This window comes from Pogonomyrmex barbatus, unplaced genomic scaffold, assembly GCF_055798465.1.
Source record: "Pogonomyrmex barbatus isolate J1 unplaced genomic scaffold, ASM5579846v1 scaffold4, whole genome shotgun sequence".
Classification (NCBI taxonomy): Eukaryota; Metazoa; Arthropoda; class Insecta; order Hymenoptera; family Formicidae; genus Pogonomyrmex; species Pogonomyrmex barbatus.
In genome coordinates this window covers 7,000,604-7,071,176 of record NW_028297138.1, presented here as the reverse complement: position 1 = coordinate 7,071,176, position 70,573 = coordinate 7,000,604, and the positions used below count along the sequence as shown (strand labels likewise).

Here is a 70,573-nt window from a genome sequence, read left to right as displayed (position 1 = left end):
GATGTAAAAGGTTAACGAAGAGTAGCGGCACACGATGCGATTACGAGACGCAAAAGGGAAGAACGGGAGAACGATCAGACGCCTCTCAGGGTTCCATGAGCGGCCTTGAGAATGTCTTTTCCTCTCTCGCGGCTGCCTACGGGAAAAGTGACGTCCGATAAGCAACATCCTCCGCCGGTGTCACTTCCACCTCTTGCTATCGCGATTTACGTGATTGCGATCGCAAGAGGTATGGGTGAGCGACTTCGATCGCGGCTAGGTCCCGTTAGCGGACCTGGAAGGCCCGAAGAGGAGGCCAGACTGAAGCCAATCGTATCGGTCGGCTCTCAAACATATCGGAACGTCGGGCGAGGATTGTGTCTGGTCGGGTCAGTCAGTCAGCTGGGACGATCCTACGGACCTTCCTCGTCGGTGTATTCGACGAGAGATTCTCGCTCGCGTAGGTCGCACGTCGATCTTGTTCCCCTCTCCTCCCTCCTCTTCCTCCTCCTCCTCCTTCTCGATCTCCTCTCACCGCCCGTTCCTCCTCTTTATTTCTCTCTCTCTCTCTCTCTCTCTCTCTCTCTCTCTCTCTCTCTCTCTCTCGTCGCGGCTTCTTCCCCTTCCTCCCACCGTCCTGTCCACCTCAGGTTGCTCCTCGAACGTAGACTTAGTATTTCCTGGTGATCCATGATGCGCGTCACGAGGCTCTCGCGCTGATGCGCATGGTTGGTTTCTTATCGGTGATATCTAATTATCGTAATGATATTCGTGGCACAGAGGAGAATCGTATGCTCTCCGACGGAGAACAAAAGTTGCTGATTGAGTCGATGTAATTAACACTCGTGAGCAAGATAGCTCCGCGACCTTGACGGGTCCACCACAGTCTCACGTCAATTCGCGATGCGGTGCTAATCTCAAGAGCTTCTTTCTGCTTCTTTCTTTCACAAGCGGTATATTTGCCCGCCTTCTCGGCCTTTGCTCAAAGGGATCACGCTGCTATTTCTACATTTCCAGGAAACGTTGCCAACCCTTCCGGAGTAAGGATCCGATGAAGGATCGAATCATGGGCCGCACAGGATATACGTGCATCAGGCACGTCTTCTGCTCCCTCAACGTTCTAATCTGGGTACGTAGAAATGCCTTCTCATCTCATTCTCGTCACTGCGATTCGAGTCTGTAAATTGCAATATAATTATTTCCTTTTAACAGCAGAAGCTTATAAGCCTGTCTACGCGACTGGCAAGAATCGCGTAGATTTTATTTTAAAATCGATTTATTTCGTGAATTTGTTCGAGAGAGAGCAGCACTTGACGTTTATATTTGAACGTCTTGATCGCGCTAAAGAGATACATGCGAGAGCGTCTCAAGTTGAATGGAAACGTTTTGTTGGCTCGTATAATTGGTAAACACGGCGTACAGTGCAAATGCACGGCTCCAATTGGAAGGCCAGGAATGAAAGAAATGAGACAATAGCCGGCAGTAATAACGACCCACGCGGGGTCGGCGATTAAAACGCGCTTTTGTAATTCGCGCCGCATTCCGCCGCATTCTCCGTGCCCCCGGCTTTATTATTCCACTTGAAATCGTCCGTCCGCGACGCCTGTATCGCGATGAAAGCCTTAAATAGGGCGTTGAACCGTGCTCTATGAGCTATGAACTTACGGTACCTAAGTCGACGATAAAACGCCGCACCGGTTGCTCCATACGTTGCAAAACTGGCTCACGCGCGTGTACTTTACTGCTGTTGACATGCGTCACCTGACATGCGTGTTGTCGCTTATTATACACATTAATGCTAATTGTGATTCATAATTATGCGAACTTTAGACCTTGGTGAGATAATCCAGATGATCAGGCTGCAAAAAGCTGACGAGACAAACCAACGTATCGCGTTAAAAATAAATATATTGGAAATATTGAAAGTATTACAGTTAAAGTAAAAGTAATATTAAATATTAAAAGTATTGAAAATATTGTAAAGTAAAGAAATAATAATAATATAATACTAATAATAATCGATAAAGTAAATGGAGATACAATTTATTAAATAAATTTAAGAATTTAATTAATTTTCATTGTTATCTATGTAGTTTATTTACGATCTTTAAAACATAGCAATCGAAAGTTACGTTTTCTTCTTACTAATTTGATAATATCAATTAAATTCTCGCAAGAAATTTTTATCGTGAAAAATCTTAGCCAAAAATCAAACCTGGATCACGCTATCTGAAATAGTTTCAAATTCTGGCTGAGGTAATATCTTCCGCGATAAAAACTTCTCGCGAGAAATTTAATTAATATTAATTAATTTAATTAATATGTCAAATTAGCGATATTATCATAGCTTTTAAGTGCTACGTTTTAAGGACTGAAAGTGCAAACAGCACATATTTGTGATTCATAAATTGAATTTATTTAAAAAATTAATAGGCGCTAAAAATTCTGCCCGACAATGCCCCGTGCAATGCCTGAATTATCTATTTTCTGTTAAGCATACTATACATATACTTGTCCGTTTATTGACGATAAACATTTTAACGATAATATTCGATGGTCAACGACACCATATCGCGGATTATATAAAGCTATTGCAAAAACTTCGTCCCGTTTTCGCGCACGCGTCATTGACGGTAATTAGAAAGTACGGATGCGCTCTTTTGTACAATTAGCTATTGGGGTCGCGTAACAGTGCATTAATTTCCTAATCACACTGAGTCGCGCAAGTTGTAATTTATAAATTACTATTGCGGTTCTTCCGCGGACTATACGAGCTGCGTGCGTGCGCAACACGTTCGTTTCTTCGTTTACGCTCAGATTCGATAACAAAATCACTGCGATAGTCTGTCAGACGTACAGGACTCGGATGAATTAACCGTAAGGTCAACATTCACCTGGCCGTTCTGTTTACTTCCTGTATCATTGATGGCACAACGAGTCAACCACCGGCACTTACCTAGAAAGTCTGTACTCTTTCGAGCGCGGGCTCGAGAGAAGCCTCTATTTGTGAATAACTTAGCGAGTGAACGACAAACCGTTAAACGGATGACCGCAATGACATCCAATACACTTCTAATAAAATTTACTGGTTGTTTTGCAATAACATAAATTGTTTCCTTGAACTTTTTCACTTTTACAAGTATTGATTAAACAAGTACTGTTAGTACGGCTAATAATGTCTTACAAATTTAAATATTATCTTTTTAACAAAAAGCTTAAAAATATTCAATTTTTCTGCAGCAGCATCCACATATTTTCATTATTAGCTTTACTTGCACAATTAAAAGTTATATTATAGATTGTAAAATAGATAGATACGTCGAAAAATGATAATTAATTAAAATTTAAATTAATCGATAAGTCAGTCTTTAGAACGTAAAAAAGTGTATAAAATATTTTTATATTTATTTGAATTCATTATTGAAGTCCGACATACCTCTAATTTATCCAATGTTTGTTTTACTTTTCAGAGAAGTTCAGAACTGTAAAAAAAAAATACTAACGTTTTTAAAAATATTAAGTTATGAGGTATTGAGCTACTGAGGTATTGAATGACATTCTATACATTTTGCGTAATAACATTATACAGTTTCTTTGTTATTTTAATTCTTACCACTTCTGCGTGAAGTGCCATTGTACAACTTTTTTAGATATTATTTCTTAGACATTTATTGGCTGATCGTGCAGCAAATAAATCTCACGTAGCTGTCAATCTTTCTTTCACGTCGATGATTCGAAAAATCGCGATACTTTCTAATCCACGGCCTACTTTCCGTTTTGCGATTTGGCTTAAAGGCTGCATAATATCTTTCTATCGTACATTGTATTCGGGGACAATCGAAGGAAAATAACACGACATTGACCTAGTGATCTCGCGTGCTACGAGTGGCGTGTGATAAGAATCTCTTGATGCTTTTAATTATAATTCCCAGATAGTTGAGTACACACATCAAATGAATTATCAAGTAATATTAATGCGATTTCATGACATACGCAGCTACCACACGGAATTATTTCTTCAATTCATAATTACTGTTTAACATTATTAACATTACATCATTTTCCATCGTTTTACATATCTCGGTTTCAATCACGAGAATATTATTTGCCAATGAACTGTACTTGTAAACAAAATAGACTTAAAACTAATTGCGAATGATGCCTTTGTTTCATACCTTTTAGCTAATTTAGAAGTATTTTTGCAATTAAAAAAAAAAAACGTTCGATGAGTTTTGAAATATGTATAATATAATTCCTTATTTATGTAATAATGCTATATTACATTTTGATTTCGTTGGATTCAGTTTGAGATAGACTATTGTCGATCAGTCAATGTTTATGACGCGCGCTGCAACTGACGCGCACAATTTGTTTTACAGTTATGCGCTTGCGGAATTTTGGGTGCGGGCCTTTGGCTGCGACTGGCTTACTCCGGATATGCGACCTTGGTGCCGCAGTACAGCTTCGTGTCGGCGGACTCGCTGCTGCTCGCCGCGGGATGCGTCACATTCGTCATCGCCTTCTTCGGATGCTGCGGCGCGTGGTTCCAGTCAAGATGCATGCTGATCACGGTTGGTACAACGTCCATCCATTGTAAAACACGTGTCTTACAAAAATCCATCGTGGTACAGACAGCAGCGTACCATGGACTTTTTTTTACAGTTTGTACGTAGCGTACTGCATATGCAGCGCACGAACTGAAGTGAAGTTTAACTCGACTATCTTGCATATCTTTGATCAGTAGAGCATGATTTGAATTTCCGATATATCTCCTGAATAATTTGCCACACGAAACCGAAGTCCGTACGTGAAATACGCAGTAGTTTAAAGAAATTGTTTTCCTTTTGTATTTCTTTATGTTATCTGTCTGCTAAGCAAGGAAAAAAATTCTTTTTCGTTACAATCCTTGTGAAATTTATGTAGCGTAATAGGTGACGGATCGATAAATTCGTTGCTACTCAAGACCTTGCGTGCATAATATGGTGTAAAAAGGCATTTACTTTCTACACTGTTTTTTTACACTATTTTTTCTGCGAAAAAAATTATGCGTGACAAATAGAAAACTTCTTGAAAATCTCAAAATCTTTAGAGATATTTCACATTTAATTAATTAATGGGAAGCAAATGTTTATTTATTTATCTCGTAATTTTCAGTATTTCAGCTTGGTAATACTCATGTTTCTCGCCGAGTTCATGCTGGGCACTCTGGCGTTCGTGTTTAGAGAACACCTCGCGAGAAGTCTGAAGGAGGAATTATTGTACGGCATTGAGAAACATTATAACGTCACAAGGGAGCCGGGCACACTTTCCGCCATGTGGGACCATATACATACAGAGGTTTGGATGATCAATTAAAATATTACTTGTAAATTACATATTATATCCCTTAAAAGAAATTTAATACTAGGAGATTAGTTATTTATCTTGAGTATTAAAAACACCGCTGTTCAGTGCTTTTAATATTCAAAATAAATAATTTTCAGTATATTAAATTGGATTTCTGTAAGGGATACATGGCATATATAGCAAATTTTTAAATTCTGTTAATTTATGTTTAAAGAAACTTTTACGCACAGTCTAATTCACAGCTTAACAGATTAATCGCGTCATCGCGCACGAAAATATTAGAATTAAGTATACGTTTAATATAATATAAAGTTTTAAACGCGTACATTTCTAGTTTCATTGCTGCGGCGTACGCGATTATACGGATTGGTTCCAAATCGAGGCTTGGCCCGAGGAGGATTGGGTGCCGGATTCTTGCTGCATGCAACGGGAACGGTACTGCGGTCGCTTGGATTCGGAGGGTCGCAACAAGGAGCTTTGGTACAAGGAGGGATGCGCCACCGCCATTCAAATGTGGCTGGTAACCAGACTCCACGTGGTGGGTACGGTGGGCCTGGTCGTGGCCTTCCTCCAGCTGTTCGGCCAGGTGGCCAGCATGATTCTCTTCTGTACGGTCAGGCACAAGAGATCGTCTCACACGTACAAGAGTTACGACACTACCAACACCTAGAATTTCAGATCGATCTTAGACGAGACCACCGTCTAAGATCGATAGCACGCTCTCCACGCGAGCTTCCATTTCCCGTTGCACGCGGCAACAACGAACATCTTTTCGGGATCGTCCTCGTATTACTTCTTCTCCGAGGAAATCTCATGGGGAGATCCCGTCGATTTCAATCGTCGAATTCAAAAAAATTTGTAGAAATACATAAGCACGAACCACGAACGAGACGAAAATTTATGAAGTTAAGAAAGATTAGGGGAAAAAAAAATGCAACGATTTTGTTGCCGATGATTATTGAATGTTACTCTGTGAATACATTTACGTATACGACAATTTAAGTAGATGAAAGCACGTTGATATGTAGTTGACCAAAAAAGTTTCCGCTGTTTACCAAAAAATACGATAGGTATTTAATTGTTGAACTTCCCTCTTAGTCTCGATCCTGATAATGTTTCCTATAATCTCCGGTGATTAATATCGCGACGGCAGTCCAATCTTGCTGATAATTATTTATGTTTCTAACTGTCACTTAAAAAAGAGAAATATATGACTCGTCGTTTTAATCAGTATTTATGGATAAATCAAGATTTATAGATCGTGAAGGTAAAATCTAGCAACAGGAAAAATTGATTTGGATATGAGATCAATTTGCATAATATCAAGGTTGAAGATTGGTCGGTCGTTAAATTGTGATTTTCTAATGGAACAAGTTTATTCTACTTTCATAATAATGGAGATGATTCTAATCATTATATACTCAATATTCATTTACGAGAAATAATCAATTACTATATTTTATAATAATTGTAAAATTTTTGTTTTACAGTAATTGTATGTCATGTCGATTCTCAACGTTAATAATCGGGAGCAGTTAAATAGATAGCGTGCATGATTATGTGATTTAGAATTGAGTACTCAATAGAAATTGTAGATGAAATTATCTTCAATATCGTAAGCATGAAATAATTTGTTAAGATTTTTGTATTCAATATATAGATAAATATATAGGGATTTAATAATTTAAATAAATTGTTATTCTCATACGTTATTCGATATCGATGAAGCAATTTGATTGAACATTAAAGTTAAAACAATGTTGAAGACTGTACAATGCAGAATCGAAATAATAAGACGTATAAGTGATGTATTATGTGTATTGAACAAAATATTATTAATAAAGAATATATTTATATGTGATAAAAAATTTGATTACCATATTTATTTTATTAAACTTTATTTAATTAAAGAATGAATGAATTTTTAAAAATAAATAATATTATATGTGACAGTAGGAAAGGATCTTATACTTGAGATGTATATCCGTATTATTTACCAAAATTTGAAAAATGTTATCCAATGCTAACAGTTTTATATTTTTAAGAAAGGTTTCAGCAACATTTTAATTACCGTGCGTATCATCTTGAACGGTAATATAAACTGTAAATAAATAAATATAAAATTTGGATTATTGTACATATATTAATATTTATAGTTTAAAAAGATTAAATCTTAATATCAAGAAAATATATTTATGGAAATATGAAAATGAAATCTAATTTTATTAAATAAAAAGAAAACTTACCGGTTTTATCATAATCCTTAATATAAATGTACCCATAAAAATTAGCATTTTTAAAAACGTTGATAAAACATAGCGGGGTAATAACAATATAAATCTAGATATTATATTTAACGGGTGATTAAAAGTGGCACGATTAATTCCATCACTATTATTTTTAGAAATGTTCGTTGTTGTACTTTCATTGTTAGTTCCAGGTATGGAAGTGAAAGGAGGTTTTTCTGTGATCTGTAAAAAAATAGTTATATATAAGAATTAAAAGAATTTTATGCAGCTCTCGATAAATAAATATTTAGGTATAAACTACACAGTATATTTTTATATAATTTTTATATATATATATATATAAAATAATATAATTTTTTTATATATATATATATAAAATTATAAAAGAAGATTAAGAAGAAAAATATTTTATATTATACTTATTTTATATTACCAAGATTTCTTAAATATAAAAATTATTAATAATATTTACATAAAGATTTTACGTAGAGTTTTAAACATAAAAATACTTTTAATAAATTTATTATAAGTTCATGATTATATTCATCAATAAAAATCTACAAAACTTTTGGAACTTTTTGCATCAAACAATTAGTTTATAAATTAAAAATTATTCATAATGACATTATTTGTTAATGATAGAAAAATGATTTTGATCTTTTTAAAGTTAGGTATAATAGAATATACATACCGTTACAGTATCTCTTTTACTACGAACACTTTGCGCTAAGACAGTGCCCGCGAAGAAGAAAATCAACATCAGATGGACACGCATTGATCGAATAATGATTTGGACTTTTGATCCTGTATTTTCGTGAAAAAAATAGTTAGATATACATTTGGTATTATTAGGTTTTCGCCGAAAGTTAATAGAATCTGCCATGAATATACGAAAAACACAGGCTAAATTTCTTTTATATAGTCGAGTTTGCTTATTTTTTTCTACCTGGTAGTGGACGGAACTAATTATTTTTGTAATTTCGACTTGCATATCGCCAGTATATTTTCATGTTTCAAGAAAAAACGTAATTTTATGTATGACCTCGGTATGCGTTTTAACATATCGATGAGTCAATGATAATATCGAGAATAATTTAATATTATCAAGATCAATAAATATACATAAGTATGTACATATTACTTTAACGTACATATTACTTTAACATATTACTTTAACATATTACTGTGACGTTTTATGCTTTTCCATAATTAATTTTTGAGAAAAGAATTAGAAACATTTAGAATAAAAATCGAGCGATTCGTTTTTATTTTTTTAATAACATTATAATTTGTATAATATTTTATAACTTGGTTTATTAATTAATGTTTTATAACATTTTATTTGGTTACAACAATTTATGATATAAATGCAAATCTACAGTTATTTAATAGATTACTTCTTTATTAAAAATGCAACAAGATTTTATCAACATATATATAACATCTTTATATAGTTTTACATAATTTTAACAATTATTGCAATTGTTACAATTTTTACAATTTTGTAATATTTTTATAACTTTTTATTTTTATAACTTTTTTTTATTAATTAGTGATTTATCTAAAATATTTGTATTATTTACAATAATTTATGATACAAATACAAATCTAGGCTGTTTAATATATTATTTTTTTATTACAAATGTTACAAATGCGAGATTTGTGTGTGTGTGTGTGTGTGTGTGTGTGTGTGTGTGTGTGTGTGTGTGTGTGTGTGTGTGTGTGTGTGTGTGTGTGTGTGTGTGTGTGTGTGTGTGTGTGTATGTACACAGGGTGTCCGGCATCGGTCATATCACCTCTCGTGTGCAAGTAGAACTGGTAAACTGAATAAAAAAATCTTCTATTATTTTATAATTTTCGCGATAATTATCGAATTATTAATTTTTAAGATTTTTACTAAAATATTAAATAGTTTAGAAAGTCATTAAAGAGAAGATACATTTTTGTTGGATTAATTGTGGATTATCTTGATCGTGTAAACTAAAAGAATTTTGAATTCTCTTCTTGTACTTTGATAAAAATATAATTTAATTTATATAATTTATATTTATATTTATACAATTTATTTTTATATTTAATCTATACCAATTTATTTTTATTATTTGTTTTGTCCATCGTATTTGCCATCTTTGTTATCATTTGTTTCGCTTTCATCAATATTTATTTTAATTTAATTTATTCATTCCTTTTCAATTCTTTGCAAATTTCACATGATGATTCATATGATGATTCACTTAAATTGTTATACTTATTTTCATCCATAGAATTTTCATTTGACTTAACAATTAGAACCGATAGTCTAATTGAAAAAAAAATAGAAAACTAAATAAAGTTTATTAATTTACAATTCACATAGCATTTGATATAATTAATCAAAATATTATCATACAGCTAATAAATTCTAAAAAATAAATCTGAAATTTGCTATTTCTTCTCTGTAGATAATTTAAATTAAATTTTTGCCTGAATATTATATGTTTGATATTTTTAATGTGTCATAATATTATGTAGAAAACAAAAATTTTTAAATTAGATTATATACATATACAAACAGGTATATTATTAAAGAACATTAAGAATATTTATTATATCCTGACAGAAACTAAAACATATGATAAAATAATAAAAATTATTATGTAATAAAAAATTATTTGTAATAATTATTTGTAATAATAAAAAATATTGAAACAATTATGATATATCAATATGCATATACATACTGCTCTCACAATGTTTCCAATGAAAAGTAGTGATAAAAATATAAATAATGATCGCATCGTTACAGTCTGTTTAATTACAAACGTATCACGATTTGTGTTTAAGAAAATAATAAGTATCTAAGTCTAGTATTTTTTTCATTTTGAGTCAAGATCAACTCCCAAATGAAGTATTTCTAAAGAAATATTTTCATGCGCTTTTAACTTAGTGAAAACTAAGATAAGGCAACATCTTAAGAAAGTTATTTTTTTAAAAATGTATCAAAATTATAGTAAAAAATTATTTATTACAGTAGATAAATGCTTAATGGAAGTAAATTTTTTCTTATTAGTCATTTCCGTATACATACATGCATACATTGTAATATACGTATATGTATACATATGACATTGTATTGTTTAACGTGTTATTTTAAACACATTATCGCAATAAATATGCAAAATGTAAGTTAATTTATATAAAAATAAGTTAAATATTAATGTAATTTTATTGGTTAGGTATAATAAAATTATAATGAAATTTAGTTAATTATGTAAAATTGCAGCGAAAATGAAACGAAATATTCACTATATAGCTGATGAAAGAATAAAAATTTTAACTTTACACAATGAAAAACAAAGAAAATTGCAACAAGAAATTGCAAAAATTATTAGTCGCTTTAGAAAAATGATGGAAAATGCATTAAAACTTAAAAATAATAAAGCAACTCGAGGTTTCAAGCGAAAAATCACATCTCGAATTGATCGTCAAATTGTACGTGTTTCTAAGACAAATCCATTCAAGTCAAATGAAATTAAAATGAACTAAATCTTTTTATTAGTGCGAGTACAATTTGACGAAGATTTTAAGAATGTAATTTAAATAGATAGATAGTAGAGCTGCTGGGAAAGTTTAAAAAATATGAAATGGAGATTACAATTTACAAAAAATTATGTGAAATGGAGTTAAATCCAGAAGGATTTAAAAAGTGGAAAAATGTCTTATGGTCAGACGAAACTAAAATAAATTTGATGGGATCTGATGGAAGATGAAAAGGCCACCAAATCAAGAATTACTATCAAAGTATACTACAAAAACTGTGAATGAAATTTTATTATAATGTTAATTTTGAATATAATTATTACTATCAAATGTTTTATAGATTGAAATAAACTTTTATATATCATATTATTTATAATATATTTATCTATGAAATAGGTGTTGGCAAAGTAAATTAATTAATTTCGTTATAACCTTTTAAATAATTATTTTTAGATATAAGATTAGTAACTCTAATATATTCATAATCTGTTCTGTAATTATAAAGTGCAGATCTATAAAATATTTAAATTATGTATATAAATGCGACAGCAAATGAATAATGAATATTCAATTTTCAATTTATATGTACACTTATATCAATTTTTTGTATACAAATTACATATGGAAGATAAAAAAATAACATTTAGAATTTTTATCATCGATCTCCTTCACTTGTTGTGTTTCGCAAATGTGTATTTCTTTGATCAAATCTTGAACTTGATAAATTTATTCCATCCAATGAATTTTGCATTGGTATATTTGAGGTATTTTTTTCTGTTTCTCATCAGGCTTTAAACATTTACTTTTATCTCGAAATATTAAAAGATCTGAAACTAAACTATCATTATCTGATATTCTGTCAGATTGCAATGTCTGTTACAAACTATTCGTTTGTATTGTTGGCTGATTTTGAAGTGATTCATAACAAGATCTGTAACATAAATAATTAGCATAATTAGAATAATTAATTAGAACGTATAATATATGTCATAATTAAATTATTTCAATTGTGTGAATTCGATGATGTGTATTATCATTTTAAGTATCGTTTTATTGTGATATATCCATATATATTAATTAAATAATAATTGCATATCTTAATTTTCCGTAATAATTTGGTTTAATAGAGATATTTTCTTATATCTACAACACAACATTAATAAAGTCACCGATGAAATACTATTAAAAACCGATAACTGTGGATAAATTTTCGTCACCACCAAAGGAGATAATTGTAGAACGTTGATATTATCTTATATATTCATAAAAGGAACTATTAATTTAAAATTAAATCCGTCATAATAACAATAATAAATAAACGTTTTCCTCCCTTTGTTACATTCAGTATAGTCAAAACGACCGATAATATCAATGTTCTTCAATTATCCCCGGGCCCTTTTGATAGTGACGCTAACTCCCATAAAACTGATCGTTTTTTAACAGTACCTCGTCGGTGATAAAGTACACGTTGAGTTGTTGACTAAAGTTTATATAAACATTATGGTAAACAAATAAAAAGTATTATACTTTTAAAATATACGTTGCATATAAATTATATGTTTATGAAAGCCACTTTTAAAAGATGAATCTATATCATTCGTCATATTTACCTTTATCTTTTCTCATTTTCCATAGCCTGCGCGCAATCATTCTAATGAGAATTTATTGCGTTGTTCTTTTCATTTACTAATTGCATCATTATGTCCGCATCATTTTCTCCATTTTCGTTAGTTCGAAAATTTTTACTTATATTACCGTGAAACGTTAGTAAGTGATTTACCAAACCGTCTATTCTTATAAATACTCTCAATTTGCGCTTGCAGTGAACGCATCTTGTCATGTGACTATCTTTGGTAATAGTAAAATGTCGTGATAACCAGGCATGTTTCTGGTATATTTGTTATTTCGTTATGTCTTCTCATCAAATGAAACTCTAAATTTCATAAGATATGCGTGTTTCACCAGTTTATTACAAATTTTACATCTTGCAGTATATCCTTTCTTCTTAGTAAAATATTACCATGCCAAGTAAGTATTAGTGTCGAATTTTCCCAATCTTTGACGTTTAATATTTTGTGAACACGTTACAAGTGTTGTTTTATATTTGGCTTAATATTTGAACATTTATAAATTTTATTACAACGGTTACATTTTATTTCATTTTTGTTTACTTGTGTATAATGTTGCCACCCTCACGAATATTTCAATGATGATAATATGTCCATATTATTCTCTACATTTTTGTTGTCAGTTCTTGAATTATATTTATTATATCTCATTTATGCCATGAAATATTTGCAAGTGATTCGCTGAATCATCTATTCCAATAAGTACATTTAATTTGCGATTACAATGAATGCAATGTTATTATTATATAATTATAATATTTCTATGTCTAATACAAAATGTTGTGATAACCAAATGAAATTGCTTTTTGTATTTTTGTTACTTCCTCTTGATTCATCAGAAAATGTTTGTTTAAATTTATTTTACTTTTTTATGAACGCTTTTTATCAATCTATTACAAATTTTGCATTTTGCTATGTAATTTTCTTCTTTTGTGTAATATTGCCATATTAAGCTATTAAGTCTTACTTTCTTTATTTTTCCAAATTACGTCGTCATTATCATTATTTATGGTAACGTAAGTGTTGTTTCATATTTAGAGATGAGATTTTATTTTTATAAATTTTATTGTAATAGTTACACTTTAGTTTATTTTATTATTACTTATATTGGTATAGTGTTTCCACAATATCTGAGTGTAAGACTTTTCTGTTTTTCCATGGCTTCCGCAATATCTCAGAATATATATCACTAAATATGCTATAATATCTATCAAAATAATATTCCGAAAGACTGGTAAAAGTTTAGTAAATATTTGGTCTCATTGTATTTTGCTTTATTAATTAATTTGAAAATTATCTATTTTCATTTTGTTATAAAAGCGATATTTATAATATATTTTTGTTGTGCTTGGAACAGTAAAATAGACATCATTTCTTATCCTATATTTCGGAGTGACGAGCCCAATGATTTTAGTTAAAATTGCATGACAAAAATACACATAAAGAATTGAATTTAATTCGGAATAAACACGTAATATTATAAGTCTTTCGTGAGATAGATCACTGCATACATCGATAATATATAATGTGATAATCATGATTTGTTATGAAAAATATAAAATATTTTATAAAAATGCTATATGTGATAATGAAAATATCAAATATAACGAAAAGTTTTCATACGATTGCATGAACATATTTGAATGGATCATATGGGGGAAAATCATCACTATACAAAGCACCCTAATTAATGATTATTAATAATAGAGCTCCGTTTATAATGCACACTTTCAGACTCTTTTCATTTGGCTACGCATTTAATAATCGAGTGTAAATCTGGGCTGTTTGTTCATATGAACGCTCATTCGCGGATTTTTATAAATTAATATCTCATTAATTTTTTCGAAGTTTACAAGCTGTTACAAAATTTTCCTGCACAACCTTCTCTGTTTTCTGTTTAATCTGTTTTATTTATCTATGAGAAGTAATACAATTATTAATGGAGCTTGTATACAAATTTGTTACAGGCTTTTTTAAAACAGAACAAAAAAAATTTTTCAAGTTAACTTTTAAAGAGAAGTCTAAAAAATTAAAAGGAATATATCTAAAATATTAATGTATTTAATTAACATTTCATGCACTCTGTTGGTCAGGATTCGTTTTTAAAATATGAAAGTACTAAGTCTTTTTGAAATTAATATTTTTGCACGTCGAATATGATCAATATTTATAAATAAAATATTTCTGGTATATTCAATTTAATATAATATTAATAATTAATATTTAATAATGTTATATTTAATAAAATATTTCTTGTATATTCAATTTATTAAAAACTACCTCATATACGAAAATGTTGTATCTTATCAGATCTCAATATTATATTCAAATTGTACCCAATTATATCAATTATATCAACAACACAGTTATTATCATAAGAGAGAATTTCAACATTCATTCGTATTCTTAAGAAGATCTATCTAATCTTGTTTCTATGTATTTTTCAAATAAAAAGTTTTTATAAGATATATTTTATTTAATTTTATTTATATACATTTTATTAATTTTGCATTCTTACATATGTTTATACTTATTATTGGAGTCCAAGTAGCTGTGCTCCTATTTCGTTTAACGCTCGCGTTATTCCTTTAGAAGCTTGCTTAGCGGCATTAACAGGAAACTAAAAATATAAAATTTATTACAACTTATTGTTACAGATCTAGTTAGATTACACAAGAGAAATCTTTTGGTTTCTAAATTTTTTTCAATATTTATTGATTTGAAATATGTATATTATTTTCAAAGAACTGATCATAGAAGACATTATTCGGTAAAGATTAGATATCTAATAATTTATCTTTTATTACATTTATATCTACATAAAAATCTATATAAATTCGAAAACTACTTATATTGTTAATTACATGTCATTATTTTTAACAGACTTGCGATATAGCAGCTAAAGTTATAAAAGTTAAATTTTTCAAAAGAATTTTCTGTAGGAGGGAAAGGAATTAATCGATTTCAAAATTTGATTATTGATTTCAGGGGAGAAATTTAATTATGGCTTTAAACTGCTGTGTTGCAAGTCTGTTAATAGTACGTAGTTAGCAATAAAAGCAATCATTTCGAATTTATAAATATAAATTTAATAAAAAGTAAATTTTTAGACACGTAAGATCTAATTCTTCCGATAATGCCTTCTATGATTTTCCTTTGAAGCTTATTTCGATTTATTATATCGATTGTTTATTTATTATTTTATCATATACTCACGTCCAATATATTATTTGCAAGATTGCTGAAGTACTCGTAAAAATTAATGATTCCTCTCCCGACTCCAATAAATTTATCTCCCGAATTACCATATTTTTCTTCTTCCTTGGTTCGATCAAGAAGTGGCTTAAGAGTCAGGACACTATCTAAAATTTGTCTGATGTTGTCAGGTTTTCGTCTTTCTAAAATGCCTTGCGCAGTTTCATTTTCTAAGCGAACAGTTTCTTGCGGTGGAAAGAAAACTGGTATTGGTGTTGTACTAATCGGTATTAATATAGATCTGCGATTTTGTGACTTGTTTGATTTTAATGAATCAGTATTATTTCGAAATTCGCTGTTTATTTGCTGCAAAAAAATCAATTTATTAGTGAACAATAACATTGTTCTATTATATAATTATATAAACAAAAAATATTTAGCAATAAGAAAAATAGACAGCAAAAATTGGAAGAAAATGCAAAAGATAATAGCAAAACTTTGTATGTTTATATGTTTATATGTTTATCAATTAACACAAAATTAGAACGATATTTTGTCTTGTTTCGATAAATTTTTACTTATAACCTTCTGATTGTTTTTATGAATTATTCAATATTATCGATAAATCACGTCTGATCTGAATGCTAATTATAACTCGACAATTTTTTACATATAGAATGAATTTCTGCGTATATAGAGATTGTTATGACATACGTAAACTGTCATTAGATAAACTCAATAAATATCGTAATTACCTCCGCTCGATTGGTAATGATGTTTCTGGTCAATACTATCGAATTGATAAATTTTCCTCTGCCAATTCTAATTGCATCAAAAACACGTTCTAATAATTCCTACAAAATAGCCATTTTAACTTCGCCTGTCGATTATACAGGCGAATCATAAACCAATTAGGATTTTGAATAATACATCTAAGAAATTTTATATAAAGTTGATAGCCAATTTACGCTTTTTTGTTTTGTTACTTTTAGATTACATATTAATCACATGAGATAATCTACGTATGATATATATATGTCACTTCTTCAAATTGTTTTTTCTTTCCCGAAGATTGCATTTTCATTAAATTTTTTGCAGATAAATTTTATAAGCGCAACATTTTACCTGTGCTTCTTCCAATCTTGAAGGTATGACATTATTTTGTATATTGCCAAGGATAAATTTTGTTGGTTCGTCCGCAGGACGCGCACTCAGTAAATCCAACGAACAGATAAATGATAGAATCATTAAAATTCGCAACATAATGCGATACGTAAGAGTTTCTAGAATTAATTTTCAATCGAAGATACAAACTTGAAACTCTTTAAGATGCACTTACATTTATAAAAATGTTAATTCCCAAAAATAATGCGAAACGAATTCTCGTTTACTTTTAAAACACAACAAGTATTCGTCGAAGCTTGCTGCTGTTGAACAGCAAACCAATGACTACTAACGGATTTCACTCTTGATGACGAAGTTACATACAGGCTTACGACATTGTATTACTTTCTCTTTCGATTCTTTCATATTATCATCACAGATATGTGCAAATCAGTCGACTCAAAATCAAATTGAAATCGAAAATTTGAGATTGTTTATTACAGATATAAAAATTTAATTTAATACATAAAAGAATAGGTATAAATTAAGATACAATTTATTATTTGCTGTATATTTATTAATATTAATAACTATTAAATGTATATAATAGATTATTAAGATTATTAAGAGAACAACTGTGATGAATATTTTTATTATAATAAAAATGTATGTATATTATAAATACAGAAAGCAATTATTATTATGCAACATAATATGTAAATTTTATCATTATTTCAGAAATGTTTAAAGAAAGGCGCAACACGAGGGACATTGCAACCCAATTGACAAGAAAGCTTACTACTACGTGGTGAAATTTGACATAACACTCGACGCAGATCGTTTTCATTCAACTGTAAAAAAAAAGATGGAAATTTAATATTGTAAAATTAAATGAACAATATTTTGTTCTTAATTTTCTTACAAAATATATTATTTTAATTGTATCAAACTCTTGGCTTTTATTATATATTTTACGCTGCAAAATTAAGAAGTTTTATTAAAAAATTAATATTTACCCATAATAAGAAGTGAACGATTTCGTCGAAACCATGAATAAATGCTTGGACAAACTTCAATATTGTTTTAACGTTACTTCCGCATTTTTCGGTACTGAAAATTTCATTATAATCACATAAATGTGCATTTTTTTTTTCGCAGTTTTTCGATCCTTTGTCACCTATCACGCCGCCATGTCCTATAGAAATTTTGCTTTTGTTTCCGTTTTCATGGCTTTTATTAATGGTTATATTTCTATGATCATTTTTGTTTTCTATATGGTCATTAGATTGTTTATTCTTACTATGATCGCTACCACTCTTTTCCTTTTTCCCTCCATTATTAATTTCAACTCCTTTTGATGATCCTTGATGTTCTTTATCTTGATGTGATATTGTGATACTGCCGCCTAAGTGATTGGTGCCATTTCTTTTTCCGCTGTTATGTTCTTTATCGTTGCCATGAAATTGTCCATTATTATCACGAGATATTATAATATTTTCTCCTTCCTGTATGATTCTTCCTGTATGATTATTGACATGTTCTCCCTTTTTTTCAAAGATTTTGCTTTTATCTTCTTGATGTTGTTTGGCTTCCTTGTGATCATTCTGATGCTGTTCACGTGATACTGCGATGCCATCTCTCTTTTTTATATGATTGCTATCATTTTCGTTCTCGTTATTATGTTTTTTTTCATTGCTGCTAGAATGTTCATTCTTATGATATGATAATGTGATATTTTTTTTTCCTCCTATATGATTATCAGCATGATCTCCCTTTTTTGCGCCGTTTTTAGTTTCATTTCCTTTCGATGATTCTTGTCTTTTAGATCCGTGATTATCCTGATGCTCTTTGTACGATGTTTTAATATTATTTTTATCTTTTAGTTGATTATTATCATTTCCGTTTTTGTTGTTATATTTCTTCTCGTCATCATTAGATTGTTCACTTTTGCTATGTGATATTCTGATACTTTCTTCTCCTGTTACATGGTTATCATTTCCTTTCTTTTTTTCATAATTATTATGATATTTACTTTTACTAGTAAATTCCATACTACTACTGCTCGATATTTTATCGGATTCTTCGCTATCTTTGAATGGTATTATTATAACTCCACCTATTACATCATCTGTTCCGTCATTACTCGTTTTATTTTTTTTCGTTGAGTGCATTTTGCCGTCGTTACTTTGTGACTTCTCTTTCCCCGAGCCTTCTTCCTCAGAAATTGGTATAATAATTATGTCTCCTTGATTCCAATTCTTGTTTTTTTCTAGATATTTATTAGCAGCCTCATTTTTTGAAGAGCTTTGGTGTTTTTTCCATTCTTTACTATTATTGTTATGTTCTTTGTGAGACTCACGTCTACCATCTTTATATCTTTTATCTGTAACATCAGCTGTAATTCCATCATTATGATTAGCAGATATTCCTCCAGTACCAAGGGATGTCTTATGATTTGCATGATTGCTTCCACTTAAACCATGAGTAATTGAGTCCCAAAATTCATTAATATTGGATTTTTCTGAAGATTCATGATGTTCCTTGAATTTGTCATGCTTATTAACGTGTTCTTTCTCTGAAAGTTTCTTGTTACCCGACATTCCAATACCCAAGCCACCATGTCCATCAAGTGATATTCCAAAATCTCCACCGTTTTTGTCAAGCGACCACTTTGGTTTAAATCCTATTCCTCCTATATCAAATATATTTAATATAACAATAATATTTATTGTAAAAAGCATACTAAGCATACTAAAATTAGCATTTTTTTGTAAAAATTTTTTATTATATATAAATTTATAAATATCATATTTTGAAAATTCTCTACTTAATTTCAAATTTTAATTATTCAACTTTCAATTTCTTCTATTATAAAATTTGATTATTAGGTTTGATCACCATTGATATTTAAGTCTATTTCACTGTTATCACTTGAATCATCACTTGATCCAAATATTTTTAATAAATTTGGTGTTCGCAAACCAATATCTTTTTCAAATTTTCCTTCTACTCCATTTAAACCTGCAGAAACAGAAGCATCATCTGAGAACGAAATACCCTATATGAAAAAAATTAGAAGAATATAAGAATTAATAATTTACCTAAAAGAAAGATTATTTAATTATTTACAAGTTATATTTTGTATTAATTAAATAATTAAATACAAAGATAATTTTCAATAATATGTAACAGATTATACATATGTTAATAAAATGTTTAAAATATACGTACGCTAGTTTTTTTTTTATAAGTTGACAGAGTTAGTGTTCTGCCTACAAAAATCAGCAACAAGAAGATATATATACGCATATTTTTAATTAATGCCCTTAATTATTAAATAATAATTAATTTCGAAATTATCAAGTAATTTCTGTATTTTATATTTCTGAAAAGATCGAGTTGTTTCCATATTGACTCGAACGCTTCTTCATTTTATACTTGCACGTTAATAAAACTATGCAAAAAGTTCTGAGTGTTAATAATAAAAGTGAAATAACGTAAATCTTTTTTTGTTTTGCATTTAAATTTATATTCGTGCATGTAGGTAACTGTAAATAACATGTAGATTATTTTATTTCTACTTTTACAAAGTTTGTCATGTTTGCTGCATAATATTAGAATGTCTGACAAAATAATTGGTACGTATAAATAAAGAATGAGCCACGTGCGGTAAATTTCCGTTATCTAGTAGAAATTATCGTATTGTAGTATTTTTTATACCTTAATTTTTATAGGAATTTTGCAGCAATATTTCAGGAAGCAATATAGTTAAGATTATAATTTATCACGTGTTTCTTTGTGCGATATCGTTGATTATTTGCATACATATCAATAACGAGTGATAATATTGTACTCTTCGGTTTTAACTAAATACGCAAAAATACACAAAATTTTCAAATTTTCATACGAAAATTGCCAAATGCAGTATTATTGAATTGTATATCTTCTAAAAATTATTTTGTGATAATTTAAATATAATTAAAAGCTAAAATAAAAAATATTAAAGGAAAATAAGATTAACAAATTTGTACAAGATTATTGCAATTTGTGCAAGATTATTGTAATTTGTATTTATAAATTTGTATTTATAAATTTTTTTTTAGTTAAATTATAAATATAAAAATTATATTTATTTTAGCTTGCATATACGTAACATAAAAAGGAAACATATTAAACATATTAAACATATTAAACATTATTCATATTATATTTTATTATTTTATTTATATTATATTATATTTATAATGGATATTAGTATTTTATTTTTGCTGTTTCATAATCTTATTGTTTTCTCAGATACATCTCTATATGATTGATATCATTTTTTGAATAAAGTCACATTATTAAAATTAGTTAATTAAATATGGAAAATGTCCAGTATTGCGTAATAGAGATAAATCAATTAACTCATCTCAGTAAAAACAAATTACAAATTGCAAATTATTTATTTATTTTCAAGGTTTAGATATAATGATGAACTTGTTCTTTTTATATTTTTTATATGTGGATTTTTAATCATTATCTATTATATGTAGATTTTTAATCTTTTGATTGTAACATTACCTTTTTTGTTATTATTTTTTTCTTTATCTTTATCATTTTTTTTTACTTTCGTTGATGTTAATATTTTTACGATCTTCAACACTTCTTTTTTTGCTTTTATCATTAATTTTTTTATTGTTTGATCTTTTTTGTAATTTTTATCTTATTTTTTATCCTTTTTGCTATTATTCTCTTTTTGTTATATTTTTTGTTCTTTCTTGCCATTTTCTTTAAAAGTTATATTTCTATATTCTTCTAATATTTTACCAACTATTTGTTTATTATTCAACTCTTTTATATTATTTATTATGCTTTCTTTATTTTGTAGTTTTTCATTAATAATTTTTTTATTATTAGTTATTTCTTTAGAATTCATTTTCATTTTTTTTACTACTTTCTAATATAACAACTTTTTCTATACAAATGTTGCATTTGACATTCTGCATTTTCTTAAAAGAATTGTAATAGTTTTTTCCATTTTGTTTTGTATGTTCCATTACATTTTGTGACATTGGGATTTGGGTTCTTCGGTTTGATTATTGGAGCCTTGGATTTTTGAGATTTTTAGTTGTATAATTTCTGGCGGTTTTGTGTCCTTTGTTGTTTCAATGTCTCCCGCTTGCAAAATATTCAGAACATCCATTTTATTATACGATGACGCAACTATTGCCATTCGATACCAATTATTTGTCCATCTTGTGTTGTAAGATTCCAGGGTGCTCTTATTATTATTATAAGAAAAGAAGAAACCGGTATAATAACCGACATTCCTTTAACTCTATCATCTCCCGCCGCAGTCTCAACAATTTGATCTGCTCTTGCAATTTTCGAAAGTGCAGGCTGTTCTGTAACAGCCTAAATAATTAAGAAAATAAGAATTGATAGGTCAAAATACATATTACAAACATTTAGTGAATGTAATATAAATATTTTTACCTCCTTTTCGGATCTTGGTCGCGCTAAAATACCGCTTGTTATGATTATTAACAAAATTATATACATTCTCATTGTAATGAAGACGTATTTGCGTGTTCTACGAATCGAACGAAAAGGAACGAATGGAGAAAAATTACAGAACACAAAAGTTTTCAAAGATTCGCATGATTACGACGAACTTTTATCTTCGAAGAAAGAATGAATACTAATTTTAAAATACCATATTATTATTGTTTGCTTTCATCTTAACGACCGCATTTTATCTTTTGCTTTTTAATTATCAAATTTAAATACAATAACTTGTAGCTAATGGCGAATGTCTTATGATGATTATATTTGTACCCATATACAATTTATACTGAACAATGTACGTACATAATTTAAAATTCTTGACAGCGCAATACAACGTCCTTGAAATGTGTGTTGTGAAGTTTTGCGTATATTATATACAATTATATACAAATAATGTATAAATCATAAAGCGTGAGAATGAATTTTATAAATAAATTATGCTCTATTAATTATTTATCATATAAAATTTTATTAATGTGTGTATTTTTCTTGCGAATATATGATTTGTGGACAAAGGAATACTAGTGTATACGAAATCATTGATATAATCTAAGCACGTACAAGGAATCGCGAGATGGATGTTAAAATGTGCTTAGCATCCGTAAGTAGACAGAATAAACATCTTCAGTCAAAAGGGGCTGAGTACGCAACGAATGAATGAATTCGCTAAATATATTCGAAGGAACCTCGCATGATCCTCGATCTTCGCTTGTATGTCTTATTATGTAATCGTTTATTATTATATAATAATATCATAGGCATAGGCTCATAAGAGGAAACTGCGCCACGGTGAGATCTCAGCCGACGTTGTTCAGCAGTTGATTAACAGCGGACAACGTAGAAATCGGGATCTGAAGATGAAGATTCATCAGGTGAAGAGGCTCATTAGAAGTAAAGTATTACGTAAGTAATTTTTACGCAGAGCGTACAATGCTCGCGAGATGTAAATTGCTGTACCGAGAAGAGAGGTCTCGACTTACGTTAAAAATATCATCGAATAGAGATCCGCCGTAAGCTTTACCGGCGACAACTGTGCCACCGCCGTCTCCCATCGCGTTGAGGAAAATTCCGCCGACTATGTCCGAAGGTGAGCTTTGGGTATCGACGGCAACCGTTGGAGCTACGTAGACCGCTTTTCTGGGTCCGGTCCAAAACCTCTTTCTAAAGTACCATCGCGGGTACACGGGCTTCGGAACGACCACTGGATTAACTGGAAAGGAACGAAGAGGGAAAAAAATTGCTTATGCCACTCGGGCAAATGCGGCAGACAAATCGCATAATGATGATTGCTCGCCAACCTGTCATGCCGCCGGTGGCAGTGGCGGTGGCGGTGGCGGTGGCGGTGGCGGCGACTTGGCCTGAGCCTTCTATGGCTGTAGCAACTGTAGGGACTACAGGAATCATGACGGGTTTTATTGCTGGAGCCGCTACGACGGTTTTCACTGCTGGAGCCGCCCCAACGTAAACCGATTTGACCAGGCCAACTTCCGCCGCGGGTGGCACGACCGCTACTGGCACCGCACGTCGTGTCTGTGTCGCGAAGTAAACAATTTTTTCAATAAATTTTCCTCTTTCCGATACTTAATGACTAATGTGCTTAAATGATAAATGATGATTTCTCACCTCCTTGTTATGCTTCTCGGTTTTTCCATCTGCGGACGCATCGGCTCGTGACGTCGCTTCAAGCGCCTTCTGCGTTCGATACATATTTATCGATATTTATTTTAAAGGCGATATTCCCACGAATATATTTGGTGCAAAGATGATCGACGTGTAAAAAGATTTTATCCCAAGAATCCAGACTTATTCCAAGAAAGAAGAATTTTTATATGAATTTTTAGTTTTACGCATGTGACTTATTAGAGTGAGTGCTACTAACGAAACTACGACTATTCTACAGAAGGTGCGTTAGAAGACTGTCAATGATCTTCCACGCGTCTCTCAACTTCTCGTTTATTTGAGACCTAGAAAATCAGAATGCTGTATCCCATACCGCTTACAGGGTAGTTCAGCAGAGTAAATTATAAATTATGTTATATCGCAATTGGAAACCTCTTTCTCCTTCCTCGAACGTATAATCTGTATATTCGTTCGACCCTTCGCCTTCGTAGTCGCCTCCTCGTTTGATGGCGTGGTAGCGGCAGGTGCAGGCGGATTTGAGCCAACTTCGTTAGCCGTACTGCCGCTTATAAATCCATCAATTGCTTTGTCAAGACCTCCTCCGAGAAATACTCCAGGACCTGGACCGCCGCCTAGTGTCGCTCCCGCGTGCATGCCACCTGCGATTGGGTTCGGCGACCTTCCACTGCCATCCAGTCTCCCGCCAAGGCCAGCTGCCGCTTCTGGTCCTCCACGACCGAATCCAGCGCGAGCGTAAAGACCGCCGCCTGAAGCAAATTTTGCTTGTATTTATGCGGTTTTATTCCATACTTATTCGATATTATATTTTCCTTTTGATAGAAATATATAATCCTGCTAAATTGAGAAACTTTATCTTTTTGTCTAAATTTAATTGATTAAAACATTTTTTGTCCGATCAATATTTTCAATTAATGTAATTTTGATTTTTTTCTATTAAGCATTTTTTGTTTGACAAACATTTTTAACTAATATAATTTTATATATTTTTTTTTTGCTTCAAGCATTTTTTGTTTGATGAACATTTGTAACTAATACAATATAAATTCTATCTTTTAACTAATTTAGTATAATTCCTATCTTTCTTTTTATTTTTGTAAATACTTACCAAGATTACCACCGTCTTCTACCAAACCTAATTGACCGCCTAATCCCGCACCAGCGTGTGCACCCCATGGAGTTCCCGCGCTCGCGTGAAGTCCACCACCTGCGCCTGTGCCTCGTAGAAGACCACCGAGTCCAGCCTGAGCGTGATATCCTCCGAAATTCACCCGGATTCCTCCGTTAGTAAATTGAAGGAATGGAAGCTATATCAAATAAAAATTGACAATTAAATCTTATGAAAATTAAAAATGCTTGACATTATATAACGAGAGAGAGAGAGATATCACGTTATATAAACAGAAATAAACTTTTCGAAAGGGTTTGCGTGCGTTTTTCCAATCTTATCTCTATTCTTGTATATATCCCGTATCTAGATTGCAGGTGACAATGTAACTGCGATTACCGCATTTCCGCCTCTTCTCTACCGCAAGATATGAAAGCCGCCTTCTTTCAAGAGTGCGCACACGAGTTTCATCAATTGCAGAGATTCCGGATAATTTCGAGATTATTTACCGTGACCGTTGCGCGATATAACAATTTTCCCTCGATTATTATTTTTTTCACGCTGTATTTCATGCTGTGCAAACAGGCCTGAAAGGGACGATACGCAAGTTTTACGGATGCGAATTCCCGCAGCGTTGGCATTGAGATTCATACAGCGTGCATTAACCGAATTTACATTCACTATCAACGTTCTAAAGATTATTTCAAGGCGGACGAGATGTGTTAAAAAAATAATGGCTCGATAACAAATGAATAACAGGTTGTATATTTCAGAGCAGCCTGCATGGAATGTTTTTAATGGAGTCTGTGGTGATATTATCAAGTGGAAAAATTACGTTCCCGGCATAAAGATTTGCGATAAGTGTTATAATTGTTCTTGAACTTTATACTTCCTCTTATTGCCACAAAGTTATTAACAACATCAAGCTGCGAACTACATCACATAAAATGAGCTATGCGTAACTATCTTACTTTTTGTCTTCCGACTTTAATAAATAAAGAACGCAACTCGTAGCAGCTCATATCCTGTTTCACTTTTAATCAACTCGTTTGACTCGTGTTCCTTTTATTTTTGCTAATTAATGAAAATTGCCTTATAGTTTTTTGACATAACGTAAACTATTTCTGTTTGACAATTAGTAACTAATTAAACAACGCCGCTAAACAATTAAGTTTTATGCAACTTTCTATCGGTTCCGCAATCCTTTCTCTTCACAGGAGAGTCAGATTATCTAACCAGCTAAACATGTAACTTTTCCTCCGACGTTTTTCTTTTCAAAAGCAATCGACATACTAAGGAATTAGTTTTTCTGGAGCAACACATCAATGCATTCCCGTATAAGCATTCTAATGTCTATTCGTGATGACGTCAGAAATACAATGGGTACGTAGAATATGATCGCGCTCGCAATTATTGGTGATTAAATAAATTACCTGATGTCAGGATGTAATATATGTCTGTTATGCGTACAAAGGTTTTACGTAAACATACAATATCGTGAACTTCGCCACTTTAAACTAAAAATATTTATGTTAATTAAAAATCGCCGTTCCTTGTTGTTCCTGTAATGTCGTATTTCATCTTGTCGTTGTCCATTAGTAATGCATGCATTTTACGTAATTGACTTGGATACAGGGAATATATGCTCACATTCAGTTTCTCATTTCATCATCTGTGGCTACACAAACACGTAATAATCGCCTTTCTCGTTCTCTAGCATTTTCGAAATACATGCACTTTTTCGTGTAATTTCGCAATCAATTATAATTACCAAGTCACATCTTGATTTCGCGTTTTATATATAGTTTCATTTCCACACGAAGGCGACTTATTATTTTATACTTTTTTTTTTAGATAAGATAAATCTAATTAATGTTTTGTATTTCCATATATAAAGTTAATAGTACGCTGTCCTAAATAAATAATAATATTTGTGTAACAGTTGCACTATTACACAAAGCGCGTTGTAAATTACTTCTTCCGATAGATAAGACTTAATGCCAATGTTTCTCTTACGTATCAAAGAAAACTGGGAAACTTTGCGCGTAACAATATATTAAGTAATAATGTAACAAAGAAATAATTATTTACTCACCGGTCCAGATTTTTCTTCATCTTCCTGTGGCATCCCGTTAGCCAAAGCTATAAAAATGATAAGTAGACAGTTTGTTACCACACTGAACGACATCTTCGCGTTTACTGACGGAGGATCGAGGCCGGTAGGCAGGCAAGCAGTGATTTCTCAGTCTGACCGGAGGGTATTTCTTAGTCACTTGCTGCTGGTAGGGGCAAGAGCTCGAATCGGCGAGATCCGAATCATTCGTTCGGTGAACTACAGATTCACACGAATCATGATATAAAAACGGTACAAAGTTCAGTTAATTTATTCTTTGAATATTTAACGTGACTAATAACTTAATGAGTTTTTTTTTAAACAAGTAAATTAATGCAAATTTATAGAAATATAAAATCGTATAATAATTAAAGAAAAACTATTCACTATTCGGAATGGAAAAATTCCTGAATGATAATTTTATGTCTGAGAGACTTTTTTTTTGTCTTGACATTTTTAATGGTTTATTAATCAATTATCTCTTAAAACTTTTAAAAGTTTTTATTTATTTTTATCAATTCAAGAATTTGTTATTATTTAAATATATAATTTAAAGAAGAATGTAATTTGATTTATTGTTTATTTTGTTATCGTTTGTTTTCGCGTCTTTATTTTTGATTGTAAATTTATAATATCGTTATTACGACGTAGATCTTAAATGGACATTCTAATTCATTCAATCGCATTGAAAATTAATATTTATGCTCAATAGTTTTTTTATGTCATACGCAACTTGATTCCACTGTAATAAATTAATAGAACATTAATTAGATAAAATAAAATTGAAACATTTTATAATTAAAAAATTTTAACATTTTAATTATAAAATGCTTAAGTAAAGAAGTTATTCGTAATTAGTTATTTTAAGTCTTATTAAAAATATTATAATAATTAATGAAAAATACATGTAGAATCTGTTTGTTGAAGAAATAAATAATAAATTTGTATAATAAAAATATTTTTCTACAATTTGTAAATCTTGTTGTAATCTATACAACTATTTATTAATAATTTGATTGTACGTAATTAATTATTTTTATTTAAATTACTTAAATTAATTGTTTATTTTAAATGGTTTAAAAAATAAATTATTATTGATATTTTTGATATATCAAATTTTTTCAGAAAATACAATTTCTATAAAATAAATATTTTAAAAATTAAAATTTGATAACAATTTAAATTTGACAATAATATTATCTTTATATGCATTTTATATTATATTATATTTCACATCAGAAGTTGTTATAATAATAATTAAAATACATTCAATTAAATTGTTGTATTTTTATAAATGTAATATTTTTATGGTGTGTAAATTGAAAAGACAACGTAAAAAATAAAACAAATGTTGAAAAAAACTACGCACGTTCAGCGACATTCGTAAATACACGGCTCCTGCATTACGATGCAAAAATAGAGTAAATGCTCGAAGGTCAAGGATTGATTTTAAATGCTGCGTATATGTATATCCATGCTAAATCGTGTTTATGTCAATTAAAATTTCTAACGACACATTGTTTCCTGGACGACAGTATAATAAAATTGAATTTGAGATTGCATTGATACGCGCGTTACGTCATGCATACGTATCATCTAAGTATATTTATATTTATTTCAAAGGCTCTCAAAGAAATTCTCGCAATCGCAATTAGTAGAAATAACAGTGTTTTTACACTTTACTTTTTTCGTTACATTTATGAAATGATTATCCGATTGTTGAACAAAATAAGCTTCATAAATGTTTGTAGCATTACACATAAATCTTCAATACTTGGAAATAGTTGAGTCATTCAATCCACATTTCTTTCCGTTATTAATCAATGTCTAGTATTCAAAGATCCATTGTTTAACAAGTGCACTAAATATTATTTAAAGATATGACTATCACAAAAATTAATAGACGAGCTATGTTTTATTAATTTCAATAAGAACAAATAAAATTGAATATATACAAGTTGTAATTTTTATATTTTAAAAAGGCAGTACTTATTTGGATAATATTACATTAATAACTATATATAATTCTTATTTTAATTATATTTTAAAATATTATTCTTTTATATTCATGAACTTAATAAAATACATTTTTTAAAGAGTAATATTCTAAATATAAAAAATATAAAATAGGCAAAGCGATATATAAACGATAATTCCAGATAAAAATTATATCTAATTTAATTATTTCATATTATTACATATTTACATCATTATTGCATAAATGTCACTCTTCCATTTCTGGGTGCAATTTTATTTTCCAGCGGCGGATCGTCGTATTCGTATACTGGCTTATTTGTAACTTTTACAGTTTTGTTTTGTAAATTCGCTTCATCATTTGGATATTTAGAAATCTTCTGATTCTTGTCTTTAGGAGCGATTTTATTCTCAATTTTAAAAGAGGTGCTAGAAGGTCGAGTTCCATAGAAAGTGCCAAATCCAGCGGTTAAACCGTGCCAGGAAAAAGTTGTATCTTCATTAATATCTTCGTGAACCTCATAGGTATGTTGCGGACGATGTCCTGGAAGATCACTTTTTATGAGAGATATAAAATACATTTACATCTACTTATATAATGTATTTATATCTATTTATATAACACTTTTAATTATACAACTACATGTAACATCTACAAAGAAAAGAACAATTATACTAAATTATCTAAAAAAATTAACCAGATATAGATGTAAAAGTAATTTCGTTGTCATCAAAATAATTATAAAATACATTCAAATTGGTTGCTAAAATATCAAAAATTTTTACAAAATTATCATCATGTTTAAGCTTACATAAACAACAAAAAATATCACTCTTCAGCAACTACTTAGTGAATTTGATTTTATTAAATTATTAAAAAAATTATTAAGAATTTAATAATTTTCCTTTTTATTGAATTTATATACATATACATATACATATACACACACGTGTGTGTGTGTGTGTGTGTGTGTGTGTGTGTGTGTGTGTGTGTGTGTATCACGTATATAAATTCAATAAAAAAGAAAAATTAATATATATGTGAATTCGAAATTAATTGCTTATATTGCAAATTATGTTATTACGTTATTTTTAGCAAACTTATATTCAACGGACATAAGAATTTTGAGTTTGCTCCATCCGAATTATTTTCAAATCTGTATCTGGCCAAATTTTTAAATACATCAGCAAAATCATTTTTCGTATAATTATATTTTTATACAATAATTTTAGAAATAATATATTGTTTTTCCTTAAGAAAATAGATCAGCGAAGATAATTACCATGACTGCCAAGAATTCCTTGACCATGATGATGACCTCCGTGAATCCCATGGATGCCACCTAATCCAGAATGATGGCCGAAAAGTCCACTGTGATGTCCAATCAGAAGATTGCTCAATGCATTTAATCCAAGCGGATCCTTGTGATAATGTCTAACGGGTCTCTTCAATTGCTCTTGCAATCGTTGATTTTGGATTTCTTCCTTTCGCTTTCTTTTCTGTTCCTTTATAGCTAAAATGCGTTCTCTCCTCTCTTGACGAGTTAAAATATTTTCTGGGTTTTGTCTTTGCTCCCTGGTATTTTTTACAAGTGTGCCGACAGCTTCCAGGGTTGAAACGGGGATCTGTAAATAATTTTGTTGATTGTAAAAGATAATTAAATACACTTTGAACATATAAATTTAAAGAATTTTACTTATACATGACCTTAACGATATTGCTTATCGTCTCCGTGTTCTCTGGTGAAAAAGCTTGGACGACGGATGCGGTTTGTCTGATTGCTGTGATTGGAATCTGTAAGATAAAAATACGATTTTTAAATTTTGTTTATTTATTAAAATATATATTATTTGTACACATTTTTAATATGAACTTTTTAATATAAACAGTTCTTATTATTTTTGTTATTTTAACAATTGATTGTTTATTTAATTGATTATTTTTTATTATTATTAAGAAATTTTAATAAACCTTTTTTATTTTAATAAAATAAAATAATTTTTTTTATAAAAAAATTTTCTAATATTGCTTACGTTAAAAATGTTATCAATCAGTTGACCATTTTGGGCAGGTTGACCATTTTGGCGTCGTACTCTGCTCTTCGAAATATCCTGAAATACATAGACGAAACTAATTTCTCTTTCTTATACAACAATTAAAAATACTTCGAACAGGTCATTTTTTTTATAATTTTTGTATATAAAGTAATGTAAACAACGCGTGTACTGCATAGAAATTTCTGAGATTTATGTATGATAAGTACGACCCACGCTTAACCCATAGAGAATATATAAGTCTACGCTACATGTATAAATAATGGCCGAAGTGCCTAGTCTTTATTGCAGCTTTCACTTTTTGTGGATTAAAAATTTGTTGAATAATCTTTGGTCATTATTGGAAAGGTTAATTCATGCTGTCGCGGTCTTTATTCAAGAGTGAAATAACTTTATTATAATTTATTAAGACAGAAAAAAATTTTTTTATAGAAGTTTTTGAATGAAAACTTTAATTTATAATTTATTGTTTCCAAAAATAACAATAAATTCTAACAATAATATTAAAAGCGATAATTCTTAAAACAAAACTTGGCAAACTTTAGCGATTACTGAATTATTGTTATACATATAAAAAATTAAAATTTTCTTTGCAAAATTTGAATAATATTGATGCGTCAAATTATCTCTCTAATCTTTTAAGCTATCTAAGTTTGAAATTTCTATCAATCATTCAAATTCTTTTTTTATTAATAGTATCTTTGATTAAAGCAACTTACGCCGTACACATCACTAAGTAGAAGAAGAAAGCTCAGGAAACCGCAGCACCAAAACATTTTTTTAACACCTGTCGAAATAGAGTTGCTTATAGCTGGCTGCTCCGAGTTTCAACATGGATCGCCACAGAATTGTATCGCGAATCCGCTTCGTCGATCTATAAGGGTTTCCACGAGATCCCACACGAATCGTCGACCAATCCGGATTTAGGATTCGCAGGTTCACGCCGGTTTTCTCGGACGAAGAAGGTGCTTTCTATTTATTGCAATCGTGCCACGCCAATCGTGATCTTTGGATCCTTTCGTTCTCTTTTACACCAGTGGATGATTCCAATAAGTTAGCTGTTTCTTTTTCTTTATATTACACGCAGAAAACTTTGGCGTGGGTTAAGAGTCGAAAACGGTTGTGTAATTCGATATATTGCGGAGATACGAGATGACGGAGAAACGTTCACTCATGATGTAACCGCTCGTAGGACTCGAGATCTTTCAGATCATTAGCGCCGAATTTCGGCATTATTTGTCATCAGTCGTAACTCGATGAATAGATCACGCCGAAAAGTCTTGAGGCTAATAGAGCCGAATCAAAAGTAACAGAAACTGATTGTGTAATTATTACTTTTGGTTTGGCGCCTTTGATGTCAGTTCTAGAGGATTCATTTAGTTTAAACGACAATGCAGAAATGAAGAAATATTGTGCACCTTAAATCTATATATTATATCTAATATGTGCATTTTTACTACAATGTAATAAATTTTAATGAAGGGAGACATAAATAATCATCTCTGCGTAAATCTATTTTTTTTCTATTTAAGAATCGGGTCACTGTATAAATACTTAACTAAACGCAGATGCAGTATAAAAAAAACGAAAGATATAATTTTCAGAGACTAATAATAATAGTCTTTGGCTATATTATAAAATTGCTTGTTATAAATGGATCGTTATGTGCAATTTTGGCTTTGAGGTATATTTCGCCATCCATTTAATTCTTCTTCGCGATGCTACCTTTGTCACATTTAAAAAGCGTTTGGATTATCCTGCAGGAAACTGCCTACCTGATTCCCGAGATTTTTTTGAAATTCCCTCACATTTATCTCCGATTGCTGAAAGGTCGAGCAATTTATTGAGACCTTTTTATAATAAAATTATGAAATAACAGTCCAATAAAATATACACTGATAAAAAAATGCTGTTAAATCAACATTAGTCTAATTGGAAATAATTTTGTTAATTCAATGACATTATTAATGAAACAAATATGTCATGCTGTTGTATTAATAATCAAGATCTTTGTTTTATTAATAATAACATTGAATTAACAAAATTATTTCCAATTAGACTAATGCTGTCGATTCAACAACATTTTTTTCTCAGTGTATTAAAAAGAATTGATAGGAGGAAACGAGTGTAATAAAACTCACATTTAGGGCATCCTGCCATTCAATATTGAAGAGCCTGATTAAACCGCGCAAATTTCTTCTAATTAAAGTTTGAAGTCCGGTTGGCGTGAGCCTAAAAGGTCGTGAGGTCGTGGTTGTCATTGTCGTCGACGCGTTGGCATTTGCCATGTCGCTGGACACAGTACTCTGATCATTCGATGGTGCAACTGTTCTCGCATCAGTAACCATCAATGGATGACTACTGACTGGTGATCGCGTGGTCGGGTCCGGTTCGATGTTTTGACTGATGAGATTACTAATTTGTTGAATCGCTGATCGCGTGTCGTTGAATGCCTGAAATGGAATGAAAACGTGCTAAACAGAGTGAAATTTCTACTTTTCTTTTTAGCTTAAAACTAGATGGAAAAAAAATGGTTTGTTTTTGACATTATTAGGAAAAGTTGAATTAATTAATGTCCTTCAAAAATGTCCGTTGTGTTCCAAATATTTCATAGATATTTTTATTTTTGATATAATTATAATATTTTCCAATTGCTATGCATTATGGAATGTCTGCATATTTCCCATATATTTTTAATATATATATTATTTATATTCCTTACAACATGACTTTTCTATAATGTTTTATAATATATTTATATATGTTTTACTAAAAAATATACTGAAAATATATTTTTTCTACTGTTGTATATACATTTCTTATATATTTTTAAGCAATTGATAAAATAATCTCTGATAAATTTCAACAAATAAAAAGGAATAAATTTTCTTTATAAAATTTTGTTTTACTTTTTTTGTTGACACAAAACGAAAAATGAGTTAATTTTTTATGATTTAACTTCTTTAAAGTGAATTCAGGAAACTAACAAAAATGCTGTATTACATATCTTGTATATATTGCCAATTTCATCATTTTTTTGAGTTGGGAATTTTTTTATATAAATTCTGAAGAATTTTAACGGTTACCTTAGTGTCGGAACATATTATTATCCGTACCTCGAAAGTAAGTCTTGCCAAGGTCCAAAAGAATCCCGGACGTTGCCTGCGAACTTGTCTGACAACTCTTTTCGTTTCTTCAGAGATATTCGTTTCCGCGATGATTGCATCTTCGACTGTGTTCTTCAACTCGACCTCGTTCGCATCGGTATCTTCGGACAACAGCTTATCTAACACGTTCATTTTCTTCATTATTTCCTCATCGATTTCTTCATCGGTCTCCTCGTAACGTTGCTCCAGCGTAGCGCTTTTATCTTTGGTAGTCTCTTGATTTCCGACGAACTGAGACTCCGAATAATAGTATGGTTTATATATGTCTTCTAGATATTTCGGTATGGATTTTGCCACGTTTTGCTTTACATTGCCTTCAGAATAGCTATTCTTAGGCAACACTGAATTATGCTGATTAGAACGATAAGCGTTGTACTGTGGAGATTTCGGGACATTATATTGGAACTGTTCTTTAAAAGAAACTGATTCTGGCTGCATTGATCGAAATTGATGATGTACATCATCATTGATCTTCCGATCCAGAGGAATCCAATCTGATCTTTCAGCTCCATGAAATGGAATGATCAAACAGAGGAATAGCCAACTGGCTGCAAAGGAACTAATCGATGATATATACATCTGAAAAAAATATTTATAAAATTAAAAATAAATGTGAAAATTAACAAGTTAAAGAAAATTAACAAGTTAAATTACTAATGAAAAATTCACGATGTTTAAATGTGTAATCGGGAAAAGATATCAAGAAATTTATCGAAATATCTTTGAAAATATTATGACAGAAACATGAATAGGTATTGCATTGAATGATATAACTATATTTGAATGTAACAAAAATAAAGTATTACATATATTATGTAAAGAACGTCATAACAGATACGGAGCTCGTGCAAAACTGCATTTCACGAGTCCGTAGAAACATCATGCAGTGAGAGTTAAACGATGACTATGACGCACGAAAAAGAATCGGCAGTTATTACGTAAATCGATTATCATCATTTAGTGGAATAAAGAAAGTTCACTGAAGTAAAACCACAACGGGAAAATTATCAATTATAAATATATAAGTTTAGAAAATGAAACGCTTAGCTTATGATTCATCACTTACTAAATCAATTATATAATTTATGATATTTCATAAAAAACGTTTATGGTTAAAGTAGTAGTACAGTTAAAAGTTTATATTTAACTCGGTTAGAAAAGTAAATCTTTTTTTATTTATCAATAAAAACTTGTTTGTCTCATATTATAATTTGTTAAATTATTTATCAAATTAAAATAATTAAAAAAAAATGATATCTTAAAAATTATTGTTAAAAAATTAAAATTAAAAATTTCATTTAAAATTAAATTAAAATTTTAATTTAAAATTAAGAATTATTATTGACTTACATTGACAGCAATTTAAATCCAGACAGATGTGCTAAAACATTTCTTCTCCTCGAATACGCGCACATTTCTTCACAAATCATTCAATCATTCAGCATTCTAAAATTTTCTTCAACGTACAATAATCTAACTTTTCTGAAATGCCTACGTATCTGGAAGCAATATCAAATTTTGCGCAAAAGAACCTCTATTCCGAAACGTTCTCCACTGGAAAGTCTATGCGTCACTCGCGGTTTACCGCAACAAAACAGCAGTTTCTATCGTTCGTTCGCGCACAATTGTTTAAAAAAATCGCTTCCCTTCGATCTACCACGACGATCGTGGTGTACGATTATTGCTGGCCGATGGCCCACGCCGCTGATCGAGCATGACTATCGGCCAATGCCAATGATTTCTTTCACGAGGATCATCCGAATATTTCGACGATCCATTTCGAAGACCTTCTTATTATACGTGACGCGAGCGCGAAACACGTGCACCGAATTAATAGTGGGCCTTATCGTGCATGTTGCGAAACAATGAAATCTGATGTCTCAACGCTATCGAAAATTTGGACCTCCTACAGCGCGTCAATTTGTCAAACGATCGATATTTTGACAGCGAAAAGTTGCTACATACGCACACGACTTGTCTGCAAAATACTATAATTTGGCTGATTATTCTAAGTTTCTAAGTGTCTACGAATTACTCGTAATACGAAATGCTGGAAAGTTACCTGTGCGTAACTTATATATCTCGTGGCTATATAATGTTTAATATTGATTGGTAACGACATGATTATCGAATAATAATAATAAGCCCGTGACTGGTTACGTCGCGCTGATTTCAGGAGCAATCACGCTGCAGTATTCTGAAACTACACATGCCGTGCACAGGCTCACGTAAAGTCGTAAGACTTTCTACTTCCGTGAAGTACAATATATCGCCTGAAGATTTCTATCGATTGCGAAAATGTAAGCGTACGCGGTGCGATTTAAGTGGAGCACTTAAATCGTGCTCGCACGTGCGTCTCATTGGACACAATGGATTTAACAAACCTCGCTAACTATTTTTAGATGCAATCAAAATTTCACCTTCTTTGCATTCTATGATCTTCTTTATACGAAAGAGCGATACGATAGAGAAACTATGGGACATTAGTTTTTCCGTCCGAGGAAAAAAAACACTAGGATTTTAGAGCTAATTAAAATTGCATTATGTTCCGCGTGATATTTTTTTATTTTAATTTTGTGCAATTCGTCTCCTATATTATAACTTATAATACTAAACTGTCAAAAATTTTATTAAAATAAAATTTAATGGAGGTTGATCGTAAATTATTAATTTTGCTATTATTTTAGAAAATTTTGTTTACAAAAAACTTTTTTATTTCAGTCGTATGCAACTTGGAAACGATTTATATGTTGATGTTTTCACTCAAAAGAAATCGATTGCGAATTTTATTACGGAAAAAATTAAAACTGTGAAACACTTTGCGTAACACTAATTCCATTATTTAATTTTCTCGTTGTTTACTATTAATCTCTCTATTTCTTATTGGCACATGATCCGAAGGAAATATACTTCTTTTTACAATTTCACAATTGCACGACATTAGGTCACTAAGAATTTGCACGATAAATGATCATCGATCTCGCCATCCGGTCCGGAGATCGGCAACCGCGGTACTTAGCCGTCCTTGTCTTCGAAAACCTGCCCGAGGTTCAGGTCCACGTGGACTACAGTACGTAACGACTTCCATCTTTCACTTTCACTCTTCGTAATCACACACGTAATCGAGATTCCGTTATACGTGCCAGTGTAATTTGTTATAATTGCATGAGCTTCAGGATGACAAAACGACGTGTCGCTGAACAATGTTCATCTTTGTAATTGCGTATGAATTCTCGAAAAATTTTATATAAATTTATCTAGCTTTTAATATTTAACATCAGATATTTTCGATAATTGAGAAATAAAAAATATATTTGTCAAATTAGTCAAAACTTTGGAAAAATCTAAATTCTTTAATAAAATTTAACAAATAAATAAGAATGAAAGATAACGTGGAAAGGATAATTTACCTTTTATAGCAACATGACAGAGCATATTAGCCGGTATTTATTATTTAGTATTGATATATGATAAAATTTTTATGACACGCTCTGATTATCAGGTCCACTTACCGTTAATTATTTTACTGTGAAAGGCGTGCGTATAAAAGACGCACAAGCTACTTTGCACTAAAAGTTTCTTTGTTATCAAAATCCAAATCCTTTTGAATATAGTTTAATAATAATAATAATGGATTCCTGCATGAAATTTTCTTTCGCATGAGAGAAAGTATAACAAAAGTCGTGAAAAACGTTAGATGTTACTTATATCTAGTATTTGATAATATGTACAATGCGATGAAAAACTAATAGTACTTATATGTTAAATTTTAGGTTTTACAATTTGACACGGAACTTTGAGGATGTAAAGAGTAGAATTTCACGTGGTTATGTATGCGCATACATCTCTTTTTGTACACCTTTTGTCTTATGTAATAAGATGTCGGTACTTACCTTGTCAATACTTATCTATTACTTTACGTGACTATGTAAATGACTCTATTTATCTACTACCTATATTTAACGCAATTTTGATCTAATGTGATTTCAAATTGCAGAATAAGACAAAACGAAGCTTGGATTTAGATTGTTTACTAACTTAAATAACTTCTATTTCTTTTTTTTACGTGCTTGAAGTTTAATTCGCAATTATTCGCAATTATTCGCAACGTAAAAAGAGAATTGCCTTTTAAGCATTGCTTAAAGTTATGACTTGAAATGATAAATTTAAGATTAGAAGGTAAAGTGGCAAGTCACTGGTGCAAAAGAGAATAAGCGCTCGTAAAATAAATTGCTGTAGCTAATTATAATTAATGATTATGCGCGGACGAGATGTGTGAAGATACTGTGTGAAGATACTGTTATATATCTTGATAAATTATGACTTTATAAGCCCACAGTACAGTTATAAGTTACACGTAGGTGTTAAAGACCTCTCTAAAGACAAAGACACGGCCTTGACCGAACGTTCATAAGCTAGGGCATAATTGTGTTTTATTGAAGATTGTAATTAGTAGACAATAGGATTAATTAGAAATTATTTACATAATGAGATACTATCATAATTACATTTAGAGATAAAAGAGAAAGTGAATCTTGATTTGTAACTTAAAATTAGAATTCATGCAGCAATTTGTAGAAATATATTAATATTCTTCTATTATAATTGCAAAAGCAATTTTAAAAGTGTCGTTAAGTATTTTACATTATCTTTTTAATTATACATGAAAAGGAGCTATTTATGAAAAAAAAACTTGTTTATTTTTCTATCTTTAACATTCAGTTTTCAGTACTTCATACATCTATCGCAAAAAATCAATTAATTAAGCTTGTGAAGTTTATATAAGACGTTCTGCAAAATTATTGCTATTACGTTATTTTATATTATTACAATGATTTTTCTCTTCTCAATGCCAACAAAATTATTGTGGATAATGTTGTTATTTCAGTAAGTTATTAGATAATATTCCTTGTTATCACTCATTAAATTTTTGTTAAAAAGAAATTCAATTTTATAATATTTTTAAATAAATTTACTTTTCAATAGAAGTAAGAAAGATATTTATGATCACAGTTGGATCTTGATGCGTAGTAATTATTTTTTAAATTTATGTACATAAATTCAATAGGCTTTGTTACTGCCGCCAATTATATACCGTTATTAACGAATTTGCAATTTAGCTAGCCAAAACTAGAGCTATGCATCCTCTCTTTCTCTAATATCTCGATCGAATTAATCAATTTAATAATACAAAATGAAAAATCCTTTACAGCAATGTTTTGTAAAAAAGTTGTTACTTACGTTTTGTTTTTCAAGCGAACCTCACAGAGATGCGAACTTCTCGGCGCCAATCGTTAACTGATCGTTCACGTTTCCTGTATACCCATATTGTACAGAAACGCAAAATACAAAAAAAGAGCAACGTGCAATCTGTTTGACACGCAAGCGCGCCACTTATATATTGCGTGATAAGTATATTAGACAATTTATTTTATCGGTCTTATTTTCCTCATTCAAACTTGTCATTATTTTACGAATATGAAGCAATATCTTCGTTAGAAAATACACATAAAAGGAAAAAGAACAAGAACTATTCCAGTAAACCATAAGCCGCAAAGGAAGCCGCAAAAATTCGGGATGTGTAATATTTTTTAATGTGAAAAACAATGACGTTGCAGTTTAGAAAATTTCTTAAAATCCTTAAAATGGAAAATTTCTCTCTGTGTAGAAATAATTTACACTGCACAAAAATTGAAAATTTTTAAATTTACTTTAAATGCAGTTTAAAATCCGAGATTTAGAGCAAAAAAAAAACAATAATACATACTTATGATAATAATTGGAATTATCTTACCTTTTTATTAAATAGATATTTTCTTCAGAGATTGTCGTTTCTTCTGTGGTATTATTATATCGCACTGATATATATTTATATCTTTCGTTCCTTCATGTAATTTACATTGCTGAATGCAGTAGATGATGTGGAATCAAGTGCATCTTACTAGACGGCAGAGATAGTACTAGCGAGATGAGTTCTCTCTACGTTCCGATACCTCGAATCGGCCACGAAGGTCGTCACCATTTTTACAACACATCTTACGTATTCTCTGTGATGTAAACGAAACAAATTATCGAAATTCTGTGACAGAGTTTTTCATGTGATTCTGCTATTGCACGGACAAGATTGCAGCGGAGAATTTTTCTCTGCGGAAAACAAAACACGTTTTTAGTGACCTACCATTGTGATAATTATAGATAATTATAAGTAATCATAATTAAATAATATCCAAAAATACCTGTGCATTGTTTATCAAATGCTTTTATACATGATAAGCGATAAATCAACAATTTTTACATAAATTTAACTTCAGATGATATCATTTCACATTAAACAATAATTTGCAATTATTTAATTTTGTATTTTATTTTAATTATTTTACTTTGTAAATTTTACTTTTTGGTTAAAATTCTGCTGCATTTGTTATGTAGAATAGCGCTCATATGAGATGCAAATGATACAACAAACAATTTAGCATTATATTGCAATATAGCACAAATAAAAATTATACGACAGTTCATGACTCTTTGTTAACATTATATTTACAAATTTGACACGACGGTTTAAAAATATTATAAAATAAATATACGAAATACATTTAATACAATTAAAATATATTGAATGTGTGGAACATACAATTTTTAATGCAGGACATATGTTTCGCCAATTACATTGCGTTGATCATTTATTTAGATTACATGGATTATTTAAATGCGTCGCGTTGTCGCCGCTTGTTTGTTAGTTTAAATCTTTGAATTTTTTTACCTACATTCTAAGCATCGTGCGCTGGCATATGTCGTAATGTCTCCTCGAACTTTGAACGTCGCGGTTCATTTTCGCACTATGTTATACGTTCCTTGCTCGTCAAAGGAATAATCGTGCAACAGGTCGCTGATCTAAGAATTATGCAAAATGCTTTTACTTAGTTGCTCTTAGTCTGACATTGCCACATACGACGCTTAAAAGACTAAAACAAAATGATCATCAAACGCGCGCCTTCTGCCTTACATCGTTACGATGTTACAAGCATGCTAGTAATTAATATTCTCTGGTTAAAATAATAAAATACAAATGGTGCTTCACTTAAAACTTTAATTTAATTTAAAGAAATAAGTTTCTTTTAACAATATCTTTTTTTAACAATACTACCTTTATTTAACATTTATGAGAAACGCAGGTTTTGCAAAGCGTTACTGTATCTGTTTTAGTTGTCCTCGTTATGTGAACGGCAAAATGTTACATGGTCGAGTTCTTGATGTCAGATGTAGATGCGACATCTGATCATTTGATCTTTTATAATATTCACAGTTGTCTAGATGATAAATCATTGAGCAATACTATCGCAATCGAAAACACATTATTAATAAATAATTTTTATGCAATCTGCTTATTGCATGATAAACTAAGTTTAATGAATAAGATGTTGCCACTTTGTTGCACAATTGCTTTCACAATATATCATAAATAAAATAAAAAATAATATGCGTAGCAATATTCTCTTATTTACGCGAAATATTATCATCTATGGCAAAATATTTAGTTAAAAACAAACTAATATATAAGGAAATATTCTAAATTTTTTATATTTAATTATATTTAATTATATTTTATATTTAATATTAAAATTATATTAAAGTTAGAGTAAAATTAGCTTTATATGTAAAATTAATTTTAAATTAAAAATTTTTTAAAAATTGAAATGTATCAATTTTTGATTGTCGCTCTTCTCTAGTTTCTTATCATACTATATTTTAAATTATTGTAATACATTGTTTAATTAAAATCTAACTAAATTATTTTTAAAATTATTTCTCTTACACATTTCTTTTTTTACATATATAAATATCTATAATAACATATGCTTTTAATAATTTAAAAACGTATCTTTCACTTACGACGCCAATTTTCGAGTCATTTAAAAAATTAATGAAGCACAAGCAGAACAAGTGTAAAGAATAATATAATATGAAATATGAGGCAAAAATATGGCATCATAAATAATATTTATCTGACAACGACAACGAAAAAAACTTCGCAAATGTTCCAATCTCGGATTTAAGATATTATGATCAACAGGACTTTGAAACAAGGCTTCATAAGTTCTGAATTAACAATATCTAGGAAACATGTGATCGGAACTTGAGAAATGTTTCCTAACGCGATCATTGAGCAATTATTTCATAGTAATGTGAATACGAAGCACAAATAGAACACCTTATTTGTGATTATCCGATGGTAGACCCTTTATGGCAAAGGAACCGCGGAAGAAAGGCTTAAAGATTTCCAGCAACGTCTGCGTTCGACGGGCTGAGTTCTGAAAAATGTGAGATCATGATTAAGAACAAGAGCATGGAGATTAGTAATTCCGGTTCTGTCGAAAGCGAATAAATCACTTTTTGTTTCTTTGTAATAGCGAAGCAAGTGAAGGGCGATTCGAACATGGGTAATCGATTAGATCGTACCAGAAAAAAATTTTGCAATCAACATAAAAACATACGATTAGACTTACGCGTCAGCGGAAAATCATTAGCTTTTATCGATATATTTTATCTGCAATTAATACGTGGATTGTACTTACTAGGATTACACTGTTGAGAACCTTGCTAATATTTGTAATTAGGGTGAAGCCAGTTCCAAATGCGCTTGATGGTATTTCCAAGGATACCCTATTCCTGTCAAATATGGGCGTGTCTTCCGTAGTAGTAGTAGTAGTACTAATTGGCCCTTTCTGCGCAGAAATACATACGACGAATCAGACTTATTCAATTCTCCGAGATTGCTTCATTAAGTATGTATATTTCATTACTTATTAAAAAAATAGCAACGGTATCACGTGGGAAAATATGGAAGTGAAAGTATGCATCAATTGCATATGTATACGTAATACATATCTATTTTTTTTTATGATCTTTTTTCATTTTATGGTTTTAATAAACATGAAGGAGAAGTGACTTTGACGTGAATTATCAGCTAATTTTATATGTATTTATTGCTTACAATTTTATTTTATATTTATTTCAAGTCAAGTAAAATTTTTTTCTAATTATAGATAGTATTTATATACTTATATAAAAAAATTGTGCTCTTACAAAGATACTTGATGTATAACGATATTTATAAGAGATAAAAAGTATTCTTCTTTAATATGAAACTGATCTCCAATCAATATAAAAAAATAATAATAATAAGTTAAAAAATTATATAAGAAAGTGACTATAGATAAATTTTAGAAGTGTAAAGGAAGAGGAAGGAATTTGTGAAGGAATTCATTAGAAACGATGCTCTATAATTTTTTCGCATATGTTAGACAAAAATATAATTGTAAATTTATTGATCAATATTATCACACCATCTTTTATATTAATGATTTTCTTTTTTTTTTTTTGTTTATGTGGAGCATTTGGATGCGCTATTTACATCATTTACACATTGCAGCTAGTCCTCTCCACCTCTAAAGGCTATTCTTAGTTTATTTACAGCTTTCGCAATGGCAAATCGATTGCGACACCGCTAGTTCTTCTATAATTTATATTAGACATAGCGCAGCCCACACGATTCAGCCGGAAGGCGTTGATGATTTCTCAGGAGAGCGTTTCCCGGAGAATTTCGTTTTTTCTCTCTTTCCTTTCATTTTTCGCTCGAGCTCTCTAAATACGGATAGATTTTTTTATAAGAGAAGAAGAAGGCTTCTGGCGAGGGAGAGAGAAAGGAAGCTCTGCCGATTATCAGCCCAGCTAAAAACAGAAATTCACATTCCGTTTTATATGGAACGTCCACATATCCCATATGAAAATCCGCATTTGTTCGTTTCCGCATTTTCTGGTGATACATTTAATACGTTCGTTCGTTGTCTGTCGCTTTTGTCTTTTCCGAGGTTTTCTTCTCCTAAGCTCCGCGCTCTCCGCTGCTCGTTGGTCCAGGTGAGAAAATCCGCAGTCAAACGTCCCTTCTCCGCGTCCCATCAGCATCCCGTGTTTTATCCCGCCCGCCATTTAAGCCGCGTAATACGCCGCTCGTGGTGGCGTATAATCGTACTGTTTGTGTACAATACTTGCTTTAATGGTACATATAATCTAATCGGAAGGCCTCGTTCTCGTGAAGGCGCCTTCCGAGGTTAAAGGGAATATATCTCGGCAACATTTTAATTAGTAGTCGCATAGCCGGAGGTGTAATGAAGCATATCGATGGGAGTGGAGAAGTAGTTTTTTATTGTATTCAATTAGATTCTTTATGACGATAGCGTTTCAAGGAAACAAAAAGAATTGCTGAATCAGATATAATGGTAGAAATAGTTAGAACATGCTCTATGTTATAAGATATAATGTTCCATTAGCATTAGTAACTTTGTTAGATATCTTTTCTTACAAAACGGAAAATTAATGGGTTAGAAAGTTAATAATAACGACAGCCATGCGAACTGAACCAAAAGATACATTTTATAAAATTTTATAAAAGGAGAAAATCTATGAAAATTAAAGTAAAAAGTGCTGTTGTGATATGATACTAAATTCCGAAATGTGTAAATAATGTTTTCGCAAAAACCATGCATTTGTCTCCTGTAGTTGTTAAATGTTATCATTGCGAATAACGATAGTCTTACAAGCAACAGTCGCAGACAGTCGGAAGTTTGTTAAGTAAAAGTCGTTTCAGCGGACAGTTTCTAGAAAAACCGTCGCGAAAAATCCGTGTTTTCAGTGATTTCCTTACGAAGACGCATTCAGCGTTCCAGAGAAGACACAGCTTGCATTACGTATCAGACACCAGAACAGGCGACATGTAATAGGACTTCAAAGTGTAGTAAAAAAAAAAAGGAAATTCACGGTTTATACAGAGATAAAAAAGTAAAATAAACTCATTGCAATCCTACCCCTGCCAGATTGGCGAAGGCTCCGAGATTGATTCCAGCGCCGGCGCCGGCGCTTGCACCGGCATTACCACCTCCACTGTGAGAATCACCACCTCCGGAGCTACCACCGCTACCACCGCTTAAACTACCTAAACTGCTACCTTGACTCAGAGTCGACAAGGAGGTGATCTTCTGACTCAAGAGATTGCCGATAATGGCTGAGCCGGAGGGTGCTCCACTGCCCGCGTGCCCTGCAATTTACATGAGAAATAATCAAATGTGATAAAATGGGAACAACAAAAGTAAACGGCCTTAAAGAATATGAATAAAGATAATTAATTATGTATATAGAATATCTTGTTATAAATAGTTTCTCCTAATCAGAAATCTGATCGTTATATTTTTATCGCTATAATTTCCAATTTTTTATTCCTATAGAAAACTGTAGGGTATTTAAAAATTGGTCGAAGAAACAAATTGTAAAAAATACTATGATCTTACCCTCACCACCGCCACCGGAAAGACCACCGGAAAGGCCACCGGAAAGGCCACCGGAAGCTGAACTTAAGGATCCAATTTTCGAGGCTATTGCCTTCGAGAAGCCAGCCGAGGCACCTGAGAACAACGTTGCCGCGCTATTTATGAGAGGTCCAATGCTACCTGTTGCAGCCTGAATCTTTTGAGCCGCTAAATGATTGATGAACTCCTGTGTTGCCGAGTGTTTGGAATCGATACCGAAAGCAGCATTTTTTGCTTTGTTAGATTCATCGAGAACATGGAGCGCTTTCGTCTTTGAATCTAAGAAGGAGTCCACTTTCTACAAAAATATGTATTTGTTAAAAGAAATGGATAGATAAATTTAATATTATACCTAAATATTTTATAGTAAAAACAAAATATTTATAATAAAAACAAATACTTTTTAGCCTTTAGGAAAGATCGTGTTACATTTCAAGCGCGATCTTAATTAATATCTATCATTATTAATTATATCTTTTATATGAGATCTTAACATGTTATATAAAAGAACAGGCAGAGAGAAAAGATTTTACAAAGAAAACCAGCTACTTATTCTTACGTCAAACACAAAGTTAATAATGCCGTTCGATACTCCAAGCTTGATGCCAATTTTTCTCTTATCTCTGTCGCCTCTTTCACCATCGGCCGCCGCTTCGTCATCAGCTTCAATTACATAGACCTAAGCAGATCATAAAATTAGCTTCTTCGCTGACATATAAGTTACTTAACAGATATAGCATAAAGATTAAAATTAAAAATTAAATGGAGAAAAACATATGATATTGTAACGTGTTATTGCAGGAAGAACTTTTTTTCGTTCAAATTTTTATCATAAATTACGCTGTAATTTGCTAAACAATTATCATTGTGTTTTGTGTTGTGTCAATATTATCGAGATTACTCGCTCTGTTTACGGAGTATCTATAATTGGCAAAAAAAAAAAACCAAAAATTATTACAACTGCTACGCTTCGCGCGATATTTACATAGTTTAGAGTGTTAGTTAAGACCGTAATTTCGTACGTGCATGCAATCCTATTACGCAACCCTGCTTTCATTCTGAACCAACGAGGTCGATACGTGTTATGGTTATTGCTCGAGCGGAATCACATCGCGGTTACATTGACACGTGATCGCCATGGTGATAACAACGCGTTGCCCATTGACCGACGCGACGTTTTAAAGAAATTTCGTTACACGCGTGCATCTGTCTCTAGCGCTCGTTTGAACTCGCACAGGTAGCGACTACTTTCACTCTTCGACTCGTTCTTCGAGATCACGTTTCTCTCTTTTTCGCGTACCCCTTGTCCTCTATCTCCCTTTTCTCTCTTCTTCTTTCATTCAACATGTCCAGCATTTAGCGCATTTAGCTAATATATACGAGCTCGATTACGAGATGTGTCTTCCTCCTTCCTCCCTCTACGACGAATAAATTTTCTCCTCATAATCGATACAGATTAAATAAACATTAACATATAGATATGAATTCCTTTTCCAAAATTGAAGAATCTTCTCTCGTTAATGAGAAGGAAGAGGAAGCCACGATAAAGTGAAGACTTTCCCCTGTATTAATCTAAAGATAAATATTTATGTAAGCTACAGGATTTGACGCTACGACCGAGATACTTCTCCTCTATCGATTGCGTACTTCCTAAACGCGGAATTATCGAATAAGCAATTTTTGCGATGTTTGCTTTCACTCTCGTTGTCGAACGTTATATTTGTCTTTTTGATCTCGGTTAATACTTATAATAAAGTAAAATGTTACGAGGTATTCGTTCTCTAGGTCGAGTGAAGGTATAACGCGTTTAATCGATGCGTTGCGCTTAAGAGGGAAAGGAAAGACGTCGCACAAAATAAATTCGTCAAATTCTTGTCGGTTACACTTTAGAAATATCGAAAATTCGACTGTACTTTCTGTCAAAAGTTTATCTCTAAGAAATCGCGCGGTGCGATGGAACATTGGTAAAACCACCATTCACGACGTGAGAGTTCGACAATAGCTTTCTGCAAGTGCTTCAGCATTCAAACTACTTCATTAAAGCGAAATGCGTGATCGTAGCTCTTCTTCCATTTCATTCTCTTACTTTCTAAATAAGATTTGAAGTGATCTATCTATCATCCGATAGGCTTTTAATGTATAATTAAACTAGAAGGATTAGAGAACATTTAATGTCTAACATCTCGTCGTTTTGACGCTTTAAAAAATAAAGTAAAGGACTTACTTCATTGAGCGGACTGAGATCTTCTTCTGCCGCTTCTCTCTTGACGACAGGACTGCAATTGACAATGGCAATGGCCAAGAACAGTCCACAGAATGCACATAACACCCGCATTATGTCTTCTTCACTTGGTCGACGTGTTTCGATTCAGTCTGTATGAATAAAAAGCTGTCTGACAAGACGGTAGGATTCCCGGTAGTAATAAAATCGAAAGTAAATCTTGAGTGTTCGAGTGAAAGGATGCCTGAGCGTGAGCTTGGAAGCATTTTAAAAACTGATTTTTAATCAGATTCCGCTTTTGTAAATAATCAATAATTGATATTGAAAACAATATCGTGCGATTAATGAAATAAAGAAAATCAGATGCGGGCAAACGTGTTATGTAAATGCGAGATATATATAAATCGAATTTACTCTTTGATAAACAATTTCTTGAAAAATTTAAATAAATATTGTTAACTGTATAACATGTCGCAATCTCAAAGAATAAACAAGTAATTAGCTTATTAGTAACAAGTGGCTTTCAATTTCAGCTAATTGTTACAAGTTACAAGCGTAAGATAATAGGTCAAATAATACGCCATAATTTTCAGGAACAGACAGGCGACTAGCTCGTAAAATAATCACCTGAGTATATAATAAGAGAGAGAAAGAAATATGTGAGAAAAATATAAAGGAAATAAAACGGTGTTATAAAATGTGCTTAACGTTCGATTTATCAACCTCAAGTCGACAGTCGGATTTTTCCCTCGATGCGTACAAGATTTGAAAGAAAAAAAATCGTTTAGGATATCCTATATAGCAATAAGCGTGTCAGTGTCACGTGGCAGCCAAAGCAAAACGTAATGTGAAGGGATCGACGTGGACTTACGGAGTGCCGGTGCGGCGAACGCGTGCGAGCGAGCGAATGCGTGAGCTGTGTACCTGGCGGAGTGCGAGGCTCGTTTGAGGACCACGGTGAAGGAGGTCCCGATGTCTTACGGAGCCCGAAGGGGAAACGAAGGCGAGCATGTGTGCCCCTTCGAGAATCGAGAATCGTGCACCGTGCGAGCCTCGCCTTTCGCAGGTGGGGCGCTCTCCAATTCACTCGCGATTCGCGAAACCAAGCTCAGCATCATCCAAAGCGCTCGCCAATGAGACACCCTCCACCTTCACTTTGTTCGTCCTCGCTTGGCTAACACCTCTGCTGAACTACTAAAGCACCACACAGTCGTAATCTTGGAAATTACCGACGCTTACGTCTGCTGAGGGAAATGCGCGATTCGAAAATGTCGCCTCCTGATGACGAAACCACTAAGACTAAGTCTAAACAGACCTGACGGGTTGCTTCCGAAGTAACCTCTCCTTTGGAGAGTTTTTTCTTTTGTTAACAATGTTTTGTTTAACAATAATTTTAATGGCCAGTCCCAGCGTCACGCTTCGCGCGTAAGCAACAATAAAGCCTGAGAAATCGGGGATTACGATATCGTTGATTATTCCGATGACTATAATATCATCTTTCTCCAAAGTAATAAAAGAAGAGAGGTATTAAGTGTTAAATAAACATGGGAACTTCTGGTATTGTTCAATGTGCCTACAGCGGGTGCTATGGGAGTCAGCGGAACGCATAATCCAGTATATGGTGTAAGAATAATAGCTTCAAAAAGAATCGACTAAAATCATCTTTGGTATTACAACTCCTATTTAGCTGTGTGAATATCCACGAGAATCTGCATGTGTATTATGCATGTATTAAGGCTCTCGTTGCGTAATTTTTGTAAGCTTGTTGATTTACGTCTCAACTTTCGCTTTCTCAAGCCATTTTTGAGATTGTCTCGTGCAAAATTGAAGAATCTAGTTTACGTAACAAATAGTTTCTTTAAATGGAGCCGTTTATCTTCGTTATTTCGCATGTTGTAAAAATATGTTTAGTACGTTATGCTACAAACCACAAATAGGAGAGATGATGTATTGGAATATTTGCATCATGTCGTAACGTTTGATAATCTGCCAACAAAAGTTAAGAAACTGGAACAAGTGCCTGAGGAAATCTCTCACCTCACGCGCATTTACTTTAATGTTATATTAATTATTTTTATCTTCACAATCGCTCATTATCATTATACACAGTAGATTTCGTTTGCAATTATCGTGTTCACTGGTTTGATCCTAAGAGCTAATCAAGATGAACTCTCTTTTCACCTTGACCATAATCTAAAAGCTACCATTTCGACTTTATTTGTACTTGCAATTTTGAAAAACATAGCAATGTGGTAATTAATTAAAATTAGCTAATGAACATTCCTTGTGTTTGTTGCGGATATTTTCTCTTCTCGATTGCATGCAGGAAGGAAAAGATATTCGCGTATATTGCATACGTCGGTGTAACTTGCAATAACGATTCTTAGGCCAATTAACGCTTATCTTGAGGAGCAGGATTAGACAAACGAACTTGCAAGTTGTACATTTAAGCAGGGTTGAGTAGTAATTAGTTAAAAATTAATTAATAAAGTTAAAAAGTTAATAATGTTAATTTTAAATGAATTAATTTATAACTTTAACTAGTTATTTTTAAAACATAAATTTTAACTTATTGACTTTTTTCTTAAATTAAAAGTTCACTTATGTGAAAGAAAAAAATTTGTAAAAGAAAAAAACTATAAAATATTATCATATAAAAAAAAATAATACTTCTCTTTTTGTTATTTCTTTGTTATATAAACTTATTTAAATAAAATATTAAATTTATTTGATAATTCACATTGTAAGTTTTTAGAATATTTTAATGTCAAAAAATTATAGCATTCTAATTTAATATAAATAATGCTTTTTAAAATTAACTTTTAATTTAATTTAAGTTAATTTAATTTTAACATAACTTTTAACTTAGTTAGTTAAGTTAGTTTTTCATTCACGTAACTTTTAACGTAATTTAATTAAAAAATAATATTAATTTATCGCACCTTATATTCAAGTTATTTTATTTTGATATTTTAAAGTTTATTGTAGATATATCGATAATATTTTTATATGTTTTCATAATAACATGAAAATTTCAATCTATTGATTGATCTAGTCAATCTATTCTCTTCTAAAAGAAACTTCAAAGAGAATGCGAAGAATTTGGAGATATGCACTTTCAAAATGTCACTTAAGATTGTATTTATAACACCGTTAAAAGGACTATAAACTATTCTATGCATAAATTCTCTTTGATGACCGTTATCTTTTTTAGGACAATTGCTCAATGGATTCCATTCGTCGTTTTTGGCTCGCCATTTATAGGCGCCGCATGATGAAGAAATCAAGTCTTCTAAAACGGACACAACAATGTAATCTTCTTAAATGTTCTAATCTAACAATTTGACTTTCAAATAAAGAATTATTAATAAAAATTTATATTACATATAATTAAGTTACGTAATAAAACTATTAGTAAAGTAATAAAATTATTTATCCCTTAGTTAAGTAATAAAACTATTATTAAAGTAATAAAACTATTTATCCCTCTAACAAATACATAGATATCAAATACAATCCGTAATAAATGAGGAAAAAGCATTTAAACCATTTTTCATTCTAAAATATATTCGAATATTTAAGCGTTTGTGAATATCTGTTTGAAATCAATTATTTCAGATGTGCATTGTAGTTTTATCGGCGTCCAAGTAGTAAGATTATCTTGTGGTCAGACCATCCAGCCGCTCGTGAAGTGGCGCCACGCGGCGAACACGCGCGCAGACGAATACGGCATCTCGACCGCAACCGAAGAAACAAGTGACTTTCCAATGGAAGAGAGAGTAATGCATCTCGGTAATCCTCCAACAGGATGAAAGTAAAAAGGGGAGCAGAAAATCCCACGCGAGCCACGTAAAGTCCGGCTTACGTAAAACCACGTGGGCGACTCATTCCCCAAAAATGGATCGGTTCAACGCCTTTCCGAGAAACGCGAAATCGAATAACGTGAGTAATTCTGTACATGCTCGTGTACAATTTCTCTTCCTCTGAAAGTTTATTCTTCTCTCATAAATTATGGTGGAATTCTACAAAAAAAAAGTTCAAACGAGAATAATTGTCGAGAGAAGGAGACGGGGGAATAACAATATCCTTGTGTGTATGTAATTTTTTGTTCTACGTAATTAATATGTATCTTCGGATCTATAAGATCGAGGATACATATTAATACGATTATAATAATACTAAATGCATGTTAAATATTGCGTCGAACGTTCTAGTGTGCGGTGCATACGAATGAGAGAGTATAACTTACGCCAATATGTAAACGCGCGCGCGTTGAACAACAATGTACATATTTCAGAAGATGCTAATATGTTGTAACTGTGTACCTACACTGTACGGTTTTATTGAAACGAGGTTCAATCTCGCGATCATCTTTTGCCGTTCTACCGGCAGAAAAGTGCAAAAATTTCAAGTCGTTTCTAAGAATATTTAGTTTTACGAGTCGAAAAGACAAGAGTCAAATATGCATGAACGTTGACTTTCGCGATGTTTCTCTCTGACACGTTTGTCAAGATTCTCCTCGGTCAACGATAAATCTACAATTCCACGCGATGCATTCGGCCGTATACGAGACGCGGCTAAATTTCATGTTTGATCTGCTCGGGTCGCGAAGCTCGATTTTTCTTGCCAAAGCATCGGGCAATTTATCCTTACCATCAATATGGCCGATTTCTAATTTTCACTTGTCCTACAAATCAGTAAGAATAATATAAGTTTTTTTTTTTTATCCAATCGGCTAATAAGAATCGTTATGCGACAAATTCAGGCACATAAATGAAATATATCACATAAAGCGTGTCTGCGAAATTGAATTTAAACGTCACGAAGATGATATTAATGTATTCATTTCATTAATAATACCCTGCTGTACAGATAAAAATTTTCGTGCTATTGTACTATACCATTATCATTACAGAGGTAGGTGTGTAATTAACACAGATTACTTCCCTTTCGATAATTGTTTATTAATTCGTTTCGCTTTTATATCTACCGCATGCAGTTCCGTCTACCTCTGTCCCACGAACGTTCAGCCCAAATTGTTCTTTTTCCTCTCGGACAACAATCTTTGATCTCGCCGATCCCAAAATCAAAGTACGGTACACTCGTTGAAACTGTCGTCGTAACGGTTCACCGGTGACGTTCACCACTCGACGATGTAATGATCCCCGCGATCGCTCCGAGCGATCGATCACTCGCGCGACCTTTGCCGCGAACGTCCTCTCGATCATCGATTGCGACGCGAGGAGAGACGCGGGGGTGGGTGGTCTACGTGGGAGAAACTCCCGAAACGAAACGCCGAAACCGAGGACCGTTGTTCGCGACGCGGCCGATCGATCGGGACTTTGATACGCGGCTGTGACTATCTGCCGGAACGAAGGCGAGGAGCGGCCACGCGTTCGCCGTCCGCGAAGAAAGTTGCAACGGGGAAATTGGCCGCACGAAACGAACGCGTCACCGTCGTCGTGGCGGCGCGACGATGACGCGGTGGGCGAGGAGATTTACGGCGAAGCGATTTCCGCGTCGCGTGACAGGCGCGCGCGCGCGCGCGCGCGAAAGACAGGTTGCCCCTCGCACGTTGACAGATCGATGATGGGATTGTTGAATTGATCGATCGACACATCGACCGGAAGTAGACGTGGCGCGAATAGCAGCGGCCGTTACCCGCGGATTTCCGTAGGGCAATTTTATCTCGTGTCTCTGACGCGCGTCATATTTCTCGGAATTTATGACGTGACGTTTTGCGACTTGGGAAATACACCGAACGAAAGTGCCTCGTGGAAATTTCACAGACGCCCCGCGCGCGGAGCGAAATACGAGAAGAAAGTAGAGATGTTATGTAAAAAAATAGTATACTCTTAAAGAGCGCGCTTATTATTCTATTTTATGAAGTGCTAACGAGATGATATAACGAGCAAATTATAATAATAATAATAAAGAAATTGTAATTGTCTTCGCGCTTACACAATACACCCGTTGTACATTGCACAATACAGTAAACATGTCACCTCATTTTTAGTCCTCTTAAATTTAAGGAAAGGTTTTTAATGTGGGCAGATGATTTCAAAATGCGCAAGGAGGCATATAGCATTACGGAGTAATAAATATCGCGGCATTTAATTTATTTCTTCTTTCTTTCCAATCGAGTTTATGTAATGGTGCACAGCACGTGTTCGGGTCATCCGTACGTGCGTGCGTGCGTGCGTACGTACGTGCGTGCGTGCGTGCGTGCGTGCATGAACATTTGTTCGCGAGCCGCTCGATGACGCGACGGCGTCCGTTGTTCAATCCCGGTCGTGCAACCCGAATAAATATCGTTCTTTACTTTCTCCGACCGGCTGTGCCTACGAAACTTCCTCTACCGAGCCGTCGTCAGCCGTATCGGGCATGCACCGAGAAATTTATTATAATGGACACGACATGTCTCGCACGAGCCTTCGCGTGAACGAGAGTAAAAGTCGATCGCATCTATCTCGCAATGCCGTCTACCTTTATCCTTCCGTCAGCTTTGACTTTCTCAATAAAGAAACGCGATCGATTGCTTTATCTCCGGCGGCTAATAATACGGTAACGTTGCATTAATATATAACAAGTTTGGACGTAATAAACGTTGATTAAATCTATTTTCATTATAAATAATACTGATATAGGGAGGGAGGGGGGGGGGAGAGGAAGGAGGAGAGAGTCCGTGTCGCACATTTTGCTCCGGAAGTTCATTTCATAACTACTATTTGAACAAACGCGCATTAAGCGAGGTGAGAGTGCATGACGGAGATTCAATCTCGGCTATTTTCTACTTTGTGCAAGAAAAGAGTGGCAGTCCGCAATAAAATGTAGATATGTGGCCAATGGCGATAAAGAGATAATAATCGCGCAATCCAGATAATAGCAGGTTTCGATTAGATTTAGATCATCGTGCCGCTGTTGAAATGCATGCATTTGCGTAATCTATATATATTGGTAAGATATTTACTGTTTCGTAACTAAGAGGTGATAATTTTAGCATATCTTCGGCATAACAAATGGCTTCCGTGTATGATCCTAAAGCTCATATAGCTCTGCATCAGGATGCTATTAGGAAACATTATTGAGTTATTATGATTAATATTGTCATCATGGCGTTAAGCTTGCATCAGATAAATTGGAGATTAAGAATTGCGAACTGAAGATTAGAATTTAATCAATCACATAATCTTAATTTTAATTTTTTTTCTGTTTGAATGAATGCTAAACTTCACAATTCTCAATCTCTAATTCGTAATTTGAAAAAGCAAGATATAAAATTGATAATTTGAGAGATTATAATAAATATTATAATTATATTCGTTTGTGAAACAATTTTTTTTTAATTTTCTTTAGAGTTATATACAAAATTCAATACGAATAAAATATTAAGATTAAGATAATAAATTGCAAGATTTATTTTTATTTTATTCGATGGCATCAATCTTATTTCATCCATCTTTTTTATGATTATTTCATAAACGAATATAATTATAATACTTATTATAATTTCTCAAATTATCGATTTTATATCTTGCTTTTTCTGTGTCAATCTACGAATTAAAGATTAAGAATTGTGAAGTTTAGCATTCATTCAAACAGAAAAAAATCGAATATATATTGGACATTGCAATTATTTTTACAATATTATTGACAGTTTTAATAAATTATATTTTGGAATTAATGTCTTCTCATCTTTGAATAAAAAATGACAGCTTACTTTAATATTTGATTCTTTGTCATATTTTTATGGTTTTAATATTTAATTTATTGTAGAAAATTTTTGCAATATTTCTGACTTTGAATTTACTTTTTTTTAATTTTTTTTTGCTTATTTTCATTTATTTTATGGTTGTCATTTGTATTTGTTTAATTTATTATTTTATTATTAATTGGCATCGTTTTTTTTATTATGTAATTACTTGAAATTAATTTGGCTAATAAAGATAATACAATCAAAACGTCATAAAAAATCCACTATTTCTTTTGTTTAATAAATTATTTACAATTTTTTGAAAACATTTTTATTTTCTCGTACCTTGACTTTCCTTTCTGCTTTGCACAAGCTTGACTTATTTATCAATTTCTAAATATACTTTGTAATTCAGAAAACCTTAACATATGAAAAAGCGTAAGAAATGATATTAAGTAATAAATGTAAAAATCAAATATTGACAGCTACTGCTGAATAGAGCACCGTTTAACTCGCAACTGTTATAGAAATCCCTTTACAAACCAGAACATTTTGTAAAATGTTCAGAGAAGTGTGTCGTCTCAGAGCCCGTGTTTTTACGCGATTCACATCCTCGTCGGGTCCAAAGCAGGCGTCTGTCGTAAAAAAAAAAAAAAAAAAATCACTATGCAAATCACAGCATTCCTTTATTTGCGTAACTACCGCTGCACGGTCGGCAGATGATGCAAAGCGCGTCGTGACGCGCTGCAAGACTCTCTTCGGTAATTATTGTCCGAGGCAGATCGTTCTAGCCGTGACAGCTGACACTGCCAAGTCAATCCCACGTGACGAAATCGCGCCACGTGCAATTACGCGCGCGAACGTACGCCACATCTCTCGCGCGGGGCAGCCCGCGGAATGCCCCGTTGCAACGAGGTGTATCCATTCAATTCCGTCTGTTCCAGTTCGTGATTTTGCAAGCGCGACCGCTCGTAACCCGAGGGATCGACCAGCGACGAGACTTTTCACCGGCCCGAAGGTATCGCGGCCGCCCCGGCGCCCTCGCGAGTGAATAAAATACAAATTGCCGGTCAAAGATATAAGGATCGATCAAAGAATATCTATTAAATGATAAAAGTTGAACTGGACTTTTTTTTTCGAAATACTGAGAAAGACGATTATCTGACTAAATTATACAGACGTCTTCGCGAGTAAGTGAAATACAAATTATCATTGATAATGAGTTGTCAGATCCATTTTTATTTTATCCGATGGTATCAATCTTATTTCCATTCATTTTTTTATGATTATCGATTGTATACATTGGACAATTACTTTTACAATATTATTATTGACAATTTTACTGGACCGTATTTTTTAATGTTTTCTTGTCTTTAAACAAAAAATTATAATAGCTTACTCTAATGTTTTATTCTTTGTTATATTTTATAGTTTTAATATTTCATTCATTGTAAAAAAAGCTTTTGCAATATTTCTCACTTTGAATTTACCTATTTTCGAAAAATATAGATCAGTCAAAGAAAATCTATTTAATGCTGTAAGTTAAGGATTTTTGATCGAAATACCAAAGAAGATTGTCTGTAAATTATATGGGCGTCTTCACGAGTAAACACTTACGAAATTGTCAATCAATAATATAAATTAATCAAAGAAAAATCTATTAAATGACAGATTTTTGATCGAAATACCAAGGAAGATGATTATCTGTGTAAATTATATATCGATCGTCGCACTGACATGTATATCCGTTAGTAGTTTTATGTATAATTTGTTCTTAATTATCGACGGACGCATGCGACGATATCAAGTTTTTTTAATGCCTTTCTTGCACAATTCTGAAATTCTAGACCACGGCGATCCACTCGATTCTTGAGTAAGATCGGACGATCTTCGAGATCTGAAGGCGTCGGAATCGAGGTCACGATCCTCTACGTGATCCATTTATTCCAGATAAACAAATGCGCATCTCGCAATGTGATTTGACACAATAAACTGTAAACTGCACTATTAGCCAAACCCCCGTAACCAATAGCACAAATATGCTACGCTAATGGATTATCGATTAACGTTATCGACTAACGTTTAAAATAATATGTTGTTTCAGCATTTATTTTTTCTTTGTAATATAATGCAAGATATAATATGTCGATATTCTATTTAATTGACCGTTTAACTCAGCTCAGTATGTAATTATTTTAACGTTTCTCCAGAACGATAAACCGTGTTCTAGTTATTGTGAATTATTAAACGACGTGCGTCTACCAGCACAAAAGCAACAGTTAGTTTTTTTACGACCGATATATAGTAACTAGCATCAGTCAAGCTTAGCTGTTAATCGCACGTCGTGTCAACGACCTCCCATGACGAAGATGAAAGTGGCTCTCGTTTTAATTTTATACGCTTGAAATGATAACGTGACGTAAGCTTAATATTAACCCGAGAGAAATATGACCCAATTCTATTGATTTATATTTACATTTAATTTTCGTACTTGCAAAAAAGGAATGGCACCGAGATGGAAATCGTAGGTAGTCACTTTTTACACAATTAAAAATTAAAATGAAAACAAGCAATTACAAATAATTAAAGTCCTATATTTATAGAAGAATATACAATTTCTATGATATGTTATATAAATTGTTCCATCCAGTATGAATACGCATCTCATTGAAATATTCGATTTAATTAATCTGACACAATTAAAAGTCAAAATAAAAATAGGCAATTAACAATAATAATGCAACGATTGAACGTTTTCATATTTCTTAAAAAAAAATAAAATTTCTATGATATATTACATAAATTGTGTTCCATCTAATATAAATACGAATCTTATCGAAGTAATCGGTGAAATAAATCGGTTGCGTAATATAAACGAGTATATGCGCGTCCGTATGTCGCGAATAGGAATGTCTTTCAGTCTTGGCAAAGCATTACGAGGGTCAACTAACGACCTCGAGTCTATGAAAAGTTTCACTTTCTTTTTGCGATAGAAAGTGACTACGGCCTTCGATGTCACGTGAACTTTAGCCAATGACTGGACTTCGCATGCTTAGTATAATTTTTATAAACAGACAAATTGTCAGATATGTAATTTTCGATATGTTAAAATATGTATGTACTTTATATTTTTATGCTTTATACATTTGCGTTTATTTACTTTATATGATTATGCTTTTTTCTTGTTTCTTTTATAAATTAACGTTTATTTAAACTTACTGTTTTTCCTGTTTTTTTTTCTTTTCTGATAATCTCATTATAATTAAATAAACATCATTTGGTTAAAATTTATTGCTAATATATTTTATTGCTATGTTTTTCTGAAAGCTGTTGCTTTGTTGACGTTTATGGTCAATTTATGTCAATATATTATCGTACTATCGAAGAAGCACCATAACATTGGCGCTTTGGCATTGCCGGAAGAGAATAATCTTCCGTATAACCCTGGAAGGTTTCATAGGTGAGGTAAAGTGAAACGATGCTTTCACTTGAAGCAGCAATTGAGAAAATTAACAAGGTTTTTTGGACATGATAAAAATTTGACAAAATGAGAAACAGTATCATACAGAACTTTTTATAAGGATCGCTCCATTCCGTTTATTAAATGCAACGTGTTTGTAAAAAATTATTATTGTACGTGTGATTCTTTTTGTATTTGTATTATAAATTGTATAATTGAAACAAAGTCTTTTTTTCTTTGTTCTTCTTGATGGCAAAACATAGAGAAATTAAAAGAAAAAGAATTATTTAAAAATATAACATAAATAAAGAATTATTTTGCGTGTATCAATTAGCTGTATCGAGTTTATCGCATCTTCCCATTTACGATTTTTCAAAAATTATGTTAATGGTACGTAATATTCAGGAAAGAAGTACGATTAATTAAAGAATTTTCACTTCCGTTGGCATAACGGCTTCAGTCGGATCTCATGTTTTATCATCTACGATACGACCAGTGTCGAAGTGAAATCGTTGAACGCAGACGATTAGTAGATGCCGCGTGATTATTGCATGATGCAAGTGCAAATCTATGTAAACAAAAAAAAAATATTACGAAACTCCATTGGAAGCGAGTCAACTTTAGGAGTCCTGGTCGAGAGGTCGGTTTGAGGAACAAAGGCCAAATCTTTTGAATAATGAGCGAGGGTATCGAAAACTTTCACTACTCGAAAAAGTCAAGTGTCGATTTGTTGCTGCAGGCAATTAAATCGGGATTTACGCAATATTACAAGCATAGATCCCAACCGTTTTTATCTGTGTCATTAAGTTAAATTCACGGAGTATTAAAATAAACGATAATTACAAGCATGTGATATCAAGCGATATTTCATCATCGTGACCCGTTAAATTGTAAAGAAAGATGTAAATCGGAGTTTCCACGTGAGGTGGAGAAACAGGTGGACAAACGGGAGCATAAAACACTGGTTTAGGAACTGCGTAAACCTGTCGAACCATAATCGCCGAAGGACATTTGACCCGTCGGCTATATCTCAAAGGTGACAAAGACAGAGCCGGAAAATATCGAGAAAAAGACGAAGAGAACAATCCCGAAGAAATCGAGCACTAATGTCGTAAAACGCCTCATTGAAAGTATCTCGGACTATGCAAATTACCGGTTTTGACAGGCCTTTTATGAAAAAACGAGCAAATTTCCCAAGCTCGATACCGCCTCGAAACTGTCTCGATCACCTCGAGATAAAAGTTTGAATCGCTCGCAGGGGTCGCCAAATCGTTGTCTCGATGATAAATTTATAGCCGTGTCGTTAATACGAAAGAGACAAAAATATGAAGTAACGTCATATCGCTTCCTAGTAAAACAAGATAAAAACTATTAATAGCATCGCTCGCAGAAACAATCACGTAACTCATCGCTCGCATATCCGGGACGTATCGTATATCCGGGATAGGTATACTCAGTATCCTATCAACTCGTTGTAAATTCTACCTATATGATTTCACCGATTACATGTCGTCTCGCCGCAGGTCCGGCCCTAGTTCTTCCTCATTCGGTCCAGTTCTCCACCAACCGTGCATACGCTTCTTTGCTCAAAGCTTCATTTAAGCTTAGACTTATCGTGAAATCGACGAATACGCGAAGAAATTGTCCAGGAATGCAAAGTGCTCCTTTTGTCCATTTCTTCCGGGTGTTGACTCTTGCATATATACTATATGTATCCCGGACGCGCATGTACCCGGATACGCGGTTCCAGATCCGGGTAATGCGTAATTGCTGCACTGCTCATGCAGATAATTAGCTTTTTTTAGCGCATTTTTATACATCTTTACGTATGCGTTTCCGAACAAAACAAATGCAGAATCTCCTTCTGCATAAAAGAAATGCCGCTTTCTTCACGCCAGATATATTATAATTACATCATCGTGACGTTTTTTAACTAAAAAGAATACATTTAAAATTTAGCTAAGATCAAATTTAATACTTTTAAATTAGTCATTAATAGTTGTAAAAGATAATCATAAATAATTTTGATTGACGATTATTGCGTAAAAATAAATGAATTTTATATATATATATATATATTATATTATTAATGATTATAATTTATAATCGATTCCGGGATTCAACGATTAAAGTGCAATATATAGCGATATATTTATACATTTTGCTGAATTATTCAATGTTTATTCATGTAATTGTTCACAGGAAATGACAATTTAAATGAGACGAAAACGAAAGTTTGCAACTGTGACGTGACACCTGTCCTTGCACGGCTAGATTATCCTAGAATTATTATGGTATGCCCACATGATTTCTGTTGTAATGAGTTTGTCGTTGCAAAATGATTACCAGGATTTATCAGGGGGTCATACGCTAACTTCATGGCCATGACATCTATGTTAAATGAAGCCTTTCTATTGAAATGAAAAAAAAAAAAACTAACGAGACAAAAAAGTATAATTCTAAGCACTTTTACATTTATATAAAAAATATCGTCCATCGCCGAAGTAATCCTTTAAAAAGTCGATAAAATAATAAACTACAAACGGAATGTGTGACTCAAAACCTTTTTATTTGTTTCCGTGCAACCTGTCTCCGCACGAATGACACATAGGGAGAGTTCGTGGATGCAGGTGGACTATAAGCAGGCATGGACGGTGGAGCATAAGACGGTGGAGCATAAGGCGGATGTGTCGGTGCACCATACGTGGGTTTAGGTGGTTCCTGTGATGATTGCGAGGAACTAGCTGATAGACTTGTACTGGAGCTCGATGATGTACCCGACAGATTTGCGCTAGAGGTCGACGACGTAGCCGACAATTTCAGAAAAGCGCCGAGGATTTCTTTTAAAGGCCCAAGAAGCACGTCGAGCGAACTCGAGGATGCCTGGAAAATCGATCGAAAAATCATCATTTCAGACAAAGATAATTTTACGAAATAAATTATAAAATATATATGAGTATCATAAAAATATAAAGGGTGTATCTATTTTGATATTATTTTTTGACTTGTTTTAATTTAATTTTTTTGTAATTTGTATATACGTGTGAATTAAATATATTGTTAATTAATATAAAACTAAAGTCACGTGCACACGCGTAAAAAAAAAGAACTGCTTACTGCTGGGGTTTGAGCGTAAGAATCGTAACCGCCGTACGTTGTAGGCGCGTAATATGTGTCCGGTCTGTGATTAGGTTTATTATAACTGTAGCCTTTCTGACCACTGGAACCAGCGCTGGCACCAGCGAGTACACCTGATACAATAGCACTTACTAAAGATTTCACATCTGATTCGCCTGCCGAAGCGGCGAGTTCCTGAAATTTAGAAACAATAAGAAAATATTTATCTAGCTTTATAAAATATGAAAAATGTAAAAAAGAAAAAAAAAACGTTGAAATAATAAAAAAATATATTAATTTTATGATCCGTACTTTACTTAATCTAGCGGTGATACTGGCGACAAGACCCGACAATATTGATTGTCCATATGCTCCTTCCGGCTAAAATTGATAAGAATATGAATAGACATAGGATACAATCTTACAATCGTTTAATTCTTACTATACACAAAATAGTTTATAAATATATAAATTACCTGACTTAGAGGACCAGATGCTGCTGCTAATGCAGATGCCGATCCTTCTTTGCCACCGGGCTGAAAATTAAATTAATAATCGTCGTTTATATTATATTCTACCTTTATATTTATATGAAAATCATGTAATTTTTCCTTTCTCTCTCTTTAATATTACAAAATAAAATTCTTACGCCACTACTGGTACGACTCAATGGACCGATGAGAGGGCCCACCAGAGGTCCGATCAATGGTGCTATCAGTTGAATAAGAGGTCCCAAAATGGCGCCAGAATCGCTACCTTGTCCATCCGGGCCCTGAGGTTATTTTGGCATTCAGAGAGTAAATTAAGAAATTATTATATGGTAAATTTACCTCGCTGAGTCGTTGGGAAAGTGGCACCAAGACACCTGGAATATCAATTCCTCCCTCCTCATCTGGCTAGAAGAGAACAAATGTTTCCATTCTTACGTTATGTAATTAATTTTTACGAATAATATTAAGACAGAAGGAAAGAGCATTATATTTTAATCTTACGTCGGAGAGTCCTTCGAGAAGAGGAATTGCGGCTTGAAGCACTTCTGCCAAATCGACATCGGACTCTGGCTAAAATATACATAATCATATACATACATAATATACATATACTTAATCATATACATAAAATATACATATCTTATTATTTTTTATATGATATTTTTATTCGTTAATGTATAACAATCAAATATTTTGCGCAAACAACACGAATATAATTTGAATCTCAAATGTCTTAGCTATGCATATATATAAATTCGTCAATGTCTCCTACATCACTGAGGTCTTCAAGAATCGGTGCAGCTACTGGTAACAAATCGAGTATAGTTTGTATAGATCCACCTTCTTCTTCTTCTTCTTCGTCGTCGTCATCGTCTAGTTGCGCTTCCATTTGTTCGTCGTTCTCTTCATTCTCTTCAGTCTCCTCGTTTTCATCATTATCATCATCATCCTGTAAAATATCTAACATTATGATAATCACAAAATGATTTTATAATAAATAAAAAAAAAAAATAAACCGCGTACATCTAATTGCTGCGCTAGAAATGTTTCGTTGCGTCTTTCTCGAGAAGGAAGAGGTGGTGGTGTCTGAAACAAATAATTATATTATTTTAACTAGCAATGTTTTTAGTAAACACATATTGTTACATCAATCATTTTGTAAATATACAATACGTAAATATAACTTTAATATTATTGTTACTATTATTTAAAAAAAAATTGTAATAATTAAAAATGAGAAAATAAGGGGCATATAAGCCGAACCGGATCTCCTTGCTTGAAAATTTTGTTTGTTGAAATAAATTGAAAAAAAAAAAATATCTTTCTTGGCAATTCAATAACAAAGATAAAATGATACTTGTGTCAACTTGTATCACTTAAGGATATAACGCTTTATGCCGTCTTTCAGGTGTCCCCTGCACATATCCATAGTGTTAACACGGATATATGGGATCTACAGTTTAACGCCGGTTCCGAACGGAATCAATTATAGGGGGTTTTTTTTTCGGCAGAATTACTCTAGGCGGTCTGCCAGATCTCCGTAGAGAAGAGCCATTGCTTGTAAATATTGTTTGGACCGGAATAGGGATTCGAATCCGGAATCTTTGAACCTTTATGAGCCACGTGCTTACTCGTAGAATACCCAACGCGTTCGGCAATAAAAGCTAAGAATTCGTTAATCATCACTAGATCTGAGATAAATTGAACAAGAGAGAATATTGATTTATGGATATGTTAACAAAATATTTTCATACATATTTATGGAGTAGAATGTGTCCTCGCAGGTTTAAAATATGGCAATCTGCGCAATTGATTATAAATTAGAAATTGCACAATTTTTTTCATATTTATCACCGTTAATATTTAATTTATCTTTCATCTGTTTTATGTAAAAGAATTATGTAAAAGAATTTGAGATATTACATACATAAAATACAAGATAGATGTTTAATAAGATAGGATATTTTAAAAAGAATTGGAATATAACCTTGAAGAATGCCAAAGTGCGGACACGCGAAGCAATTTAGTTTTTTTCTTTTCAGAAATTATCTGCTAACATACTTTTTTTCCTTTCCAAGTATAATAAATTTATCATCACATAGAACATTTTTTGTGCTCATTAATTTAAATATAAATTATTTAAATTATTGACATTTACATAGATTATTGCATTTAAATTATTGCATTTAGAATTACTCTGCTTGTGACCTACTCACCTCTTCGAAGGCTACTTGTATCTTTTGCGTGTTCGTGCCTTTCAAAATAGAGAGTACGGGTGTCGCGACATTAATCTCAGTGGTATTTTTTGGCAATTTTCTCAGAATACCCAATGTTCTTAACAAATCACCGAGTACGAACGCTTGTCGCTTTATTGACGAAGTCTTCTTCTTCTTCACATTTTTCGTCTTTTTTTCATTTTGTTTCTTCTGCCCGCGTGCATTTTGCTCTCCTTTCTTCTGTTCCTCTTTCTTTACTTGGCTTCCCTTGGTTTTTGCTCTACCCGTGCCTGTTACAAAATCATTAAGGACGACATTAACTTGTGCAGACTCGTTCATAAGCGTGTGATTTTTTCCGAACTGTGACGAAAATTCATTCGGAGAATTCTTAATATTAATTGCACTGTAATCCCTCGGTTGCGTCTTTGAGATCGTAGCTTCTGGAACTTCTTTAGTGATCGTGATCAGTGCCTGAAATGGGAATGTTAACAAAGGTTCACCTATGTGCGATAGATTGGTTCCAATTAATCCTTCGTTCACGTCGGTCGGTAACACCTGCCCGAGTTTATTGTTAGCCTTGACGCGAAACTGGGAAGTCCTTGTAGTCTGCAACTTCGCTGGCTCTTCAAAACCGGAAGTGTTCTTGTTGTTCTGATACGATTTAGCAGTATTGGTTGTTGTCAGCGGTAATGGAAGGTACATGGCTGCAGGTGGCTGCGCCAAGATCTCGAAATTCCCAAAGGTGTCAAATTCAGTTTGCTGAAAAGGATTCCCGATGTTAAAGTCCATGTACTGTCCGAAATCAATCGGCCCATTGATATTCAAATTAGGAAGAGTAGAGGAATCTTGCGGACTAGGTGTCGACATTTTCATCGCTCCTACAGGCAAAGGATAAGCGACCACTTTGTCGTCCGCTCTTTCTACAGGAGGCTCCTTGAGCCTTCGCGCTGGATAGTTCACACCCTGTCGTTTCTCATTGAGAGACGCCTCTTTCATCATCTCCTTCGATTTCAAGCCTGAATTGTTCACAAAGGGAACGCGCCTCTCGACCGACGGCGAGTTCTTCAAAGTGGTTGACGTGAAATTTATCTTCGATGTCATCAGACTCGTAACATACCTCGACCAGGCTATCAGATCTTCCTTCGTAGAAATTTTGAGTGGCAGTTGAATCTCTAAGATTTTTGGAACGGTTGAAAAGCCATGCTCGCTTTGGTGCGGCGAACGTTTCCAGGACTTCAAAGGCGCCGAGGACGCGAAATTAGATATTACCAAAATTAGAATGCAGTTCGAACGAGAGAGTATCCTTGGTAGCACGAAGAACATCTTGAAAATCGATATTTTGCTTGTTGTTATTTTATTCAAAAAAATTTAAAAATTTAAATACAATTAGCGGGCGATCGTAATATCATGATTTTTAATAATTAACATCATTTTCTTCCTTTTTTGTATACTCTCGCGTTTTAGACGAATCTTCTCAATGCCTGGGAAATTCGATATCGTGTAACTTTTCTTCTTAAGAATTAAATACCAGCGCACTTGTTGATCTTACACTTCACTCATTATCATGAGCATGGTAATTGTCTTGCGTAAATAACAATTTTACAATGTTGGATTAATTGAGTATTGACAGTTTGTTCAATTTTATGCAAAAACTCGAAACGACCTCGGAAGGAAGAGCTCGTAGGACACGCGGACTTGAGGAACTGGACAGTTGAATAGGAAAATGGTTGCTTTATAGGCTGGGCCTAATCAGAGGTCTGTTTTTTCCCTGGTCGCGGAAGCATGCACTTTTTTCCATGCACCATCGGGATATCGGCTTCGCTAATCATAGTACATCGGGAACGGGGGCGGTCGCGCTCACTTCCGTCGTTGCGTTTTCCGCCGACGAGGTCTTCCTCTGTCCGGCATTTGGCATAATTACGCGCGCAGGCGGGCGAGTATGTAATGCGAAACGCACGTGATGACAGGCGAGAGTGACTTTCGTAAGGGCCATCCAGTGCCTAATCTTGTAAGAAACGCATAATTTTGTAACATTGTAAATGGCGAAATTACTTATATTCTGGAGCTGGAGTAAATGGGTATTACGTTAGACGACGGCGACGACGACGACGATGATGATGACGGCGATGGGTGACCGGACTGGACACTGATTACCGTGCGATTAAGTGATTGCGCATAAATTGCCGTTAAAATGGGTTCACTGCTTGAAAAATCATTTTCTTCCGGGAGCAGCAACCTCGTTGATGCCAAACGTTCTTTCGTAATACTCAGCTAATTATTCGTTAAGCCAATTGTTAAACTAGGCGTAATTTCAGACTAGTTATTCTATTAATTTGTGTCGTTAGCGATCGTTTCATCAAAATTTTGCAAAGCAATCTTCGAATTCTGATTTTAGACACATTTGATTAATTCTCTTTTTAAACAACTTAATGTGAAGATTTAATTTTTATGGAAAAAAAAATCATTTCTCTTTTGAATGTTTTCCTTATGCCGCAGAATCGATCAGAGTGTAATTGTAAATCGTGAGATTTATCTTAGCCATGAACGACCATGAACGTGATCTTGAGTACTAAGCGGTAACAATGAGAACAAGTCCCTGTAATGAGCGATGGCATCTCGTTTCTTGTAGGCACAAAGCAAGGACGCGTTCACACCCGCTCACGCTAATGACAGCTCTCACGACCGAACTGAGTCGAAAGCGGTTGATTTAGCTTAGGGCATGCAAGGTAGAAAGTCAGTAAAGACCCGAGTTAGAGAATTCTACTTTACGACCTGTCTTTAAACAATTTACGTTGTGTAACTAGCTAGGATACTCCATAACAGTTGTTCATAAATTGCTCACTAACCATTTCTAAGATATCTTGTTTAAGCTATATAATTTCTGAACATATTTTTTACAAATTAAACATCTAAAGTGACAAACTTTTAAAGTGATAAATGCTTCCATTAGTAAAATCAGACAATCTTGAAAATGTCAAAACTGAATTGATAATTGCTTTGAAATAGCAATTTAGATTGAGATAGCAGTTTAGATAAATAAATTAAATAATTAAGAAGTGATGGCCATTCCTTCTTAATTATTTGCAAAACCTTGTAATTTAAATACGTAATAAAAAGAAGCGATTGCCAAATATCAATTCAGGATATTTTTTAACCGCAAAAAGATTGCCCGGTTACATTTGGTAACCTTTCACTTTTTTAACGAAGAAAGGTATATATAAAGCTTTCAGGTATCAGAATCTGTAATTGGATCATATTTAAACGCGATATCCTCCAAGAAATACATGTACTGATCCGGAATAATTATATTAAATAAATATAGTTACATAACAGCAATAAAAAAGATATATATATATATATATAAAATATCTTTATATATGTATATAATTACATATATAATGTTAATAGTGTAAATAATATATAAAACAATGTATATATTGTGTTAATAACAAGAAATGACTAATGATTTGACAGTATTTAATCAGTGCGATAAAATCACTGGAGGAAAAAGAATCAAAATACGCGGTCATGAATCGCGCCAAGTGTAGCGTAGCGTAGAACATATGAGGCCAACATACGGACTTTTCCATTTTATATATATATCTTTTCTATTGCTATGTAACTATGTTTATTTAATATAATTATTCTACCGGATCAGTATATATACGATTTGATAGTATTCAATCAAGTGCGATAAAATCACTGGAGGAAAAAGAATAGAATATACGAGGCCAACGGACTTTTCCATTACACAAACATTATGTTATACAATTGCGCGAACAATTTGCGCGTTCATAATATCGCATTTGCAATTTATTCTTTTGTTCAATAAAATATCTAATAAAATATATATATATATATATATATATATATATATATATATATAGATTCTTTATAGATATTTATGCCGAAAGAAAATTCAACATAAATATATAATTTTAATATATTTATTTTATATTATTACTGAACATTTTTATAAATAAATAAATAAATATATTTTTTTTTATTTATTGATGAAAATATTCAATAATAATATAACTAAATTTATGTATTTATGCCAAAAAATATTATAAATATATATATATATATATATATATATATATATATATATATATTATATATTTTATCAGAATTGAACAAATATATGTATATATATTAATTAATATATAATAATACATATAGAGAAGAGTTATTGAATGTTATTTAAGTCTTAGTATTTCATCAATATTTTATATTATTATGTAATATAAAAAAGATTTAGTATCAAATACATAAAGTAAAGAAGAAATACACACACACACACACACACACACACACACACACACACACACACACCACATATCCTTGGTTATTTTTTATTTGTAGAATCACACTAATCATATAATATAATAGTTTTTATAGTGCTTTTTTAGTGAAGCACTTCCTAATAATATTTAAGTAATTAATAATACTAATAATAAGACATGATGAACGACTCGATAATGTTCAATCGAGCACGATAAAATCACCAGAGAGAAAGAATAGAACATACGAGGCCAATGGACTTTTCCATTACACAAATGCGCAGTCATAATGCCCATAACACAGCGTACACTATATTGCAAATAATTTGTTCGGTTCGCAACATTGTTTGCAACCTGTTCTTCCGTTTAATTTTAGTAAAACTGTAACAGTTTCTGCGATTTTAGAGAAAAGAAAAACAAAGGGGCATTTCAAAACATAATTACACAAATACATTATATACAATTGTCTATATAAACTAATTAAATAAAAAGTATAATTAAAAATATTTATATCAAAAAATTTTAATTTAATATATAAAGATGAATTTGTTATAATATAGTTTTACATACATAAAATTTATCTTTTTATATTACATTTCAGTTCTTTGATGGAGAAATATAAAAATGATTTCGCAAACATGAACATTGATCTTCAAAAAAAAAAAATAGGCACGTGTAATGAAAAGACTATCCGCTTCGTGTGCTATATTATGCTTACACAGCCACTTATTAATGGTGAACTATTGGTAAGTAAGTTAAGGAAAAAAGAGAAAGATAGAAATCATAATTGAGAGAGGAAGTTAGTAATGAAGTAAAAACTGGTTTCTCCACGGGATTTACGTGAACTTATCACCGTCATCATTAGGCGTCGATCACCTTTCATTCTCGATCGATCTCTACAACTTCCACGATCTATTCAGTCTAGACTAGAATCATACCGTCCTTTACTCCTGGTCAATATACATCGGCTGCCTCTTCGCCTGCTTTAGAACATCGTTTAAAATAAGTGAAAGGCTGTTAAATTTGTCAGCAAGTTTAATAGAGATTCAATTGATTTTAATATTCGTCGTACATCGTAAATAACGTTTGTGTAACGTTTGGATA

At 32.3% G+C, this 70,573-nt stretch overlaps 8 protein-coding genes and 1 long non-coding RNA gene across 19 annotated transcripts in view; 1 reads left to right on the top strand and 8 right to left on the bottom strand.

Moving 5' to 3' along the window:
• Tsp5D (Tetraspanin 5D) overlaps positions 1-7,193 on the top strand; it is a 12,963-nt gene extending 5,770 nt beyond the window's left edge. Inside the window, exons 1-5 of one of the 5 annotated variants that reach the window (XM_011640580.3) lie at positions 396-439; positions 997-1,108; positions 4,359-4,550; positions 5,134-5,316; positions 5,660-7,193. In XM_011640580.3, the coding sequence (XP_011638882.1) occupies positions 1,031-1,108; positions 4,359-4,550; positions 5,134-5,316; positions 5,660-5,995 (789 nt within the window). In that variant the 5' untranslated portion in view covers positions 396-439; positions 997-1,030 and the 3' untranslated portion in view covers positions 5,996-7,193. Of the gene's footprint in view, positions 1-395; positions 440-568; positions 708-800; positions 933-996; positions 1,109-4,358; positions 4,551-5,133; positions 5,317-5,659 lie in introns of those variants that run through there. The other 4 variants (XM_011640579.2, XM_089081350.1, XM_011640578.3 and 1 more) reach the window with 4 other exon arrangements.
• Positions 7,194-7,206: 13 nt separating this feature from the next.
• LOC105428323 (uncharacterized) lies at positions 7,207-8,459 on the bottom strand. Its single transcript, XR_016140268.1, has 3 exons — positions 8,266-8,459; positions 7,572-7,796; positions 7,207-7,426 (listed from the first exon to the last, which is right to left on the bottom strand). It is a non-coding gene; the product is annotated as an uncharacterized LOC105428323 (long non-coding RNA).
• Positions 8,460-15,167: 6,708 nt separating this feature from the next.
• On the bottom strand, positions 15,168-17,464 carry LOC105428322 (uncharacterized). 2 transcript variants are annotated; one of them, XM_011640574.3, is made up of 4 exons: positions 17,042-17,464; positions 16,672-16,770; positions 15,938-16,282; positions 15,168-15,341 (listed from the first exon to the last, which is right to left on the bottom strand). In XM_011640574.3, the coding sequence occupies exons 1-4, from the start codon at positions 17,177-17,179 to the stop codon at positions 15,255-15,257; spliced, it is 669 nt and encodes a 222-aa protein (XP_011638876.2). In that variant the 5' UTR covers positions 17,180-17,464; the 3' UTR covers positions 15,168-15,254. The 2 variants fall into 2 exon arrangements, with proteins under 2 accessions (XP_011638876.2, XP_011638878.2); XM_011640576.3 differs by lacking the exon at positions 16,672-16,770 and having other exon boundaries at positions 15,170-15,341; positions 17,042-17,453.
• A 111-nt stretch (positions 17,465-17,575) lies between these two features.
• On the bottom strand, positions 17,576-21,075 carry LOC105428321 (uncharacterized). Its single transcript, XM_011640572.2, has 4 exons — positions 20,252-21,075; positions 19,919-20,078; positions 18,037-19,712; positions 17,576-17,871 (listed from the first exon to the last, which is right to left on the bottom strand). Exons 1-4 carry the CDS (start codon positions 20,327-20,329, stop codon positions 17,755-17,757), a joined length of 2,031 nt encoding a protein of 676 aa, XP_011638874.2. The 5' UTR covers positions 20,330-21,075; the 3' UTR covers positions 17,576-17,754.
• A 1,740-nt stretch (positions 21,076-22,815) lies between these two features.
• Positions 22,816-27,574, bottom strand: LOC105428320 (uncharacterized). Its single transcript, XM_011640571.3, has 7 exons — positions 27,412-27,574; positions 25,317-25,515; positions 24,623-24,957; positions 24,194-24,262; positions 23,869-24,100; positions 23,551-23,780; positions 22,816-23,421 (listed from the first exon to the last, which is right to left on the bottom strand). Exons 1-7 carry the CDS (start codon positions 27,502-27,504, stop codon positions 23,368-23,370), a joined length of 1,212 nt encoding a protein of 403 aa, XP_011638873.2. The 5' UTR covers positions 27,505-27,574; the 3' UTR covers positions 22,816-23,367.
• A 1,755-nt stretch (positions 27,575-29,329) lies between these two features.
• Positions 29,330-32,719, bottom strand: LOC105428319 (uncharacterized). The gene is made up of 5 exons (XM_011640570.3): positions 32,178-32,719; positions 31,438-31,515; positions 31,112-31,198; positions 30,687-31,029; positions 29,330-29,947 (listed from the first exon to the last, which is right to left on the bottom strand). The coding sequence occupies exons 1-5, from the start codon at positions 32,232-32,234 to the stop codon at positions 29,640-29,642; spliced, it is 873 nt and encodes a 290-aa protein (XP_011638872.2). The 5' UTR covers positions 32,235-32,719; the 3' UTR covers positions 29,330-29,639.
• Positions 32,720-32,868: 149 nt separating this feature from the next.
• LOC105428318 (uncharacterized) lies at positions 32,869-40,581 on the bottom strand. Of its 4 annotated transcripts, none has more exons than XM_011640566.3 (5): positions 40,420-40,581; positions 39,867-39,940; positions 34,575-35,204; positions 33,600-33,911; positions 32,869-33,281 (listed from the first exon to the last, which is right to left on the bottom strand). In XM_011640566.3, exons 3-5 carry the CDS (start codon positions 35,202-35,204, stop codon positions 33,195-33,197), a joined length of 1,029 nt encoding a protein of 342 aa, XP_011638868.2. In that variant the 5' UTR covers positions 39,867-39,940; positions 40,420-40,581; the 3' UTR covers positions 32,869-33,194. The 4 variants fall into 4 exon arrangements, with proteins under 4 accessions (XP_011638868.2, XP_011638870.2, XP_011638869.2 ...); XM_011640568.3 differs by lacking the exons at positions 39,867-39,940; positions 40,420-40,581 and adding exons at positions 35,976-36,613; positions 36,688-37,679; XM_011640567.3 differs by lacking the exon at positions 39,867-39,940.
• Positions 40,582-41,198: 617 nt separating this feature from the next.
• On the bottom strand, positions 41,199-53,662 carry LOC105428317 (uncharacterized). Of its 3 annotated transcripts, none has more exons than XM_011640561.3 (7): positions 53,219-53,662; positions 48,213-48,361; positions 46,548-46,667; positions 45,971-46,286; positions 45,491-45,720; positions 43,202-43,351; positions 41,199-42,937 (listed from the first exon to the last, which is right to left on the bottom strand). In XM_011640561.3, exons 2-7 carry the CDS (start codon positions 48,321-48,323, stop codon positions 42,839-42,841), a joined length of 1,026 nt encoding a protein of 341 aa, XP_011638863.2. In that variant the 5' UTR covers positions 48,324-48,361; positions 53,219-53,662; the 3' UTR covers positions 41,199-42,838. The 3 variants fall into 3 exon arrangements, with proteins under 3 accessions (XP_011638863.2, XP_011638864.2, XP_011638860.2); XM_011640562.3 differs by lacking the exon at positions 53,219-53,662 and adding an exon at positions 48,933-49,013; XM_011640558.3 differs by lacking the exon at positions 53,219-53,662 and adding an exon at positions 49,081-49,423 and having other exon boundaries at positions 41,200-42,937.
• A 5,393-nt stretch (positions 53,663-59,055) lies between these two features.
• LOC105428338 (uncharacterized) lies at positions 59,056-66,535 on the bottom strand. The gene is made up of 10 exons (XM_089080673.1): positions 65,187-66,535; positions 63,994-64,056; positions 63,743-63,919; positions 63,472-63,540; positions 63,310-63,375; positions 63,129-63,251; positions 62,956-63,015; positions 62,792-62,860; positions 62,480-62,674; positions 59,056-62,245 (listed from the first exon to the last, which is right to left on the bottom strand). Exons 1-10 carry the CDS (start codon positions 66,507-66,509, stop codon positions 61,919-61,921), a joined length of 2,472 nt encoding a protein of 823 aa, XP_088936799.1. The 5' UTR covers positions 66,510-66,535; the 3' UTR covers positions 59,056-61,918.
• Positions 66,536-70,573: the final 4,038 nt, after the last annotated feature.

Bases quoted from the DNA above. Each gene is read 5' to 3' on its own strand.
- LOC105428322 (XM_011640574.3), bottom strand. From the start codon at position 17,179: ATGTTGCGAATTTTAATGATTCTATCATTTATCTGTTCGTTGGATTTA. The intron at 16,283-16,671 runs GTAATTACGATA...ATTTTTTTGCAG, and splicing joins TCATTACCAATCGAGCGGAG to CAAATAAACAGCGAATTTCG. The intron at 15,342-15,937 runs GTGAGTATATGA...TTATATTTTTAG, and splicing joins TTGCAAATAATATATTGGAC to TTTCCTGTTAATGCCGCTAA.
- LOC105428321 (XM_011640572.2), bottom strand. From the start codon at position 20,329: ATGCGTATATATATCTTCTTGTTGCTGATTTTTGTAGGCAGAACACTA. The intron at 20,079-20,251 runs GTACGTATATTT...TTTTTCATATAG, and splicing joins CTTATAAAAAAAAAACTAGC to GGTATTTCGTTCTCAGATGA. The intron at 17,872-18,036 runs GTAAATATTAAT...TTTTTTTTACAG, and splicing joins TCGTTCACTTCTTATTATGG to TTGAATGAAAACGATCTGCG.
- LOC105428320 (XM_011640571.3), bottom strand. From the start codon at position 27,504: ATGTCGTTCAGTGTGGTAACAAACTGTCTACTTATCATTTTTATAGCT. The intron at 25,516-27,411 runs GTGAGTAAATAA...TATTTGATATAG, and splicing joins ATGAAGAAAAATCTGGACCG to CTTCCATTCCTTCAATTTAC. The intron at 24,101-24,193 runs GTGAGAAATCAT...TTCGCGACACAG, and splicing joins CCGAGAAGCATAACAAGGAG to ACACGACGTGCGGTGCCAGT.
- LOC105428319 (XM_011640570.3), bottom strand. From the start codon at position 32,234: ATGTTTTGGTGCTGCGGTTTCCTGAGCTTTCTTCTTCTACTTAGTGAT. The intron at 31,516-32,177 runs GTAAGTTGCTTT...TATGTATTTCAG, and splicing joins TACTTAGTGATGTGTACGGC to GATATTTCGAAGAGCAGAGT. The intron at 31,030-31,111 runs GTCATGTATAAG...AATTATTTACAG, and splicing joins CGATAAGCAATATCGTTAAG to ATCCCCGTTTCAACCCTGGA.
- LOC105428318 (XM_011640566.3), bottom strand. From the start codon at position 35,204: ATGTATATATCATCGATTAGTTCCTTTGCAGCCAGTTGGCTATTCCTC. The intron at 33,912-34,574 runs GTACGGATAATA...ATTCCATTTCAG, and splicing joins TGGCAAGACTTACTTTCGAG to GCATTCAACGACACGCGATC. The intron at 33,282-33,599 runs GTGAGTTTTATT...TCGACCTTTCAG, and splicing joins AATGGCAGGATGCCCTAAAT to CAATCGGAGATAAATGTGAG.
- LOC105428317 (XM_011640561.3), bottom strand. From the start codon at position 48,323: ATGCGGGTGTTATGTGCATTCTGTGGACTGTTCTTGGCCATTGCCATT. The intron at 45,721-45,970 runs GTAAGATCATAG...TGTAAATTGCAG, and splicing joins TTCCGGTGGCGGTGGTGAGG to GGCACGCGGGCAGTGGAGCA. The intron at 42,938-43,201 runs GTAAGTACAATC...CACATTTTTCAG, and splicing joins TTCTCAACAGTGTAATCCTA to AACTCAGCCCGTCGAACGCA.
- LOC105428338 (XM_089080673.1), bottom strand. From the start codon at position 66,509: ATGTTCTTCGTGCTACCAAGGATACTCTCTCGTTCGAACTGCATTCTA. The intron at 63,252-63,309 runs GTAAATTTACCA...AAATAACCTCAG, and splicing joins TTTCCCAACGACTCAGCGAG to GGCCCGGATGGACAAGGTAG. The intron at 62,675-62,791 runs GTACGGATCATA...TCTAAATTTCAG, and splicing joins TCACCGCTAGATTAAGTAAA to GAACTCGCCGCTTCGGCAGG.